The sequence below is a fragment of the Hemitrygon akajei genome, chromosome 9, assembly GCF_048418815.1.
Source record: "Hemitrygon akajei chromosome 9, sHemAka1.3, whole genome shotgun sequence".
Classification (NCBI taxonomy): Eukaryota; Metazoa; Chordata; class Chondrichthyes; order Myliobatiformes; family Dasyatidae; genus Hemitrygon; species Hemitrygon akajei.
The window spans coordinates 10,840,117-10,909,758 of record NC_133132.1 but is presented as its reverse complement, the minus strand read 5'-3'; positions in this window follow the sequence as shown (position 1 = coordinate 10,909,758).

Here is a 69,642-nt window from a genome sequence, read left to right as displayed (position 1 = left end):
TGGCCTGCTGTGTTACGCCGGCATTTAGTGTGAGTTATTGTTTGAATTTCCAGCATCTGCAGATTTCCCTGTAGATGCTGCCTGGCCTGCTGTGTTCAACTGGCATTTAGTGCGTGTTGCTGTTTGAATTTCCAGCATCTGCAGATTTCCCTGTAGATGCTGCCCGGCCGGCTATGTTCCACCAGCATTTTGTGAGTGTTGTTGTTAGAATTTCCAGCATCTGCAGATTTCCATGTAGATGCTTCCTGGCCTGCTGTGTTCCGCCGGCATTTACTGTATGTTGTTGTTTCAATTTACAGCATCTGCAGATTTCCCTGTAGATGTTGCCTGGCCTGCTGTGTTCCACTGCCATTTAGTGTGTGTTGCTGTTTGAATTTCCAGCATCTGCTAATTTCCTCCTGTTTTTTGTCTGGCCTGCTGTGTTCCACTGGCATTTTGTGTGTGTTGTTTCGAATTTCCAGCATCTGCAGTTTTCCCTGTAGATGCTGCCTGGACTGCTGTGTTCTACCGGCATTTTGTGTGTGTTGTTGTTTGAATTTCCAGCATCTGCAGATTTCCCTGTAGATGCTGCCTGGCCTGCTGTGTTCCACTGGCATTTAGTGTGTGTTGTTGTTTGAATTTCCAGCATCTGCAGATTTCCCTGTAGATGCTGCCTGGCCTGTTGTTTTCCACTGGCATTTAGTGTGAATTGTTGTTTGAATTTCCACCATCTGCAGATTTCCCTGTAGATGCTGCCTGGCCTGCTGTGTTCCACCAGCATTTTGTGTGTGTTGTTGTTTGATTTTCCAGCATCTGCAGATTTCCTCCTGTTTGCTGCCTAGCATGCTGTGTTCCGCCAGTATTTAGTGTGTGTTCTTGTTTGAATTTCCAGCATCTGCAGATTTCACTGTAAATGCTGCCTGGCCTGCTGTGTTCCATGATCATTTTCAGTGTTGTTCTTTGAATTTGCAGCATCTGCAGATTTCCCTGTAGATGCTGCCTGGCCTGCTGTGTTCCACCATCATTTTGTGCGTGTTGTTCTTTGAATTTCCAGCATCTGCAGTTTTCCCTGTAGATGCTGCCTGGCCTGCTGTGTTCCACCGGCATTTAGTGTGTATTGTTGTTTGAATTTCCAGCATCTGCAGATTTCCCTGTAGAGGCTGCCTGGCCTGCTGTGTTCTGCCGGCATTTAGTGTGTGTTGTTGTTTGAATTTCCAGCATCTGCAGATTTCCCTGTAGATGCTGTCTGGCCTGCTGTCTTCCACCGGCATTTAGTGTGTGTTGTTGTTTGAATTTCCAGCATTGGCAGATTTCCCTGTTGAGGCTGCCTGGCCTGCTGTGTTCTGCCGGCTTTTAGAGTGTGTTGTTATTTGAATTTCCAGCATCTGCAGATTTCCCTGTAGTTGCTGCCTGGCCTGCTGTGTTCTGCCGGTATTCACTTTGTGTTGTTCTTTGAATTTCCAGCATCTGCAGATTTCCTCCTGTAGATGCTGTCTGGCCTGCTGTGTTCCACTGGCATTTAGTGTGTGTTCTTGTTTGAATTTCCAGCATCTGCAGATTTCCCTGTAGATGCTGCCCGTCCTGTTGTGTTCCACTGGCATTTAGTGTATGTTGTTGTTTGAATTTCCAGCATCTGCAGAATTCCCTCTAGATGCTGCCCGGCCTGCTGTGTTCCACCGGCATTTAGTGTGTGTTGTTGTTTGAATTTCCAGCATCTGCAGATTTCCCTGTAGATCCTGCCTGGCCTGCTGTGTTCTGCCAGCATTTTGTGTGTTTTGTTGTTTGAATTTCCAGCATCTGCAGATTTCCCTGTAGATGCTGCCCGGCCTGCTGTGTTCCACCGGCATTTAGTGTGTGTTGTTGTTTGAATTTCCAGGATCTGCAGATTTCCCTGTAGATGCTGCCTGGCCTGCTGTGTTCCGCCGGCATTTATTTGTATGTTGTTGTTTGAATTTCCAGATTCTGCAGATTTCCTCCTGTTTGCTGCCTGGCCTGCTGTGTTCTGCCGGCATTTAGTGTGAGTTATTGTTTGAATTTCCAGCATCTGCAGATTTCCCTGTAGATGCTGCCTGGCCTGCTGTGTTCAACTGGCATTTAGTGCGTGTTGCTGTTTGAATTTCCAGCATCTGCAGATTTCCCTGTAGATGCTGCATGGCCTGCTGTGTTCCGCCGGCAATTATTGTATATTGTTGTTGGAATTTCCAGCAGCTGCAGATTTCCCTGTAGATGCTGCCCGGCCGGCTATGTTCCACCAGCATTTTGTGAGTGTTGTTGTTAGAATTTCCAGCATCTGCAGATTTCCATGTAGATGCTTCCTGGCCTGCTGTGTTCCGCCGGCATTTACTGTATGTTGTTGTTTCAATTTACAGCATCTGCAGATTTCCCTGTAGATGTTGCCTGGCCTGCTGTGTTCCACTGCCATTTAGTGTGTGTTGCTGTTTGAATTTCCAGCATCTGCTAATTTCCTCCTGTTTTTTGTCTGGCCTGCTGTGTTCCACTGGCATTTTGTGTGTGTTGTTTCGAATTTCCAGCATCTGCAGTTTTCCCTGTAGATGCTGCCTGGACTGCTGTGTTCTACCGGCATTTTGTGTGTGTTGTTTGAATTTCCAGCATCTGCAGATTTCCCTGTAGATGCTGCCTGGCCTGCTGTGCTCCACTGGCATTTAGAGTGTGTTCTTATTTGATGTTCCTGCATCTGCAGATTTCCTCCAGTTTGCTGCCCGGCCTCCTGTGTTCCAACGGCATTTAGTGTGTCTTGTTATTTCAATTTCCAGCATCTGCAGATTTCCTCCTGTTTGCTGCCTGGCCTGATTTCTTCCACCAGCATTTCTTGTGTCATGTTGTTTGAATTTCCAACATCTGCAGATTTCCCTGCAGATGCTTCCTTTCCTGCTGTGTTCCACCAGCATTTTGTGTGTGTTGTTGTTTGAATTTCCAGTATCTGCAGATTTCCTCCTGTTTGCTGCCCGGCCTGCTGTGTTCCACCGGCATTTAGTTTGTGTTGTTGTTTGAATTTCCAGTATCTGCAGATTTCCTCCTGTTTGCTGCCTGGCCTGCTGTGTTCCACCGGCATTTAGTTTGTGTTGTTGTTTGAATTTCCAGTATCTGCAGATTTCCTCCTGTTTGCTGCCTGGCCTGCTGTGTTCCGCTGGTATTTAGTGTATGTTGTTGCTTGAATTTCCAGCATCTGCAGATTTAACTGTAGATGCTGCCTGGCCTGCTGTGTTCCACCGCCATTTAGTGTGTGTTGTTGTTTGAATTTCCGGCATCTGCAGATTTCCCTGTAGATGCTGCCCGGCCTGCTGTGTTCCACTGGCATTTAGTGTGTGTTCTTGTTTGAATTTCCGGCATCTGCAGATTTCCCTGTAGATGCTGCCCGGCCTGCTGTGTTCCACTGGCATTTAGTGTGTGTTCTTGTTTGAATTTCCGGCATCTGCAGATTTCCCTGTAGATGCTCCCTGGACTGATGTGTTCCACCGGCATTTAGTGTGTGTTGTTCTTTGAATTTCCAGCATCTGCATATTTCCTCCTGTTTGATGCCTGGCCTGCTGTGTTCCACCGGCATTTAGTGTGTGTTGTTCTTTGAATTTCCAGCATCTGCATATTTCCTCCTGTTTGATGCCTGGCCTGCTGTGTTCCACCGGCATTTAGTGTGTGTTGTTGTTTGAATTTCCAGCATCTGCAGATTTCCCTGTTGAGGCTGCCTGGCCTGCTGTGTTCTGCCGGCATTTAGAGTGTGTTGTTATTTGAATTTCCAGCATCTGCAGATTTCCCTGTAGATGCTGCCTGGCCTGCTGTGTTCTGCCGGTATTCACTTTGTGTTGTTCTTTGAATTTCCAGCATCTGCAGATTTACCTGTAGATGCTGCCTGGCCTGCTGTGTTCCACCGGCATTTTGTGTGTGTTGTTGTTTGATTTTCCAGCATCTGCAGATTTCCTCCTGTTTGCTGCCTGGCCTGCTGTGTTCCACCGGCATTTAGTGTGTGTTGTTGTTTGAATTTCCAGCATCTGCAGATTTCCCTGTAGATGCTGCATGGCCTGCTGTGTTTTGCCGGCATTTAGTGTGTGTTGTTTGAATTTCCAGCATCTGCAGATTTCCCTGTAGATGCTGCCTGGCCTGCTGTGGTCCACCGGTATTTAGTGCGTGTTGTTGTATGAATTTCCGGCATCTGCAGATTTCCCTGTTGATGCTGCCTGGCCTGCTGTGTTCCACCGGCATTTAGTGTGTGTTGTTGTTTGAATTTCCAGCATCTGCATATTTCCTCCTGTTTGCTGCCTGGCCTGCTGTGTTCCACCGGCATTTAGTGTGTGTTGTTGTTTGAATTTCCAGCATCTGCAGATTTCCCTGTAGATGCTGCCTGGCCTGCTGTGTTCCACCAGCATTTTGTGCGTGTTGTTGTTTGAATTTCCAGCATCTGCAGATTTCCCTGTAGATGCTGCCTGGCCTGCTGTGTTCCACTGGCATTTTGTGTGTGTTGTTGTTTGATTTTCCAGCATCTGCAGATTTCCTCCTGTTTGCTGCCTAGCCTGCTGTGTTCCGCCAGTATTTAGTGTGTGTTCTTGTTTGAATTTCCAGCATCTGCTGATTTCACTGTAGATGCTGCCTGGCCTGCTGTGTTCCACCAGCATTTTGTGTGTGTTGTTGTTTGATTTTCCAGCTTCTGCAGATTTCCTCCTGTTTGCTGCCTAGCCTGCTGTGTTCCGCCAGTATTTACTGTGTGTTCTTGTTTGAATTTCCAGCATCTGCAGATTTCACTGTAGATGCTGCCTGGCCTGCTGTGATCCATGATCATTTTCAGTGTGTTGTTCTTTGAATTTGCAGCATCTGCAGATTTCCCTGTAGATGCTGCCTGGCCTGCTGTGTTCCACCATCATTTTGTGCGTGTTGTTCTTTGAATTTCCAGCATCTGCAGTTTTCCCTGTAGATGCTGCCTGGCCTGCTGTGTACCGCCGGCATTTAGTGTGTGTTGTTGTTTGAATTTTCAGCATCTGCAGATTTCCCTGTAGAGGCTGCCTTGCCTGCTGTGTTCTGCCGGCATTTAGTGTGTGTTGTTGTTTGAAATTCCAGCATCTGCAGATTTCCCTGTAGATGCTGTCTGGCCGGCTGTGTTCCACCGACATTTAGTGTGTGTTGTTGTTTGAATTTCCAGCATCTGCAGATTTCCCTGTTGAGGCTGCCTGGCCTGCTGTGTTCTGCCGGCATTTAGTGTATGTAGTTGTTTGAATTTCCGGCATCTGCAGATTTCCTCCTGTTTGCTACCTGGCCTGCTGTGTTCCACCGGATTTAGTGTGTGTTGTTATTTGATTTTCCAGCATCTGCAGATTTCCCTGTAGATGTTGCCTGGCCTGCTGTGTTCTGCCGGCATTTTGTGTGTGTTGTTATTTGATTTTCCAGCATCTGCAGATTTCCCTGTAGATGTTGCCTGGCCTGCTGTGTTCCGCTGGCATTTTGTGTGTGTTGTTGTTTGAATTTCCAGTATCTGCAGATTTCCTCCTGTTTGCTGCCTGGCCTGCTGTGTTCCACCGCCATTTAGTGTGAGTTGTTATTTGATTTTCCAGCATCTGCAGATTTCCCTGTAGATGTTGCCTGGCCTACTGTGTTCTGCCGGCATTTTGTGTGTGTTGTTATTTGATTTTCCAGCATCTGCAGATTTCCCTGTAGATGCTGCGTGGCCTGCTGTGTTCCACTGGCATTTTGTGTGTGTTCTTGTTTGAATTTCCAGTATCTGCAGATTTCCTCCTGTTTGCTGCCCGGCCTGCTGTGTTCCGCCGGTATTTAGTGTATGTTGTTGCTTGAATTTCCAGCATCTGCAGATTTCCCTGTAGATACTGCCCGGCCTGCTGTGTTCCACCGGCATTTAGTGTGTGTTGTTGTTTGAATTTCCAGCATCTGCAGATTTCCCTGTAGATGCTGCCTGGCCTGCTGTGTTCCACCGGCATTTAGTTTGTGTTGTTGTTTGAATTTCCAGTATCTGCAGATTTCCTCCTGTTTGCTGCCTGGCATGCTGTGTTCCGCTGGTATTTAGTGACTGTTGTTGTTTGAATTTCCAGCATCTGCAGATTTCCCTGTAGATGCTGCCCGGCCTGCTGTGTTCCAATGGAATTTAGTGTATGTTGTTGTTTGAATTTCCAGTATCTGCAGATTTCGCTGTTGATGCTCCCTGGACTGATGTGTTCCACCGGCATTTTGTGTGTGTTCTTGTTTGAATTTCCGGCTTCTGCAGATTTCCCTGTAGATGCTGCCCGGCCTGCTGTGTTCCACTGGCATTTAGTGTGTGTTGTTGTTTGAATTTCCAGCATCTGCAGATTTCCCTGTTGAGGCTGCCTGGCCTGCTGTGTTCTGCCGGCATTTAGAGTGTGTTGTTATTTGAATTTCCAGCATCTGCAGATTTCCCTGTAGATGCTGCCTGGCCTGCTGTGTTCTGCCGGTATTCACTTTGTGTTGTTCTTTGAATTTCCAGCATCTGCAGATTTACCTGTAGATGCTGCCTGGCCTGCTGTGTTCCACCGCCATTTAGTGTGTGTTGCTGTTTGAATTTCCAGCATCTGCTGATTTCCCTGTAGATGCTCCCTGGCCTGCTGTGTTCCCCTGGCATTTAGTGTGTGTTCTTGTTTGAATTTCCAGCATCTGCAGATTTCCCTGCAGATGCTGCCTGGCCTGCTGTGTTCCACCAGCATTTTGTGTGTGGTGTTGTTTGAATTTCCAGCATCTGCAGATTTCCCTGTAGATGCTGCCTGACCTGCTGTGTTCCACCGGCATTTAGTGTGTGTTGTTGGTTGAGTTTCCAGCATCTGCAGATTTCCTGCTGTTTGCTGCCTGGCATGCTGTGTTCCGCCGGTATTTTGTGCGTGTTGTTCTTTGAATTTCGAGCATCTGCAGATTTCCCTTGAGATGCTGCCTGGCATGCTGTGTTCCAGAGGCATTTAGTGTGTGTTGTTGTTTGAATTTCCAGCATCTGCAGATTTCCTCCTGTTTGCTTCCCGGCCTGCTGTGTTCCGCCGGCATTTAGTGTGTGTTGTTTTTCGAATTTCCAGCATCTGCATATTTCCTCCTATTTGCTGCCTGGCATGCTGTGTTCCGCTGGTATTTAGTGTATGTTGTTGTTTGAATTTCCAGCATCTCAGATTTCCCTGTAGATGCTTCCTGGCCTGCTGTGTTCCACTGGCATTTAGTGTGTGTTCTTGTTTGAATTTCCGGCATCTGCAGATTTCCCTGTAGATGCTTCCCGGCCTGCTGTGTTCCACCGGCATTTAGTGTGTGTTGTTGTTTGAATTTCCAGTATCTGCAGATTTCCTCCTGTTTGCTGCCTGGCATGCTGTGTTCCGCTGGTATTTTGTGTCTGTTGTTGTTTGAATTTCCAGCATCTGCAGATTTCCCTGTAGATGCTGCCCGGCCTGCTGTGTTCCAATGGAATTTAGTGTATGTTGTTGTTTGAATTTCCAGCATCTGCAGATTTCGCTGTAGATGCTCCCTGGCCTGCTGTGTTCCACCGCCATTTAGTGTGTGTTGTTGTTTGAATTTCCAGCACCTGCAGATTTCCCTGTAGATGCTGCATGGCCTGCTGTGTTTTGCCGGCATTTAGTGTGTGTTGTTCTTTGAATTTCCAGCATCTGCAGATTTCCCTGTAGATGCTGCCTGGCCTGCTGTGTTCCACCGGTATTTAGTGTGTGTTGTTGTTTGAATTTCCAGCATCTGCATATTTCCTCCTGTCTGCTGCCTGGCCTGCTGTGTTCCGCTGGTATTTAGTGTATGTTGTTTGAATTGCCAGCATCTGCAGAATTCCCTGTAGATGCTGCCTGGCCTGCTGTGTTCCACCATCATTTTGTGCGTGTTGTTGTTTGAATTTCCAGCATCTGCAGATTTCCCTGTAGATGCTGCCTGGCCTGCTGTGTTCCACTGGCATTTAGTGTGTGTTGTTGTTTGAATTTCCAGCATCTGCAGATTTCCCTGTAGATGCTGCCTGGCCTGTTGTTTTCCACTGGCATTTAGTGTGAATTGTTGTTTGAATTTCCACCATCTGCAGATTTCCCTGTAGATGCTGCCTGGCCTGCTGTGTTCCACCAGCATTTTGTGTGTGTTGTTGTTTGATTTTCCAGCATCTGCAGATTTCCTCCTGTTTGCTGCCTAGCCTGCTGTGTTCCGCCAGTATTTAGTGTGTGTTCTTGTTTGAATTTCCAGCATCTGCAGATTTCACTGTAGATGCTGCCTGGCCTGCTGTGTTCCATGATCATTTTCAGTGTGTTGTTCTTTGAATTTGCAGCATCTGCAGATTTCCCTGTAGATGCTGCCTGGCCTGCTGTGTTCCACCATCATTTTGTGCGTGTTGTTCTTTGAATTTCCAGCATCTGCAGTTTTCCCTGTAGATGCTGCCTGGCCTGCTGTGTTCCACCGGCATTTAGTGTGTATTGTTGTTTGAATTTCCAGCATCTGCAGATTTCCCTGTAGAGGCTGCCTGGCCTGCTGTGTTCTGCCGGCATTTAGTGTGTGTTGTTGTTTGAAATTCCAGCATCTGCAGATTTCCCTGTAGATGCTGTCTGGCCTGCTGTCTTCCACCGGCATTTAGTGTGTGTTGTTGTTTGAATTTCCAGCATCTGCAGATTTCCCTGTTGAGGCTGCCTGGCCTGCTGTGTTCTGCCGGCATTTAGAGTGTGTTGTTATTTGAATTTCCAGCATCTGCAGATTTCCCTGTAGATGCTGCCTGGCCTGCTGTGTTCTGCCGGTATTCACTTTGTGTTGTTCTTTGAATTTCCAGCATCTGCAGATTTCCTCCTGTAGATGCTGTCTGGCCTGCTGTGTTCCACTGGCATTTAGTGTGTGTTCTTGTTTGAATTTCCAGCATCTGCAGATTTCCCTGTGGATGCTGTCTGGCCTGCTGTGTTCCACCGGCATTTAGTGTGTGTTGTTATTTGATTTTCCAGCATCTGCAGATTTCCCTGTAGATACTGCCCGGCCTGCTGTGTTCCACCGGCATTTAGTGTGTGTTGTTGTTTGAATTTCCAGCATCGGCAGATTTCCCTGTAGATGCTGCCTGGCCTGCTGTGTTCCACCGGCATTTAGTTTGTGTTGTTTTTTGAATTTCCAGCATCTGCATATTTCCTCCTGTTTGCTGCCTGGCCTGCTGTGTTCCACCGGCATTTAGTTTGTGTTGTTGTTTGAATTTCCAGCATCTGCATATTTCCTCCTGTTTGCTGCCTGGCCTGCTGTGTTCCACCGGCATTTAGTTTGTGTTGTTTTTTGAATTTCCAGCATCTGCATATTTCCTCCTGTTTGCTGCCTGGCCTGCTGTGTTCCACCGGCATTTAGTTTGTGTTGTTGTTTGAATTTCCAGTATCTGCAGATTTCCTCCTGTTTGCTGCCTGGCCTGCTGTGTTCCGCTGGTATTTAGTGACTGTTGTTGTTTGAATTTCCAGCATCTGCAGATTTCCCTGTAGATGCTGCCCGGCCTGCTGTGTTCCAATGGAATTTAGTGTATGTTGTTGTTTGAATTTCCAGTATCTGCAGATTTCCCTGTAGATGCTCCCTGGACTGATGTGTTCCACTGGCATTTTGTGTGTGTTGTTGTTTGATTTTCCAGCATCTGCAGATTTCCTCCTGTTTGCTGCCTGGCATGCTGTGTTCCTCCAGTATTTAGTGTATGTTGTTGCTTGAATTTCCAGCATCTGCAGTTTTCCCTGTAGATGCTGCCTGGCCTGCTGTGTTCCCCTGGCATTTAGTGTGTGTTCTTGTTTGAATTTCCGGCATCTGCAGATTTCCCTGTAGATGCTGCCCGGCCTGCTGTGTTCCACTGGCATTTAGTGTGTGTACTTGTTTGAATTTCCGGCATCTGCAGATTTCCCTTTAGATGCTGCCTGGCCTGCTGTGTTCCCCTGGCATTTAGTGTGTGTTCTTGTTTGAATTTCCGGCATCTGCAGATTTCCCTGTAGATGCTGCCCGGCCTGCTGTGTTCCACTGGCATTTAGTGTGTGTTCTTGTTTGAATTTCCGGCATCTGCAGATTTCCCTGTAGATGCTCCCTGGACTGATGTGTTCCACCGGCATTTTGTGTGTGTTGTTGTTTGATTTTCCAGCATCTGCAGATTTCCTCCTGTTTGCTGCCTGGCCTGCTGTGTTTTGCCGGCATTTAGTGTGTGTTGTTGTTTGAATTTCCAGCATCTGCAGATTTCCCTGTAGATGCTGCCTGGCCTGCTGTGTTCCACCATCATTTAGTGTGTGTTGTTCTTTGAATTTCCAGCATCTGCATATTTCCTCCTGTTTGATGCCTGGCCTGCTGTGTTCCACCGGCATTTAGTGTGTGTTGTTGTTTGAATTTCCAGCATCTGCAGATTTCCCTGTTGAGGCTGCCTGGCCTGCTGTGTTCTGCCGGCATTTAGAGTGTGTTGTTATTTGAATTTCCAGCATCTGCAGATTTCCCTGTAGATGCTGCCTGGCCTGCTGTGTTCTGCCGGTATTCACTTTGTGTTGTTCTTTGAATTTCCAGCATCTGCAGATTTCCCTGTAGATGCTGCCTGGCCTGCTGTGTTCCACCGCCATTTAGTGTGTGTTGTTGTTTGAATTTCCAGCATCTGCAGATTTCCCTGTTGAGGCTGCCTGGCCTGCTGTGTTCTGCCGGCATTTAGAGTGTGTTGTTATTTGAATTTCCAGCATCTGCAGATTTCCCTGTAGATGCTGCCTGGCCTGCTATGTTCCCCTGGCATTTAGTGTGTGTTCTTGTTTGAATTTCCGGCATCTGCAGATTTCCCTGTAGATGCTCCCTGGACTGATGTGTTCCACCGGCATTTTCTGTGTGTTGTTGTTTGATTTTCCAGCATCTGCAGATTTCCTCCTGTTTGCTGCCTGGCCTGCTGTGTTTTGCCGGCATTTAGTGTGTGTTGTTGTTTGAATTTCCAGCATCTGCAGATTTCCCTGTAGATGCTGCCTGGCCTGCTGTGTTCCACCATCATTTAGTGTGTGTTGTTCTTTGAATTTCCAGCATCTGCATATTTCCTCCTGTTTGATGCCTGGCCTGCTGTGTTCCACCGGCATTTAGTGTGTGTTGTTGTTTGAATTTCCAGCATCTGCAGATTTCCCTGTTGAGGCTGCCTGGCCTGCTGTGTTCTGCCGGCATTTAGAGTGTGTTGTTATTTGAATTTCCAGCATCTGCAGATTTCCCTGTAGATGCTGGCTGGCCTGCTGTGTTCTGCCGGTATTCACTTTGTGTTGTTCTTTGAATTTCCAGCATCTGCAGATTTACCTGTAGATGCTGCCTGGCCTGCTGTGTTCCACCGCCATTTAGTGTGTGTTGTTGTTTGAATTTCCAGCATCTGCTGATTTCCCTGTAGATGCTCCCTGGCCTGCTGTGTTCCCCTGGCATTTAGTGTGTGTTCTTGTTTGAATTTCCAGCATCTGCAGATTTCCCTGCAGATGCTGCCTGGCCTGCTGTGTTCCACTGGCATTTAGTGTGTGTTCTTGTTTGAATTTCCAGCATCTGCAGATTTCCCTGTAGATGCTGCCCGGCCTGCTGTGTTCCACCATCATTTAGTGTGTGTTGTTCTTTGAATTTCCAGCATCTGCATATTTCCTCCTGTTTGATGCCTGGCCTGCTGTGTTCCCCTGGCATTTAGTGTGTGTTCTTGTTTGAATTTCCGGCATCTGCAGATTTCCCTGTAGATGCTGCCCGGCCTGCTGTGTTCCACTGGCATTTAGTGTGTGTACTTGTTTGAATTTCCGGCATCTGCAGATTTCCCTTTAGATGCTGCCTGGCCTGCTGTGTTCCCCTGGCATTTAGTGTGTGTTCTTGTTTGAATTTCCGGCATCTGCAGATTTCCCTGTAGATGCTGCCCGGCCTGCTGTGTTCCACTGGCATTTAGTGTGTGTTCTTGTTTGAATTTCCGGCATCTGCAGATTTCCCTGTAGATGCTCCCTGGACTGATGTGTTCCACCGGCATTTTGTGTGTGTTGTTGTTTGATTTTCCAGCATCTGCAGATTTCCTCCTGTTTGCTGCCTGGCCTGCTGTGTTTTGCCGGCATTTAGTGTGTGTTGTTGTTTGAATTTCCAGCATCTGCAGATTTCCCTGTAGATGCTGCCTGGCCTGCTGTGTTCCACCATCATTTAGTGTGTGTTGTTCTTTGAATTTCCAGCATCTGCATATTTCCTCCTGTTTGATGCCTGGCCTGCTGTGTTCCACCGGCATTTAGTGTGTGTTGTTGTTTGAATTTCCAGCATCTGCAGATTTCCCTGTTGAGGCTGCCTGGCCTGCTGTGTTCTGCCGGCATTTAGAGTGTGTTGTTATTTGAATTTCCAGCATCTGCAGATTTCCCTGTAGATGCTGCCTGGCCTGCTGTGTTCTGCCGGTATTCACTTTGTGTTGTTCTTTGAATTTCCAGCATCTGCAGATTTCCCTGTAGATGCTGCCTGGCCTGCTGTGTTCCACCGCCATTTAGTGTGTGTTGTTGTTTGAATTTCCAGCATCTGCAGATTTCCCTGTTGAGGCTGCCTGGCCTGCTGTGTTCTGCCGGCATTTAGAGTGTGTTGTTATTTGAATTTCCAGCATCTGCAGATTTCCCTGTAGATGCTGCCTGGCCTGCTATGTTCCCCTGGCATTTAGTGTGTGTTCTTGTTTGAATTTCCGGCATCTGCAGATTTCCCTGTAGATGCTCCCTGGACTGATGTGTTCCACCGGCATTTTCTGTGTGTTGTTGTTTGATTTTCCAGCATCTGCAGATTTCCTCCTGTTTGCTGCCTGGCCTGCTGTGTTTTGCCGGCATTTAGTGTGTGTTGTTGTTTGAATTTCCAGCATCTGCAGATTTCCCTGTAGATGCTGCCTGGCCTGCTGTGTTCCACCATCATTTAGTGTGTGTTGTTCTTTGAATTTCCAGCATCTGCATATTTCCTCCTGTTTGATGCCTGGCCTGCTGTGTTCCACCGGCATTTAGTGTGTGTTGTTGTTTGAATTTCCAGCATCTGCAGATTTCCCTGTTGAGGCTGCCTGGCCTGCTGTGTTCTGCCGGCATTTAGAGTGTGTTGTTATTTGAATTTCCAGCATCTGCAGATTTCCCTGTAGATGCTGGCTGGCCTGCTGTGTTCTGCCGGTATTCACTTTGTGTTGTTCTTTGAATTTCCAGCATCTGCAGATTTACCTGTAGATGCTGCCTGGCCTGCTGTGTTCCACCGCCATTTAGTGTGTGTTGTTGTTTGAATTTCCAGCATCTGCTGATTTCCCTGTAGATGCTCCCTGGCCTGCTGTGTTCCCCTGGCATTTAGTGTGTGTTCTTGTTTGAATTTCCAGCATCTGCAGATTTCCCTGCAGATGCTGCCTGGCCTGCTGTGTTCCACTGGCATTTAGTGTGTGTTCTTGTTTGAATTTCCAGCATCTGCAGATTTCCCTGTAGATGCTGCCCGGCCTGCTGTGTTCCACTGGCATTTAGTGTGTGTTCTTGTTTGAATTTCCGGCATCTGCAGATTTCCCTGTAGATGCTGCCCGGCCTGCTGTGTTCCACCGGCATTTAGTGTGTGTTGTTGTTTGAATTTCCAGTATCTGCAGATTTCCTCCTGTTTGCTGCCTGGCATGCTGTGTTCCGCTGGTATTTAGTGTCTGTTGTTGTTTGAATTTCCATCATCTGCAGATTTCCCTGTAGATGCTGCCCGGCCTGCTGTGTTCCAATGGAATTTAGTGTATGTTGTTGTTTGAATTTCCAGCATCTGCAGATTTCGCTGTAGATGCTCCCTGGACTGATGTGTTCCACCGGCATTTTGTGTGTGTTGTTGTTAGATTTTCCAGCATCTGCAGATTTCCTCCTGTTTGCTGCCTGGCCTGCTGTGTTCCACCGGCATTTAGTGTGTGTTGTTGTTTGAATTTCCAGCATCTGCAGATTTCCCTGTAGTTGCTTCATGGCCTGCTGTGTTTTGCCGGCATTTAGTGTGTGTTGTTGTTTGAATTTCCAGCATCTGCAGATTTCCCTGTAGATGCTGCCTGGCCTGCTGTGGTTCACCGGTATTTAGTGCGTGTTGTTGTATGAATTTCTGGCATCTGCAGATTTCCCTGTAGATGCTGCCTGGCCTGCTGTGTTCCACCGGCATTTAGTGTGTGTTGTTGTTTGAATTTCCAGCATCTGCATATTTCCTCCTGTTTGCTGCCTGGCCTGCTGTGTTCCACCGGCATTTAGTGTATGTTGTTTGAATTTCCAGCATCTGCAGATTTCCCTGTAGATTCTGCCTGGCCTGCTGTGTTCCACCAGCATTTTGTGCGTGTTGTTGTTTGAATTTCCAGCATCTGCAGATTTCCCTGTAGATGCTGCCTGGCCTGCTGTGTTCCACTGGCATTTTGTGTGTGTTGTTGTTTGATTTTCCAGCATCTGCAGATTTCCTCCTGTTTGCTGCCTAGCCTGCTGTGTTCCGCCAGTATTTAGTGTGTGTTCTTGTTTGAATTTCCAGCATCTGCAGATTTCACTGTAGATGCTGCCTGGCCTGCTGTGTTTTGCCGGCATTTAGTGTGTGTTGTTTGAATTTTCAGCATCTGCAGATTTCCCTGTAGAGGCTGCCTGGCCTGCTGTGTTCTGCCGACATTTAGTGTGTGTTGTTGTTTGAAATTCCAGCATCTGCAGATTTCCCTGTAGATGCTGTCTGGCCTGCTGTGTTCCACCGACATTTAGTGTGTGTTGTTGTTTGAATTTCCAGCATCTGCAGATTTCCCTGTTGAGGCTGCCTGGCCTGCTGTGTTCTGCCGGCATTTAGAGTGTGTTGTTATTTGAATTTCCAGCATCTGCAGATTTCCCTGTAGATGCTGCCCGGCCTGCTGTGTTCTGCCGGTATTCATTTTGTGTTGTTCTTTGAATTTCCAGCATCTGCAGATTTCCTCCTGTAGATGCTGCCTGCCTGCTGTGTTCCACTGGCATTTAGTGTGTGTTCTTGTTTGAATTTCCAGCATCTGCAGATTTCCCTGTAGATGCTGCCTGGCCTGCTGTGTTCCACCGGCATTTAGTGTATGTAGTTGTTTGAATTTCCAGTATCTGCAGATTTCCTCCTGTTTGATGCCTGGCCTGCTGTGTTCCCCTGGCATTTAGTGTGTGTTCTTGTTTGAATTTCCGGCATCTGCAGATTTCCCTGTAGATGCTGCCCGGCCTGCTGTGTTCCACTGGCATTTAGTGTGTGTACTTGTTTGAATTTCCGGCATCTGCAGATTTCCCTTTAGATGCTGCCTGGCCTGCTGTGTTCCCCTGGCATTTAGTGTGTGTTCTTGTTTGAATTTCCGGCATCTGCAGATTTCCCTGTAGATGCTGCCCGGCCTGCTGTGTTCCACTGGCATTTAGTGTGTGTTCTTGTTTGAATTTCCGGCATCTGCAGATTTCCCTGTAGATGCTCCCTGGACTGATGTGTTCCACCGGCATTTTGTGTGTGTTGTTGTTTGATTTTCCAGCATCTGCAGATTTCCTCCTGTTTGCTGCCTGGCCTGCTGTGTTTTGCCGGCATTTAGTGTGTGTTGTTGTTTGAATTTCCAGCATCTGCAGATTTCCCTGTAGATGCTGCCTGGCCTGCTGTGTTCCACCATCATTTAGTGTGTGTTGTTCTTTGAATTTCCAGCATCTGCATATTTCCTCCTGTTTGATGCCTGGCCTGCTGTGTTCCACCGGCATTTAGTGTGTGTTGTTGTTTGAATTTCCAGCATCTGCAGATTTCCCTGTTGAGGCTGCCTGGCCTGCTGTGTTCTGCCGGCATTTAGAGTGTGTTGTTATTTGAATTTCCAGCATCTGCAGATTTCCCTGTAGATGCTGCCTGGCCTGCTGTGTTCTGCCGGTATTCACTTTGTGTTGTTCTTTGAATTTCCAGCATCTGCAGATTTCCCTGTAGATGCTGCCTGGCCTGCTGTGTTCCACCGCCATTTAGTGTGTGTTGTTGTTTGAATTTCCAGCATCTGCAGATTTCCCTGTTGAGGCTGCCTGGCCTGCTGTGTTCTGCCGGCATTTAGAGTGTGTTGTTATTTGAATTTCCAGCATCTGCAGATTTCCCTGTAGATGCTGCCTGGCCTGCTATGTTCCCCTGGCATTTAGTGTGTGTTCTTGTTTGAATTTCCGGCATCTGCAGATTTCCCTGTAGATGCTCCCTGGACTGATGTGTTCCACCGGCATTTTCTGTGTGTTGTTGTTTGATTTTCCAGCATCTGCAGATTTCCTCCTGTTTGCTGCCTGGCCTGCTGTGTTTTGCCGGCATTTAGTGTGTGTTGTTGTTTGAATTTCCAGCATCTGCAGATTTCCCTGTAGATGCTGCCTGGCCTGCTGTGTTCCACCATCATTTAGTGTGTGTTGTTCTTTGAATTTCCAGCATCTGCATATTTCCTCCTGTTTGATGCCTGGCCTGCTGTGTTCCACCGGCATTTAGTGTGTGTTGTTGTTTGAATTTCCAGCATCTGCAGATTTCCCTGTTGAGGCTGCCTGGCCTGCTGTGTTCTGCCGGCATTTAGAGTGTGTTGTTATTTGAATTTCCAGCATCTGCAGATTTCCCTGTAGATGCTGGCTGGCCTGCTGTGTTCTGCCGGTATTCACTTTGTGTTGTTCTTTGAATTTCCAGCATCTGCAGATTTACCTGTAGATGCTGCCTGGCCTGCTGTGTTCCACCGCCATTTAGTGTGTGTTGTTGTTTGAATTTCCAGCATCTGCTGATTTCCCTGTAGATGCTCCCTGGCCTGCTGTGTTCCCCTGGCATTTAGTGTGTGTTCTTGTTTGAATTTCCAGCATCTGCAGATTTCCCTGCAGATGCTGCCTGGCCTGCTGTGTTCCACTGGCATTTAGTGTGTGTTCTTGTTTGAATTTCCAGCATCTGCAGATTTCCCTGTAGATGCTGCCCGGCCTGCTGTGTTCCACCATCATTTAGTGTGTGTTGTTCTTTGAATTTCCAGCATCTGCATATTTCCTCCTGTTTGATGCCTGGCCTGCTGTGTTCCCCTGGCATTTAGTGTGTGTTCTTGTTTGAATTTCCGGCATCTGCAGATTTCCCTGTAGATGCTGCCCGGCCTGCTGTGTTCCACTGGCATTTAGTGTGTGTACTTGTTTGAATTTCCGGCATCTGCAGATTTCCCTTTAGATGCTGCCTGGCCTGCTGTGTTCCCCTGGCATTTAGTGTGTGTTCTTGTTTGAATTTCCGGCATCTGCAGATTTCCCTGTAGATGCTGCCCGGCCTGCTGTGTTCCACTGGCATTTAGTGTGTGTTCTTGTTTGAATTTCCGGCATCTGCAGATTTCCCTGTAGATGCTCCCTGGACTGATGTGTTCCACCGGCATTTTGTGTGTGTTGTTGTTTGATTTTCCAGCATCTGCAGATTTCCTCCTGTTTGCTGCCTGGCCTGCTGTGTTTTGCCGGCATTTAGTGTGTGTTGTTGTTTGAATTTCCAGCATCTGCAGATTTCCCTGTAGATGCTGCCTGGCCTGCTGTGTTCCACCATCATTTAGTGTGTGTTGTTCTTTGAATTTCCAGCATCTGCATATTTCCTCCTGTTTGATGCCTGGCCTGCTGTGTTCCACCGGCATTTAGTGTGTGTTGTTGTTTGAATTTCCAGCATCTGCAGATTTCCCTGTTGAGGCTGCCTGGCCTGCTGTGTTCTGCCGGCATTTAGAGTGTGTTGTTATTTGAATTTCCAGCATCTGCAGATTTCCCTGTAGATGCTGCCTGGCCTGCTGTGTTCTGCCGGTATTCACTTTGTGTTGTTCTTTGAATTTCCAGCATCTGCAGATTTCCCTGTAGATGCTGCCTGGCCTGCTGTGTTCCACCGCCATTTAGTGTGTGTTGTTGTTTGAATTTCCAGCATCTGCAGATTTCCCTGTTGAGGCTGCCTGGCCTGCTGTGTTCTGCCGGCATTTAGAGTGTGTTGTTATTTGAATTTCCAGCATCTGCAGATTTCCCTGTAGATGCTGCCTGGCCTGCTATGTTCCCCTGGCATTTAGTGTGTGTTCTTGTTTGAATTTCCGGCATCTGCAGATTTCCCTGTAGATGCTCCCTGGACTGATGTGTTCCACCGGCATTTTCTGTGTGTTGTTGTTTGATTTTCCAGCATCTGCAGATTTCCTCCTGTTTGCTGCCTAGCCTGCTGTGTTCCACCGGCATTTAGTGTGTGTTGTTCTTTGAATTTCCAGCATCTGCATATTTCCTCCTGTTTGATGCCTGGCCTGCTGTGTTCCACCGGCATTTAGTGTGTGTTGTTGTTTGAATTTCCAGCATCTGCAGATTTCCCTGTTGAGGCTGCCTGGCCTGCTGTGTTCTGCCGGCATTTAGAGTGTGTTGTTATTTGAATTTCCAGCATCTGCAGATTTCCCTGTAGATGCTGGCTGGCCTGCTGTGTTCTGCCGGTATTCACTTTGTGTTGTTCTTTGAATTTCCAGCATCTGCAGATTTACCTGTAGATGCTGCCTGGCCTGCTGTGTTCCACCGCCATTTAGTGTGTGTTGTTGTTTGAATTTCCAGCATCTGCTGATTTCCCTGTAGATGCTCCCTGGCCTGCTGTGTTCCCCTGGCATTTAGTGTGTGTTCTTGTTTGAATTTCCAGCATCTGCAGATTTCCCTGCAGATGCTGCCTGGCCTGCTGTGTTCCACTGGCATTTAGTGTGTGTTCTTGTTTGAATTTCCAGCATCTGCAGATTTCCCTGTAGATGCTGCCCGGCCTGCTGTGTTCCACTGGCATTTAGTGTGTGTTCTTGTTTGAATTTCCGGCATCTGCAGATTTCCCTGTAGATGCTGCCCGGCCTGCTGTGTTCCACCGGCATTTAGTGTGTGTTGTTGTTTGAATTTCCAGTATCTGCAGATTTCCTCCTGTTTGCTGCCTGGCATGCTGTGTTCCGCTGGTATTTAGTGTCTGTTGTTGTTTGAATTTCCATCATCTGCAGATTTCCCTGTAGATGCTGCCCGGCCTGCTGTGTTCCAATGGAATTTAGTGTATGTTGTTGTTTGAATTTCCAGCATCTGCAGATTTCGCTGTAGATGCTCCCTGGACTGATGTGTTCCACCGGCATTTTGTGTGTGTTGTTGTTAGATTTTCCAGCATCTGCAGATTTCCTCCTGTTTGCTGCCTGGCCTGCTGTGTTCCACCGGCATTTAGTGTGTGTTGTTGTTTGAATTTCCAGCATCTGCAGATTTCCCTGTAGTTGCTTCATGGCCTGCTGTGTTTTGCCGGCATTTAGTGTGTGTTGTTGTTTGAATTTCCAGCATCTGCAGATTTCCCTGTAGATGCTGCCTGGCCTGCTGTGGTTCACCGGTATTTAGTGCGTGTTGTTGTATGAATTTCTGGCATCTGCAGATTTCCCTGTAGATGCTGCCTGGCCTGCTGTGTTCCACCGGCATTTAGTGTGTGTTGTTGTTTGAATTTCCAGCATCTGCATATTTCCTCCTGTTTGCTGCCTGGCCTGCTGTGTTCCACCGGCATTTAGTGTATGTTGTTTGAATTTCCAGCATCTGCAGATTTCCCTGTAGATTCTGCCTGGCCTGCTGTGTTCCACCAGCATTTTGTGCGTGTTGTTGTTTGAATTTCCAGCATCTGCAGATTTCCCTGTAGATGCTGCCTGGCCTGCTGTGTTCCACTGGCATTTTGTGTGTGTTGTTGTTTGATTTTCCAGCATCTGCAGATTTCCTCCTGTTTGCTGCCTAGCCTGCTGTGTTCCGCCAGTATTTAGTGTGTGTTCTTGTTTGAATTTCCAGCATCTGCAGATTTCACTGTAGATGCTGCCTGGCCTGCTGTGTTTTGCCGGCATTTAGTGTGTGTTGTTTGAATTTTCAGCATCTGCAGATTTCCCTGTAGAGGCTGCCTGGCCTGCTGTGTTCTGCCGACATTTAGTGTGTGTTGTTGTTTGAAATTCCAGCATCTGCAGATTTCCCTGTAGATGCTGTCTGGCCTGCTGTGTTCCACCGACATTTAGTGTGTGTTGTTGTTTGAATTTCCAGCATCTGCAGATTTCCCTGTTGAGGCTGCCTGGCCTGCTGTGTTCTGCCGGCATTTAGAGTGTGTTGTTATTTGAATTTCCAGCATCTGCAGATTTCCCTGTAGATGCTGCCCGGCCTGCTGTGTTCTGCCGGTATTCATTTTGTGTTGTTCTTTGAATTTCCAGCATCTGCAGATTTCCTCCTGTAGATGCTGCCTGCCTGCTGTGTTCCACTGGCATTTAGTGTGTGTTCTTGTTTGAATTTCCAGCATCTGCAGATTTCCCTGTAGATGCTGCCTGGCCTGCTGTGTTCCACCGGCATTTAGTGTATGTAGTTGTTTGAATTTCCAGTATCTGCAGATTTCCTCCTGTTTGCTGCCCGGCCTGCTGTGTTCCGCCGGTATTTAGTGTATGTTGTTGCTTGAATTTCCAGTATCTGCAGATTTCCCTGTAGATACTGCCCGGCCTGCTGTGTTCCACCGGCATTTAGTGTGTGTTGTTGTTTGAATTTCCAGCATCTGCAGATTTCCCTGTAGATACTGCCCGGCCTGCTGTGTTCCACCGGCATTTATTGTGTGTTGTTGTTTGAATTTCCAGCATCTGCAGATTTCACTGTAGATGCTGCCTGGCCTGCTGTGTTCCATGATCATTTTCAGTGTGTTGTTCTTTGAATTTGCAGCATCTGCAGATTTCCCTGTAGATGCTGCCTGGCCTGCTGTGTTCCACCAGCATTTTGTGTGTGTTGTTTTTTGAATTTCCAGCATCTGCATATTTCCTCCTGTTTGCTGCCTGGCCTACTGTGTTCCACCGGCATTTAGTTTGTGTTGTTGTTTGAATTTCCAGCATCTGCATATTTCCTCCTGTTTGCTGCCTGGCCTACTGTGTTCCACCGGCATTTAGTTTGTGTTGTTGTTTGAATTTCCAGTATCTGCAGATTTCCCTGTAGATGTTGCCTGGCCTGCTGTGTTCTGCCGGCATTTTGTGTGTGTTGTTATTTGATTTTCCAGCATCTGCAGATTTCCCTGTAGATGTTGCCTGGCCTGCTGTGTTCTGCCGGCATTTTGTGTGTGTTGTTATTTGATTTTCCAGCATCTGCAGATTTCCCTGTAGATGTTGCCTGGCCTGCTGTGTTCCACCGGCATTTAGTGTGTGTTCTTGTTTGAATTTCCAGTATCTGCAGATTTCCTCCTGTTTGCTGCCCGGCCTGCTGTGCTCTGCCGGTATTTAGTGTATGTTGTTGCTTGAATTTCCAGCATCTGCAGATTTCCCTGTAGATACTGCCCGGCCTGCTGTGTTCCACCGGCATTTAGTGTATGTTGTTGTTTGAATTTCCAGCATCTGCAGATTTCCCTGTAGATGCTGCCTGGCCTGCTGTGTTCCTCCGGCATTTAGTGTGTGTTGTTTTTTGAATTTCCAGCATCTGCATATTTCCTCCTGTTTGCTGCCTGGCCTGCTGTGTTCCACCGGCATTTAGTTTGTGTTGTTGTTTGAATTTCCAGTATCTGCAGATTTTCTCCTGTTTGCTGCCTGGCCTGCTGTGTTCCACTGGCATTTAGTGTGTGTTCTTGTTTGAATTTCCGGCATCTGCAGATTTCCCTGTAGATGCTGCCCGGCCTGCTGTGTTCCACTGGCATTTAGTGTGTGTTCTTGTTTGAATTTCCGGCATCTGCAGATTTCCCTGTAGATGCTGCCCGGCCTGCTGTGTTCCACCGGCATTTAGTGTGTGTTGTTGTTTGAATTTCCAGTATCTGCAGATTTCCTCCTGTTTGCTGCCTGGCATGCTGTGTTCCGCTGGTATTTAGTGTCTGTTGTTGTTTGAATTTCCAGCATCTGCAGATTTCCCTGTAGATGCTGCCCGGCCTGCTGTGTTCCAATGGAATTTAGTGTATGTTGTTGTTTGAATTTCCAGCATCTGCAGATTTCGCTGTAGATGCTCCCTGGACTGATGTGTTCCACCGGCATTTTGTGTGTGTTGTTGTTAGATTTTCCAGCATCTGCAGATTTCCTCCTGTTTGCTGCCTGGCCTGCTGTGTTCCACCGGCATTTAGTGTGTGTTGTTGTTTGAATTTCCAGCATCTGCAGATTTCCCTGTAGTTGCTGCATGGCCTGCTGTGTTTTGCCGGCATTTAGTGTGTGTTGTTGTTTGAATTTCCAGCATCTGCAGATTTCCCTGTAGATGCTGCCTGGCCTGCTGTGGTCCACCGGTATTTAGTACGTGTTGTTGTATGAATTTCTGGCATCTGCAGATTTCCCTGTAGATGCTGCCTGGCCTGCTGTGTTCCACCGGCATTTAGTGTGTGTTGTTGTTTGAATTTCCAGCATCTGCATATTTCCTCCTGTTTGCTGCCTGGCCTGCTGTGTTCCACCGGCATTTAGTGTATGTTGTTTGAATTTCCAGCATCTGCAGATTTCCCTGTAGATTCTGCCTGGCCTGCTGTGTTCCACCAGCATTTTGTGCGTGTTGTTGTTTGAATTTCCAGCATCTGCAGATTTCCCTGTAGATGCTGCCTGGCCTGCTGTGTTCCACTGGCATTTTGTGTGTGTTGTTGTTTGATTTTCCAGCATCTGCAGATTTCCTCCTGTTTGCTGCCTAGCCTGCTGTGTTCCGCCAGTATTTAGTGTGTGTTCTTGTTTGAATTTCCAGCATCTGCAGATTTCACTGTAGATGCTGCCTGGCCTGCTGTGTTCCACCAGCATTTTGTGTGTGTTGTTGTTTGATTTTCCAGCATCTGCAGATTTCCTCCTGTTTGCTGCCTAGCCTGCTGTGTTCCGCCAGTATTTAGTGTGTGTTCTTGTTTGAATTTCCAGCATCTGCAGATTTCACTGTAGATGCTGCCTGGCCTGCTGTGTTCCACCAGCATTTTGTGTGTGTTGTTGTTTGATTTTCCAGCTTCTGCAGATTTCCTCCTGTTTGCTGCCTAGCCTGCTGTGTTCCGCCAGTATTTAGTGTGTGTTCTTGTTTGAATTTCCAGCATCTGCAGATTTCACTGTAGATGCTGCCTGGCCTGCTGTGTTCCATGATCATTTTCAGTGTGTTGTTCTTTGAATTTGCAGCATCTGCAGATTTCCCTGTAGATGCTGCCTGGCCTGCTGTGTTTTGCCGGCATTTAGTGTGTGTTGTTTGAATTTTCAGCATCTGCAGATTTCCCTGTAGAGGCTGCCTGGCCTGCTGTGTTCTGCCGACATTTAGTGTGTGTTGTTGTTTGAAATTCCAGCATCTGCAGATTTCCCTGTAGATGCTGTCTGGCCTGCTGTGTTCCACCGACATTTAGTGTGTGTTGTTGTTTGAATTTCCAGCATCTGCAGATTTCCCTGTTGAGGCTGCCTGGCCTGCTGTGTTCTGCCGGCATTTAGAGTGTGTTGTTATTTGAATTTCCAGCATCTGCAGATTTCCCTGTAGATGCTGCCCGGCCTGCTGTGTTCTGCCGGTATTCATTTTGTGTTGTTCTTTGAATTTCCAGCATCTGCAGATTTCCTCCTGTAGATGCTGCCTGCCTGCTGTATTCCACTGGCATTTATTGTGTGTTCTTGTTTGAATTTCCAGCATCTGCAGATTTCCCTGTAGATGCTGCCTGGCCTGCTGTGTTCCACCGGCATTTAGTGTATGTAGTTGTTTGAATTTCCAGTATCTGCAGATTTCCTCCTGTTTGCTGCCCGGCCTGCTGTGTTCCGCCGGTATTTAGTGTATGTTGTTGCTTGAATTTCCAGCATCTGCAGATTTCCCTGTAGATACTGCCCGGCCTGCTGTGTTCCACCGGCATTTAGTGTGTGTTGTTGTTTGAATTTCCAGCATCTGCAGATTTCCCTGTAGATACTGCCCGGCCTGCTGTGTTCCACCGGCATTTATTGTGTGTTGTTGTTTGAATTTCCAGCATCTGCAGATTTCACTGTAGATGCTGCCTGGCCTGCTGTGTTCCATGATCATTTTCAGTGTGTTGTTCTTTGAATTTGCAGCATCTGCAGATTTCCCTGTAGATGCTGCCTGGCCTGCTGTGTTCCACCAGCATTTTGTGTGTGTTGTTTTTTGAATTTCCAGCATCTGCATATTTCCTCCTGTTTGCTGCCTGGCCTACTGTGTTCCACCGGCATTTAGTTTGTGTTGTTGTTTGAATTTCCAGCATCTGCATATTTCCTCCTGTTTGCTGCCTGGCCTACTGTGTTCCACCGGCATTTAGTTTGTGTTGTTGTTTGAATTTCCGGCATCTGCAGATTTCCCTGTAGATGCTGCCCGGCCTGCTGTGTTCCACCGGCATTTAGTGTGTGTTGTTGTTTGAATTTCCAGTATCTGCAGATTTCCTCCTGTTTGCTGCCTGGCATGCTGTGTTCCGCTGGTATTTAGTGTCTGTTGTTGTTTGAATTTCCAGCATCTGCAGATTTCCCTGTAGATGCTGCCCGGCCTGCTGTGTTCCAATGGAATTTAGTGTATGTTGTTGTTTGAATTTCCAGCATCTGCAGATTTCGCTGTAGATGCTCCCTGGACTGATGTGTTCCACCGGCATTTTGTGTGTGTTGTTGTTAGATTTTCCAGCATCTGCAGATTTCCTCCTGTTTGCTGCCTGGCCTGCTGTGTTCCACCGGCATTTAGTGTGTGTTGTTGTTTGAATTTCCAGCATCTGCAGATTTCCCTGTAGTTGCTGCATGGCCTGCTGTGTTTTGCCGGCATTTAGTGTGTGTTGTTGTTTGAATTTCCAGCATCTGCAGATTTCCCTGTAGATGCTGCCTGGCCTGCTGTGGTCCACCGGTATTTAGTACGTGTTGTTGTATGAATTTCTGGCATCTGCAGATTTCCCTGTAGATGCTGCCTGGCCTGCTGTGTTCCACCGGCATTTAGTGTGTGTTGTTGTTTGAATTTCCAGCATCTGCATATTTCCTCCTGTTTGCTGCCTGGCCTGCTGTGTTCCACCGGCATTTAGTGTATGTTGTTTGAATTTCCAGCATCTGCAGATTTCCCTGTAGATTCTGCCTGGCCTGCTGTGTTCCACCAGCATTTTGTGCGTGTTGTTGTTTGAATTTCCAGCATCTGCAGATTTCCCTGTAGATGCTGCCTGGCCTGCTGTGTTCCACTGGCATTTTGTGTGTGTTGTTGTTTGATTTTCCAGCATCTGCAGATTTCCTCCTGTTTGCTGCCTAGCCTGCTGTGTTCCGCCAGTATTTAGTGTGTGTTCTTGTTTGAATTTCCAGCATCTGCAGATTTCACTGTAGATGCTGCCTGGCCTGCTGTGTTCCACCAGCATTTTGTGTGTGTTGTTGTTTGATTTTCCAGCATCTGCAGATTTCCTCCTGTTTGCTGCCTAGCCTGCTGTGTTCCGCCAGTATTTAGTGTGTGTTCTTGTTTGAATTTCCAGCATCTGCAGATTTCACTGTAGATGCTGCCTGGCCTGCTGTGTTCCACCAGCATTTTGTGTGTGTTGTTGTTTGATTTTCCAGCTTCTGCAGATTTCCTCCTGTTTGCTGCCTAGCCTGCTGTGTTCCGCCAGTATTTAGTGTGTGTTCTTGTTTGAATTTCCAGCATCTGCAGATTTCACTGTAGATGCTGCCTGGCCTGCTGTGTTCCATGATCATTTTCAGTGTGTTGTTCTTTGAATTTGCAGCATCTGCAGATTTCCCTGTAGATGCTGCCTGGCCTGCTGTGTTTTGCCGGCATTTAGTGTGTGTTGTTTGAATTTTCAGCATCTGCAGATTTCCCTGTAGAGGCTGCCTGGCCTGCTGTGTTCTGCCGACATTTAGTGTGTGTTGTTGTTTGAAATTCCAGCATCTGCAGATTTCCCTGTAGATGCTGTCTGGCCTGCTGTGTTCCACCGACATTTAGTGTGTGTTGTTGTTTGAATTTCCAGCATCTGCAGATTTCCCTGTTGAGGCTGCCTGGCCTGCTGTGTTCTGCCGGCATTTAGAGTGTGTTGTTATTTGAATTTCCAGCATCTGCAGATTTCCCTGTAGATGCTGCCCGGCCTGCTGTGTTCTGCCGGTATTCATTTTGTGTTGTTCTTTGAATTTCCAGCATCTGCAGATTTCCTCCTGTAGATGCTGCCTGCCTGCTGTATTCCACTGGCATTTAGTGTGTGTTCTTGTTTGAATTTCCAGCATCTGCAGATTTCCCTGTAGATGCTGCCTGGCCTGCTGTGTTCCACCGGCATTTAGTGTATGTAGTTGTTTGAATTTCCAGTATCTGCAGATTTCCTCCTGTTTGCTGCCCGGCCTGCTGTGTTCCGCCGGTATTTAGTGTATGTTGTTGCTTGAATTTCCAGCATCTGCAGATTTCCCTGTAGATACTGCCCGGCCTGCTGTGTTCCACCGGCATTTAGTGTGTGTTGTTGTTTGAATTTCCAGCATCTGCAGATTTCCCTGTAGATACTGCCCGGCCTGCTGTGTTCCACCGGCATTTATTGTGTGTTGTTGTTTGAATTTCCAGCATCTGCAGATTTCACTGTAGATGCTGCCTGGCCTGCTGTGTTCCATGATCATTTTCAGTGTGTTGTTCTTTGAATTTGCAGCATCTGCAGATTTCCCTGTAGATGCTGCCTGGCCTGCTGTGTTCCACCAGCATTTTGTGTGTGTTGTTTTTTGAATTTCCAGCATCTGCATATTTCCTCCTGTTTGCTGCCTGGCCTACTGTGTTCCACCGGCATTTAGTTTGTGTTGTTGTTTGAATTTCCAGCATCTGCATATTTCCTCCTGTTTGCTGCCTGGCCTACTGTGTTCCACCGGCATTTAGTTTGTGTTGTTGTTTGAATTTCCAGTATCTGCAGATTTCCCTGTAGATGTTGCCTGGCCTGCTGTGTTCTGCCGGCATTTTGTGTGTGTTGTTATTTGATTTTCCAGCATCTGCAGATTTCCCTGTAGATGTTGCCTGGCCTGCTGTGTTCTGCCGGCATTTTGTGTGTGTTGTTATTTGATTTTCCAGCATCTGCAGATTTCCCTGTAGATGTTGCCTGGCCTGCTGTGTTCCACCGGCATTTAGTGTGTGTTCTTGTTTGAATTTCCAGTATCTGCAGATTTCCTCCTGTTTGCTGCCCGGCCTGCTGTGTTCTGCCGGTATTTAGTGTATGTTGTTGCTTGAATTTCCAGCATCTGCAGATTTCCCTGTAGATACTGCCCGGCCTGCTGTGTTCCACCGGCATTTAGTGTATGTTGTTGTTTGAATTTCCAGCATCTGCAGATTTCCCTGTAGATGCTGCCTGGCCTGCTGTGTTCCTCCGGCATTTAGTGTGAATTGTTGTTTGAATTTCCAGCATCTGCATATTTCCTCCTGTTTGCTGCCTGGCCTGCTGTGTTCCACCGGCATTTAGTTTGTGTTGTTGTTTGAATTTCCAGTATCTGCAGATTTCCTCCTGTTTGCTGCCTGGCCTGCTGTGTTCCACCGGCATTTAGTTTGTGTTGTTGTTTGAATTTCCAGCATCTGCAGATTTCCCTGTAGATGCTGCCCGGCCTGCTGTGTTCCAATGGAATTTAGTGTATGTTGTTGTTTGAATTTCCAGTATCTGCAGATTTCGCTGTAGATGCTCCCTGGACTGATGTGTTCCACCGGCATTTTGTGTGTGTTGTTGTTTGATTTTCCAGCATCTGCAGATTTCCTCCTGTTTGCTGCCCGGCATGCTGTGTTGCTCCGGTATTTAGTGTATGTTGTTGCTTGAATTTCCAGCATCTGCAGATTTACCAGTAGATGCTGCCTGGCCTGCTGTGTTCCACCGCCATTTAGTGTGTGTTGTTATTTGATTTTCCAGCATCTGCAGATTTCCCTGTAGATGTTGCCTGGCCTGCTGTGTTCTGCCGGCATTTTGTGTGTGTTGTTATTTGATTTTCCAGCATCTGCAGATTTCCCTGTAGATGCTGCGTGGCCTGCTGTGTTCCGCTGGCATTTAGTTTGTGTTGTTGTTTGAATTTCCGGTATCTGCAGATTTCCTCCTGTTTGCTGCCCGGCCTGCTGTGTTCCGCCGGTATTTAGTGTATGTTGTTCCTTGAATTTCCAGCATCTGCAGATTTCCCTGTAGATGCTGCCTGGCCTGCTGTGTTCCACCGGCATTTAGTTTGTGTTGTTGTTTGAATTTCCAGTATCTGCAGATTTCCTCCTGTTTGCTGCCTGGCCTGCTGTGTTCCACCGGCATTTAGTTTGTGTTGTTGTTTGAATTTCCAGTATCTGCAGATTTCCTCCTGTTTGCTGCCTGGCATGCTGTGTTCCGCTGGAATTTAGTGACTGTTGTTGTTTGAATTTCCAGCATCTGCAGATTTCCCTGTTGAGGCTGCCTGGCCTGCTGTGTTCTGCCGGCATTTAGAGTGTGTTGTTATTTGAATTTCCAGCATCTGCAGATTTCCCTGTAGATGCTGCCTGGCCTGCTGTGTTCTGCCGGTATTCACTTTGTGTTGTTCTTTGAATTTCCAGCATCTGCAGATTTACCTGTAGATGCTGCCTGGCCAGCTGTGTTCCACCGCCATTTAGTGTGTGTTGTTGTTTGAATTTCCAGCATCTGCTGATTTCCCTGTAGATCCTCCCTGGCCTGCTGTGTTCCCCTGGCATTTAGTGTGTGTTCTTGTTTGAATTTCCAGCATCTGCAGATTTCCCTGCAGATGCTGCCTGGCCTGCTGTGTTCCACCAGTTTTTGTGTGTGGTGTTGTTTGAATTTCCAGCATCTGCAGATTTCCCTGTAGATGCTGCCTGACCTGCTGTGTTCCACCGGCATTTAGTGTGTGTTGTTGGTTGAGTTTCCAGCATCTGCAGATTTCCTGCTGTTTGCTGCCTGGCATGCTGTGTTCCGCCGGTATTTAGTGTGTGTTCTTGTTTGAATTTCCAGCATCTGCAGATTTCCCTGTAGATGCTGCCTGGCCTGCTGTGTTCCACCATCATTTTGTGCGTGTTGTTCTTTGAATTTCGAGCATCTGCAGATTTCCCTTGAGATGCTGCCTGGCATGCTGTGTTCCACCAGCATTTTGTGTGTGTTGTTGTTTGAATTTCCAGCATCTGCAGATTTCCTCCTGTTTGCTGCCTGGCCTGCTGTGTTCCACCGGCATTTAGTGTGTGTTGTTGTTTGAATTTCCGGCCTCTGCAGATTTCCTCCTATTTGCTGCCTGGCCTGCTGTGTTCCACCGGCATTTAGTGGATGTTGTTGTTTGAATTTCCAGCATCTGCAGATTTCCCTGTAGATGCTGCCTGGCCTGCAGTGTTCCACTGGCATTTAGTGTGTGTTCTTGTTTGAATTTCCGGCATCTGCATATTTCCTCCTGTTTGCTGCCTGGCCTGCTGTGTTCCACCGCCATTTAGTGTGTGTTGTTGTTTGAATTTCCAGCACCTGCAGATTTCACTGTAGATGCTGCATGGCCTGCTGTGTTTTGCCGGCATTTAGTGTGTGTTGTTCTTTGAATTTCCAGCATCTGCAGATTTCCCTGTAGATGCTGCCTGGCCTGCTGTGTTCCACCGGTATTTAGTGTGTGTTGTTGTATGAATTTCCGGCATCTGCAGATTTCCCTGTAGATGCTGCCTGGCCTGCTGTGTTCCACCGGCATTTAGTGTGTGTTGTTGTTTGAATTTCCAGCATCTGCATATTTCCTCCTGTCTGCTGCCTGGCCTGCTGTGTTCCGCTGGTATTTAGTGTATGTTGTTTGAATTGCCAGCATCTGCAGAATTCCCTGTAGATGCTGCCTGGCCTGCTGTGTTCCACCATCATTTTGTGCGTGTTGTTGTTTGAATTTCCAGCATCTGCAGATTTCCCTGTAGATGCTGCCTGGCCTGCTGTGTTCCACTGGCATTTTGTGTGTGTTGTTGTTTGAATTTCCAGCATCTGCAGATTTCCCTGTAGATGCTGCCTGGCCTGCTGTGTTCCACTGGCATTTAGTGTGTGTTGTTGTTTGAATTTCCAGCATCTGCAGATTTCCCTGTAGATGCTGCCTGGCCTGTTGTTTTCCACTGGCATTTAGTGTGAATTGTTGTTTGAATTTCCACCATCTGCAGATTTCCCTGTAGATGCTGCCTGGCCTGCTGTGTTCCACCAGCATTTTGTGTGTGTTGTTGTTTGATTTTCCAGCATCTGCAGATTTCCTCCTGTTTGCTGCCTAGCATGCTGTGTTCCGCCAGTATTTAGTGTGTGTTCTTGTTTGAATTTCCAGCATCTGCAGATTTCACTGTAAATGCTGCCTCGCCTGCTGTGTTCCATGATCATTTTCAGTGTGTTGTTCTTTGAATTTGCAGCATCTGCAGATTTCCCTGTAGATGCTGCCTGCCCTGCTGTGTTCCACCATCATTTTGTGCGTGTTGTTCTTTGAATTTCCAGCATCTGCAGTTTTCCCTGTAGATGCTGCCTGGCCTGCTGTGTTCCACCGGCATTTAGTGTGTATTGTTGTTTGAATTTCCAGCATCTGCAGATTTCCCTGTAGAGGCTGCCTGGCCTGCTGTGTTCTGCCGGCATTTAGTGTGTGTTGTTGTTTGAATTTCCAGCATCTGCAGATTTCCCTGTAGATGCTGTCTGGCCTGCTGTCTTCCACCGGCATTTAGTGTGTGTTGTTGTTTGAATTTCCAGCATCTGCAGATTTCCCTGTTGAGGCTGCCAGGCCTGCTGTGTTCTGCCGGCTTTTAGAGTGTGTTGTTATTTGAATTTCCAGTATCTGCAGATTTCCCTGTAGTTGCTGCCTGGCCTGCTGTGTTCTGCCGGTATTCACTTTGTGTTGTTCTTTGAATTTCCAGCATCTGCAGATTTCCTCCTGTAGATGCTGTCTGGCCTGCTGTGTTCCACTGGCATTTAGTGTGTGTTCTTGTTTGAATTTCCAGCATCTGCAGATTTCCCTGTAGATGCTGCCCGTCCTGTTGTGTTCCACTGGCATTTAGTGTATGTTGTTGTTTGAATTTCCAGCATCTGCAGAATTCCCTCTAGATGCTGCCCGGCCTGCTGTGTTCCACCGGCATTTAGTGTGTGTTGTTGTTTGAATTTCCAGCATCTGCAGATTTCCCTGTAGATCCTGCCTGGCCTGCTGTGTTCCACCGGCATTTAGTGTGTGTTGTTGTTTGAATTTCCAGGATCTGCAGATTTCCCTGTAGATGCTGCCTGGCCTGCTGTGTTCCGCCGGCATTTATTTGTATGTTGTTGTTTGAATTTCCAGATTCTGCAGATTTCCTCCTGTTTGCTGCCTGGCCTGCTGTGTTCTGCCGGCATTTAGTGTGAGATATTGTTTGAATTTCCAGCATCTGCAGATTTCCCTGTAGATGCTGCCTGGCCTGCTGTGTTCAACTGGCATTTAGTGCGTGTTGCTGTTTGAATTTCCAGCATCTGCAGATTTCCCTGTAGATGCTGCATGGCCTGCTGTGTTCCACCAGTTTTTGTGTGTGGTGTTGTTTGAATTTCCAGCATCTGCAGATTTCCCTGTAGATGCTGCCTGACCTGCTGTGTTCCACCGGCATTTAGTGTGTGTTGTTGGTTGAGTTTCCAGCATCTGCAGATTTCCTGCTGTTTGCTGCCTGGCATGCTGTGTTCCGCCGGTATTTAGTGTGTGTTCTTGTTTGAATTTCCAGCATCTGCAGATTTCCCTGTAGATGCTGCCTGGCCTGCTGTGTTCCACCATCATTTTGTGCGTGTTGTTCTTTGAATTTCGAGCATCTGCAGATTTCCCTTGAGATGCTGCCTGGCATGCTGTGTTCCACCAGCATTTTGTGTGTGTTGTTGTTTGAATTTCCAGCATCTGCAGATTTCCTCCTGTTTGCTGCCTGGCCTGCTGTGTTCCACCGGCATTTAGTGTGTGTTGTTGTTTGAATTTCCGGCCTCTGCAGATTTCCTCCTATTTGCTGCCTGGCCTGCTGTGTTCCACCGGCATTTAGTGGATGTTGTTGTTTGAATTTCCAGCATCTGCAGATTTCCCTGTAGATGCTGCCTGGCCTGCAGTGTTCCACTGGCATTTAGTGTGTGTTCTTGTTTGAATTTCCGGCATCTGCATATTTCCTCCTGTTTGCTGCCTGGCCTGCTGTGTTCCACCGCCATTTAGTGTGTGTTGTTGTTTGAATTTCCAGCACCTGCAGATTTCACTGTAGATGCTGCATGGCCTGCTGTGTTTTGCCGGCATTTAGTGTGTGTTGTTCTTTGAATTTCCAGCATCTGCAGATTTCCCTGTAGATGCTGCCTGGCCTGCTGTGTTCCACCGGTATTTAGTGTGTGTTGTTGTATGAATTTCCGGCATCTGCAGATTTCCCTGTAGATGCTGCCTGGCCTGCTGTGTTCCACCGGCATTTAGTGTGTGTTGTTGTTTGAATTTCCAGCATCTGCATATTTCCTCCTGTCTGCTGCCTGGCCTGCTGTGTTCCGCTGGTATTTAGTGTATGTTGTTTGAATTGCCAGCATCTGCAGAATTCCCTGTAGATGCTGCCTGGCCTGCTGTGTTCCACCATCATTTTGTGCGTGTTGTTGTTTGAATTTCCAGCATCTGCAGATTTCCCTGTAGATGCTGCCTGGCCTGCTGTGTTCCACTGGCATTTTGTGTGTGTTGTTGTTTGAATTTCCAGCATCTGCAGATTTCCCTGTAGATGCTGCCTGGCCTGCTGTGTTCCACTGGCATTTAGTGTGTGTTGTTGTTTGAAATTCCAGCATCTGCAGATTTCCCTGTAGATGCTGCCTGGCCTGTTGTTTTCCACTGGCATTTAGTGTGAATTGTTGTTTGAATTTCCACCATCTGCAGATTTCCCTGTAGATGCTGCCTGGCCTGCTGTGTTCCACCAGCATTTTGTGTGTGTTGTTGTTTGATTTTCCAGCATCTGCAGATTTCCTCCTGTTTGCTGCCTAGCATGCTGTGTTCCGCCAGTATTTAGTGTGTGTTCTTGTTTGAATTTCCAGCATCTGCAGATTTCACTGTAAATGCTGCCTCGCCTGCTGTGTTCCATGATCATTTTCAGTGTGTTGTTCTTTGAATTTGCAGCATCTGCAGATTTCCCTGTAGATGCTGCCTGCCCTGCTGTGTTCCACCATCATTTTGTGCGTGTTGTTCTTTGAATTTCCAGCATCTGCAGTTTTCCCTGTAGATGCTGCCTGGCCTGCTGTGTTCCACCGGCATTTAGTGTGTATTGTTGTTTGAATTTCCAGCATCTGCAGATTTCCCTGTAGAGGCTGCCTGGCCTGCTGTGTTCTGCCGGCATTTAGTGTGTGTTGTTGTTTGAATTTCCAGCATCTGCAGATTTCCCTGTAGATGCTGTCTGGCCTGCTGTCTTCCACCGGCATTTAGTGTGTGTTGTTGTTTGAATTTCCAGCATCTGCAGATTTCCCTGTTGAGGCTGCCTGGCCTGCTGTGTTCTGCCGGCTTTTAGAGTGTGTTGTTATTTGAATTTCCAGCATCTGCAGATTTCCCTGTAGTTGCTGCCTGGCCTGCTGTGTTCTGCCGGTATTCACTTTGTGTTGTTCTTTGAATTTCCAGCATCTGCAGATTTCCTCCTGTAGATGCTGTCTGGCCTGCTGTGTTCCACTGGCATTTAGTGTGTGTTCTTGTTTGAATTTCCAGCATCTGCAGATTTCCCTGTAGATGCTGCCCGTCCTGTTGTGTTCCACTGGCATTTAGTGTATGTTGTTGTTTGAATTTCCAGCATCTGCAGAATTCCCTCTAGATGCTGCCCGGCCTGCTGTGTTCCACCGGCATTTAGTGTGTGTTGTTGTTTGAATTTCCAGCATCTGCAGATTTCCCTGTAGATCCTGCCTGGCCTGCTGTGTTCTGCCAGCATTTTGTGTGTTTTGTTGTTTGAATTTCCAGCATCTGCAGATTTCCCTGTAGATGCTGCCCGGCCTGCTGTGTTCCACCGGCATTTAGTGTGTGTTGTTGTTTGAATTTCCAGGATCTGCAGATTTCCCTGTAGATGCTGCCTGGCCTGCTGTGTTCCGCCGGCATTTATTTGTATGTTGTTGTTTGAATTTCCAGATTCTGCAGATTTCCTCCTGTTTGCTGCCTGGCCTGCTGTGTTCTGCCGGCATTTAGTGTGAGATATTGTTTGAATTTCCAGCATCTGCAGATTTCCCTGTAGATGCTGCCTGGCCTGCTGTGTTCAACTGGCATTTAGTGCGTGTTGCTGTTTGAATTTCCAGCATCTGCAGATTTCCCTGTAGATGCTGCATGGCCTGCTGTGTTCCGCCGGCAATTATTGTATATTGTTGTTGGAATTTCCAGCAGCTGCAGATTTCCCTGTAGATGCTGCCCGGCCGGCTATGTTCCACCAGCATTTTGTGAGTGTTGTTGTTAGAATTTCCAGCATCTGCAGATTTCCATGTAGATGCTTCCTGGCCTGCTGTGTTCCGCCGGCATTTACTGTATGTTGTTGTTTCAATTTACAGCATCTGCAGATTTCCCTGTAGATGTTGCCTGGCCTGCTGTGTTCCACTGCCATTTAGTGTGTGTTGCTGTTTGAATTTCCAGCATCTGCTAATTTCCTCCTGTTTTTTGTCTGGCCTGCTGTGTTCCACTGGCATTTTGTGTGTGTTGTTTCGAATTTCCAGCATCTGCAGTTTTCCCTGTAGATGCTGCCTGGACTGCTGTGTTCTACCGGCATTTTGTGTGTGTTGTTTGAATTTCCAGCATCTGCAGATTTCCCTGTAGATGCTGCCTGGCCTGCTGTGCTCCACTGGCATTTAGAGTGTGTTCTTATTTGATGTTCCTGCATCTGCAGATTTCCTCCAGTTTGCTGCCCGGCCTCCTGTGTTCCAACGGCATTTAGTGTGTCTTGTTATTTCAATTTCCAGCATCTGCAGATTTCCTCCTGTTTGCTGCCTGGCCTGATTTCTTCCACCAGCATTTCTTGTGTCATGTTGTTTGAATTTCCAACATCTGCAGATTTCCCTGCAGATGCTTCCTTTCCTGCTGTGTTCCACCAGCATTTTGTGTGTGTTGTTGTTTGAATTTCCAGTATCTGCAGATTTCCTCCTGTTTGCTGCCCGGCCTGCTGTGTTCCACCGGCATTTAGTTTGTGTTGTTGTTTGAATTTCCAGTATCTGCAGATTTCCTCCTGTTTGCTGCCTGGCCTGCTGTGTTCCACCGGCATTTAGTTTGTGTTGTTGTTTGAATTTCCAGTATCTGCAGATTTCCTCCTGTTTGCTGCCTGGCCTGCTGTGTTCCGCTGGTATTTAGTGTATGTTGTTGCTTGAATTTCCAGCATCTGCAGATTTAACTGTAGATGCTGCCTGGCCTGCTGTGTTCCACCGCCATTTAGTGTGTGTTGTTGTTTGAATTTCCGGCATCTGCAGATTTCCCTGTAGATGCTGCCCGGCCTGCTGTGTTCCACTGGCATTTAGTGTGTGTTCTTGTTTGAATTTCCAGCATCTGCAGATTTCACTGCAGATGCTGCCTGGCCTGCTGTGTTCCACTGGCATTTAGTGTGTGTTCTTGTTTGAATTTCCGGCATCTGCAGATTTCCCTGTAGATGCTGCCCGGCCTGCTGTGTTCCACTGGCATTTAGTGTGTGTTCTTCTTTGAATTTCCGTCATCTGCAGATTTCCCTGTAGATGCTCCCTGGACTGATGTGTTCCACCGGCATTTAGTGTGTGTTGTTCTTTGAATTTCCAGCATCTGCATATTTCCTCCTGTTTGATGCCTGGCCTGCTGTGTTCCACCGGCATTTAGTGTGTGTTGTTGTTTGAATTTCCAGCAACTGCAGATTTCCCTGTTGAGGCTGCCTGGCCTGCTGTGTTCTGCCGGCATTTAGAGTGTGTTGTTATTTGAATTTCCAGCATCTGCAGATTTCCCTGTAGATGCTGCCTGGCCTGCTGTGTTCTGCCGGTATTCACTTTGTGTTGTTCTTTGAATTTCCAGCATCTGCAGATTTACCTGTAGATGCTGCCTGGCCTGCTGTGTTCCACCGGCATTTTGTGTGTGTTGTTGTTTGATTTTCCAGCATCTGCAGATTTCCTCCTGTTTGCTGCCTGGCCTGCTGTGTTCCACCGGCATTTAGTGTGTGTTGTTGTTTGAATTTCCAGCATCTGCAGATTTCCCTGTAGATGCTGCATGGCCTGCTGTGTTTTGCCGGCATTTAGTGTGTGTTGTTTGAATTTCCAGCATCTGCAGATTTCCCTGTAGATGCTGCCTGGCCTGCTGTGGTCCACCGGTATTTAGTGCGTGTTGTTGTATGAATTTCCGGCATCTGCAGATTTCCCTGTAGATGCTGCCTGGCCTGCTGTGTTCCACCGGCATTTAGTGTGTGTTGTTGTTTGAATTTCCAGCATCTGCATATTTCCTCCTGTTTGCTGCCTGGCCTGCTGTGTTCCACCGGCATTTAGTGTATGTTGTTTGAATTTCCAGCATCTGCAGATTTCCCTGTAGATGCTGCCTGGCCTGCTGTGTTCCACCAGCATTTTGTGCGTGTTGTTGTTTGAATTTCCAGCATCTGCAGATTTCCCTGTAGATGCTGCCTGGCCTGCTGTGTTCCACTGGCATTTTGTGTGTGTTGTTGTTTGATTTTCCAGCATCTGCAGATTTCCCTGTAGATGCTGCCTGGCCTGCTGTGTTCCACTGGCATTTTGTGTGTGTTGTTGTTTGATTTTCCAGCATCTGCAGATTTCCTCCTGTTTGCTGCCTAGCCTGCTGTGTTCCGCCAGTATTTAGTGTGTGTTCTTGTTTGAATTTCCAGCATCTGCTGATTTCACTGTAGATGCTGCCTGGCCTGCTGTGTTCCACCAGCATTTTGTGTGTGTTGTTGTTTGATTTTCCAGCTTCTGCAGATTTCCTCCTGTTTGCTGCCTAGCCTGCTGTGTTCCGCCAGTATTTACTGTGTGTTCTTGTTTGAATTTCCAGCATCTGCAGATTTCACTGTAGATGCTGCCTGGCCTGCTGTGATCCATGATCATTTTCAGTGTGTTGTTCTTTGAATTTGCAGCATCTGCAGATTTCCCTGTAGATGCTGCCTGGCCTGCTGTGTTCCACCATCATTTTGTGCGTGTTGTTCTTTGAATTTCCAGCATCTGCAGTTTTCCCTGTAGATGCTGCCTGGCCTGCTGTGTACCGCCGGCATTTAGTGTGTGTTGTTGTTTGAATTTTCAGCATCTGCAGATTTCCCTGTAGAGGCTGCCTTGCCTGCTGTGTTCTGCCGGCATTTAGTGTGTGTTGTTGTTTGAAATTCCAGCATCTGCAGATTTCCCTGTAGATGCTGTCTGGCCGGCTGTGTTCCACCGACATTTAGTGTGTGTTGTTGTTTGAATTTCCAGCATCTGCAGATTTCCCTGTTGAGGCTGCCTGGCCTGCTGTGTTCTGCCGGCATTTAGTGTATGTAGTTGTTTGAATTTCCGGCATCTGCAGATTTCCTCCTGTTTGCTACCTGGCCTGCTGTGTTCCACCGGATTTAGTGTGTGTTGTTATTTGATTTTCCAGCATCTGCAGATTTCCCTGTAGATGTTGCCTGGCCTGCTGTGTTCTGCCGGCATTTTGTGTGTGTTGTTATTTGATTTTCCAGCATCTGCAGATTTCCCTGTAGATGTTGCCTGGCCTGCTGTGTTCCGCTGGCATTTTGTGTGTGTTGTTGTTTGAATTTCCAGTATCTGCAGATTTCCTCCTGTTTGCTGCCTGGCCTGCTGTGTTCCACCGCCATTTAGTGTGAGTTGTTATTTGATTTTCCAGCATCTGCAGATTTCCCTGTAGATGTTGCCTGGCCTACTGTGTTCTGCCGGCATTTTGTGTGTGTTGTTATTTGATTTTCCAGCATCTGCAGATTTCCCTGTAGATGCTGCGTGGCCTGCTGTGTTCCACTGGCATTTTGTGTGTGTTCTTGTTTGAATTTCCAGCATCTGCAGATTTCCCTGTAGATGCTGCGTGGCCTGCTGTGTTCCACTGGCATTTTGTGTGTGTTCTTGTTTGAATTTCCAGTATCTGCAGATTTCCTCCTGTTTGCTGCCTGGCCTGCTGTGTTCCGCCGGTATTTAGTGTATGTTGTTGCTTGAATTTCCAGCATCTGCAGATTTCCCTGTAGATACTGCCCGGCCTGCTGTGTTCCACCGGCATTTAGTGTGTGTTGTTGTTTGAATTTCCAGCATCTGCAGATTTCCCTGTAGATGCTGCCTGGCCTGCTGTGTTCCACCGGCATTTAGTTTGTGTTGTTGTTTGAATTTCCAGTATCTGCAGATTTCCTCCTGTTTGCTGCCTGGCCTGCTGTGTTCCACCGGCATTTAGTTTGTGTTGTTGTTTGAATTTCCAGTATCTGCAGATTTCCTCCTGTTTGCTGCCTGGCATGCTGTGTTCCGCTGGTATTTAGTGACTGTTGTTGTTTGAATTTCCAGCATCTGCAGATTTCCCTGTAGATGCTGCCCGGCCTGCTGTGTTCCAATGGAATTTAGTGTATGTTGTTGTTTGAATTTCCAGTATCTGCAGATTTCGCTGTTGATGCTCCCTGGACTGATGTGTTCCACCGGCATTTTGTGTGTGTTCTTGTTTGAATTTCCGGCTTCTGCAGATTTCCCTGTAGATGCTGCCCGGCCTGCTGTGTTCCACTGGCATTTAGTGTGTGTTGTTGTTTGAATTTCCAGCATCTGCAGATTTCCCTGTTGAGGCTGCCTGGCCTGCTGTGTTCTGCCGGCATTTAGAGTGTGTTGTTATTTGAATTTCCAGCATCTGCAGATTTCCCTGTAGATGCTGCCTGGCCTGCTGTGTTCTGCCGGTATTCACTTTGTGTTGTTCTTTGAATTTCCAGCATCTGCAGATTTACCTGTAGATGCTGCCTGGCCTGCTGTGTTCCACCGCCATTTAGTGTGTGTTGCTGTTTGAATTTCCAGCATCTGCTGATTTCCCTGTAGATGCTCCCTGGCCTGCTGTGTTCCACTGGCATTTAGTGTGTGGTGTTGTTTGAATTTCCAGCATCTGCAGATTTCCCTGTAGATGCTGCCTGACCTGCTGTGTTCCACCGGCATTTAGTGTGTGTTGTTGGTTGAGTTTCCAGCATCTGCAGATTTCCTGCTGTTTGCTGCCTGGCATGCTGTGTTCCGCCGGTATTTTGTGCGTGTTGTTCTTTGAATTTCGAGCATCTGCAGATTTCCCTTGAGATGCTGCCTGGCATGCTGTGTTCCAGAGGCATTTAGTGTGTGTTGTTGTTTGAATTTCCAGCATCTGCAGATTTCCTCCTGTTTGCTTCCCGGCCTGCTGTGTTCCGCCGGCATTTAGTGTGTGTTGTTTTTCGAATTTCCAGCATCTGCATATTTCCTCCTATTTGCTGCCTGGCATGCTGTGTTCCGCTGGTATTTAGTGTATGTTGTTGTTTGAATTTCCAGCATCTCAGATTTCCCTGTAGATGCTTCCTGGCCTGCTGTGTTCCACTGGCATTTAGTGTGTGTTCTTGTTTGAATTTCCGGCATCTGCAGATTTCCCTGTAGATGCTTCCCGGCCTGCTGTGTTCCACCGGCATTTAGTGTGTGTTGTTGTTTGAATTTCCAGTATCTGCAGATTTCCTCCTGTTTGCTGCCTGGCATGCTGTGTTCCGCTGGTATTTTGTGTCTGTTGTTGTTTGAATTTCCAGCATCTGCAGATTTCCCTGTAGATGCTGCCCGGCCTGCTGTGTTCCAATGGAATCTAGTGTATGTTGTTGTTTGAATTTCCAGCATCTGCAGATTTCGCTGTAGATGCTCCCTGGCCTGCTGTGTTCCACCGCCATTTAGTGTGTGTTGTTGTTTGAATTTCCAGCACCTGCAGATTTCCCTGTAGATGCTGCATGGCCTGCTGTGTTTTGCCGGCATTTAGTGTGTGTTGTTCTTTGAATTTCCAGCATCTGCAGATTTCCCTGTAGATGCTGCCTGGCCTGCTGTGTTCCACCGGTATTTAGTGTGTGTTGTTGTTTGAATTTCCAGCATCTGCAGATTTCCCTGTAGATGCTGCCTGGCCTGCTGTGTTCCACCGGCATTTAGTTTGTGTTGTTGTTTGAATTTCCAGCATCTGCATATTTCCTCCTGTCTGCTGCCTGGCCTGCTGTGTTCCGCTGGTATTTAGTGTATGTTGTTTGAATTGCCAGCATCTGCAGAATTCCCTGTAGATGCTGCCTGGCCTGCTGTGTTCCACCATCATTTTGTGCGTGTTGTTGTTTGAATTTCCAGCATCTGCAGATTTCCCTGTAGATGCTGCCTGGCCTGCTGTGTTCCACTGGCATTTAGTGTGTGTTGTTGTTTGAATTTCCAGCATCTGCAGATTTCCCTGTAGATGCTGCCTGGCCTGTTGTTTTCCACTGGCATTTAGTGTGAATTGTTGTTTGAATTTCCACCATCTGCAGATTTCCCTGTAGATGCTGCCTGGCCTGCTGTGTTCCATGATCATTTTCAGTGTGTTGTTCTTTGAATTTGCAGCATCTGCAGATTTCCCTGTAGATGCTGCCTGGCCTGCTGTGTTCCACCATCATTTTGTGCGTGTTGTTCTTTGAATTTCCAGCATCTGCAGTTTTCCCTGTAGATGCTGCCTGGCCTGCTGTGTTCCACCGGCATTTAGTGTGTATTGTTGTTTGAATTTCCAGCATCTGCAGATTTCCCTGTAGAGGCTGCCTGGCCTGCTGTGTTCTGCCGGCATTTAGTGTGTGTTGTTGTTTGAAATTCCAGCATCTGCGGATTTCCCTGTAGATGCTGTCTGGCCTGCTGTCTTCCACCGGCATTTAGTGTGTGTTGTTGTTTGAATTTCCAGCATCTGCAGATTTCCCTGTTGAGGCTGCCTGGCCTGCTGTGTTCTGCCGGCATTTAGAGTGTGTTGTTATTTGAATTTCCAGCATCTGCAGATTTCCCTGTAGATGCTGCCTGGCCTGCTGTGTTCTGCCGGTATTCACTTTGTGTTGTTCTTTGAATTTCCAGCATCTGCAGATTTCCTCCTGTAGATGCTGTCTGGCCTGCTGTGTTCCACTGGCATTTAGTGTGTGTTCTTGTTTGAATTTCCAGCATCTGCAGATTTCCCTGTAGATGCTGCCTGGCCTGCTGTGTTCCACCGGCATTTAGTGTGTGTTGTTATTTGATTTTCCAGCATCTGCAGATTTCCTCCTGTTTGCTACCTGGCCTGCTGTGTTCCACCGGCATTTAGTGTATGTAGTTGTTTGAATTTCCAGCATCTGCAGATTTCCTCCTGTTTGCTACCTGGCCTGCTGTGTTCCACCGGCATTTAGTGTGTGTTGTTATTTGATTTTCCAGCATCTGCAGATTTCCCTGTAGATGTTGCCTGGCCTGCTGTGTTCCGCTGGCATTTTGTGTGTGTTGTTATTTGATTTTCCAGCATCTGCAGATTTCCCTGTAGATGCTGCGTGGCCTGCTGTGTTCTGCCGGCATTTTGTGTGTGTTGTTATTTGATTTTCCAGCATCTGCAGATTTCCCTGTAGATGCTGCTCGGCCTGCTGTGTTCCGCCGGTATTTAGTGTATGTTGTTGCTTGAATTTCCAGCATCTGCAGATTTCCCTGTAGATACTGCCCGGCCTGCTGTGTTCCACCGGCATTTAGTGTGTGTTGTTGTTTGAATTTCCAGCATCGGCAGATTTCCCTGTAGATGCTGCCTGGCCTGCTGTGTTCCACCGGCATTTAGTTTGTGTTGTTTTTTGAATTTCCAGCATCTGCATATTTCCTCCTGTTTGCTGCCTGGCCTGCTGTGTTCCACCGGCATTTAGTTTGTGTTGTTGTTTGAATTTCCAGCATCGGCAGATTTCCCTGTAGATGCTGCCTGGCCTGCTGTGTTCCACCGGCATTTAGTGTGTGTTGTTGTTTGAATTTCCAGCATCGGCAGATTTCCCTGTAGATGCTGCCTGGCCTGCTGTGTTCCACCGGCATTTAGTTTGTGTTGTTGTTTGAATTTCCAGCATCGGCAGATTTCCCTGTAGATGCTGCCTGGCCTGCTGTGTTCCACCGGCATTTAGTTTGTGTTGTTTTTTGAATTTCCAGCATCTGCATATTTCCTCCTGTTTGCTGCCTGGCCTGCTGTGTTCCACTGGCATTTAGTTTGTGTTGTTGTTTGAATTTCCAGCATCTGCAGATTTCCCTGTAGATGCTGCCCGGCCTGCTGTGTTCCAATGGAATTTAGTGTATGTTGTTGTTTGAATTTCCAGTATCTGCAGATTTCCCTGTAGATGCTCCCTGGACTGATGTGTTCCACTGGCATTTTGTGTGTGTTGTTGTTTGATTTTCCAGCATCTGCAGATTTCCTCCTGTTTGCTGCCTGGCATGCTGTGTTCCTCCAGTATTTAGTGTATGTTGTTGCTTGAATTTCCAGCATCTGCAGATTTACCTGTAGATGCTGCCTGGCCTGCTGTGTTCCCCTGGCATTTAGTGTGTGTTGTTGTTTGAATTTCCAGCATCTGCAGATTTCCCTGTAGATGCTGCCTGGCCTGCTGTGTTCCCCTGGCATTTAGTGTGTGTTCTTGTTTGAATTTCCGGCATCTGCAGATTTCCCTGTAGATGCTGCCCGGCCTGCTGTGTTCCACTGGCATTTAGTGTGTGTTCTTGTTTGAATTTCCGGCATCTGCAGATTTCCCTTTAGATGCTGCCTGGCCTGCTGTGTTCCCCTGGCATTTAGTGTGTGTTCTTGTTTGAATTTCCGGCATCTGCAGATTTCCCTGTAGATGCTGCCCGGCCTGCTGTGTTCCACTGGCATTTAGTGTGTGTTCTTGTTTGAATTTCCGGCATCTGCAGATTTCCCTGTAGATGCTCCCTGGACTGATGTGTTCCACCGGCATTTTGTGTGTGTTGTTGTTTGATTTTCCAGCATCTGCAGATTTCCTCCTGTTTGCTGCCTGGCCTGCTGTGTTTTGCCGGCATTTAGTGTGTGTTGTTGTTTGAATTTCCAGCATCTGCAGATTTCCCTGTAGATGCTGCCTGGCCTGCTGTGTTCCACCATCATTTAGTGTGTGTTGTTCTTTGAATTTCCAGCATCTGCATATTTCCTCCTGTTTGATGCCTGGCCTGCTGTGTTCCACCGGCATTTAGTGTGTGTTGTTGTTTGAATTTCCAGCATCTGCAGATTTCCCTGTTGAGGGTGCCTGGCCTGCTGTGTTCTGCCGGCATTTAGAGTGTGTTGTTATTTGAATTTCCAGCATCTGCAGATTTCCCTGTAGATGCTGCCTGGCCTGCTGTGTTCTGCCGGTATTCACTTTGTGTTGTTCTTTGAATTTCCAGCATCTGCAGATTTCCCTGTAGATGCTGCCTGGCCTGCTGTGTTCCACCGCCATTTAGTGTGTGTTGTTGTTTGAATTTCCAGCATCTGCAGATTTCCCTGTTGAGGCTGCCTGGCCTGCTGTGTTCTGCCGGCATTTAGAGTGTGTTGTTATTTGAATTTCCAGCATCTGCAGATTTCCCTGTAGATGCTGCCTGGCCTGCTGTGTTCCACCAGCATTTTGTGCGTGTTGTTGTTTGAATTTCCGGCATCTGCAGATTTCCCTGTAGATGCTGCCCGGCCTGCTGTGTTCCACTGGCATTTAGTGTGTGTTCTTGTTTGAATTTCCGGCATCTGCAGATTTCCCTGTAGATGCTGCCTGGCCTGCTATGTTCCCCTGGCATTTAGTGTGTGTTCTTGTTTGAATTTCCGGCATCTGCAGATTTCCCTGTAGATGCTGCCCGGCCTGCTGTGTTCCACTGGCATTTAGTGTGTGTTCTTGTTTGAATTTCCGGCATCTGCAGATTTCCCTGTAGATTCTCCCTAGACTGATGTGTTCCACCGGCATTTTCTGTGTGTTGTTGTTTGATTTTCCAGCATCTGCAGATTTCCTCCTGTTTGCTGCCTGGCCTGCTGTGTTTTGCCGGCATTTAGTGTGTGTTGTTGTTTGAATTTCCAGCATCTGCAGATTTCCCTGTAGATGCTGCCTGGCCTGCTGTGTTCCACCATCATTTAGTGTGTGTTGTTCTTTGAATTTCCAGCATCTGCATATTTCCTCCTGTTTGATGCCTGGCCTGCTGTGTTCTGCCGGCATTTAGAGTGTGTTGTTATTTGAATTTCCAGCATCTGCAGATTTCCCTGTAGATGCTGCCTGGCCTGCTGTGTTCTGCCGGTATTCACTTTGTGTTGTTCTTTGAATTTCCAGCATCTGCAGATTTACCTGTAGATGCTGCCTGGCCTGCTGTGTTCCACCGCCATTTAGTGTGTGTTGTTGTTTGAATTTCCAGCATCTGCTGATTTCCCTGTAGATGCTCCCTGGCCTGCTGTGTTCCCCTGGCATTTAGTGTGTGTTCTTGTTTGAATTTCCAGCATCTGCAGATTTCCCTGCAGATGCTGCCTGGCCTGCTGTGTTCCACTGGCATTTAGTGTGTGTTCTTGTTTGAATTTCCGGCATCTGCAGATTTCCCTGTAGATGCTGCCGGGCCTGCTGTGTTCCACTGGCATTTAGTGTGTGTTCTTGTTTGAATTTCCGGCATCTGCAGATTTCCCTGTAGATGCTGCCCGGCCTGCTGTGTTCCACCGGCATTTAGTGTGTGTTGTTGTTTGAATTTCCAGCATCTGCAGATTTCCCTGTAGATGCTGCCCGGCCTGCTGTGTTCCACCGGCATTTAGTGTGTGTTGTTGTTTGAATTTCCAGTATCTGCAGATTTCCTCCTGTTTGCTGCCTGGCATGCTGTGTTCCGCTGGTATTTAGTGTCTGTTGTTGTTTGAATTTCCAGCATCTGCAGATTTCCCTGTAGATGCTGCCCGGCCTGCTGTGTTCCAATGGAATTTAGTGTATGTTGTTGTTTGAATTTCCAGCATCTGCAGATTTCGCTGTAGATGCTCCCTGGACTGATGTGTTCCACCGGCATTTTGTGTGTGTTGTTGTTAGATTTTCCAGCATCTGCAGATTTCCTCCTGTTTGCTGCCTGGCCTGCTGTGTTCCACCGGCATTTAGTGTGTGTTGTTGTTTGAATTTCCAGCATCTGCAGATTTCCCTGTAGTTGCTGCATGGCCTGCTGTGTTTTGCCGGCATTTAGTGTGTGTTGTTGTTTGAATTTCCAGCATCTGCAGATTTCCCTGTAGATGCTGCCTGGCCTGCTGTGGTCCACCGGTATTTAGTGCGTGTTGTTGTATGAATTTCTGGCATCTGCAGATTTCCCTGTAGATGCTGCCTGGCCTGCTGTGTTCCACCGGCATTTAGTGTGTGTTGTTGTTTGAATTTCCAGCATCTGCATATTTCCTCCTGTTTGCTGCCTGGCCTGCTGTGTTCCACCGGCATTTAGTGTATGTTGTTTGAATTTCCAGCATCTGCAGATTTCCCTGTAGATTCTGCCTGGCCTGCTGTGTTCCAACAGCATTTTGTGCGTGTTGTTGTTTGAATTTCCAGCATCTGCAGATTTCCCTGTAGATGCTGCCTGGCCTGCTGTGTTCCACTGGCATTTTGTGTGTGTTGTTGTTTGATTTTCCAGCATCTGCAGATTTCCTCCTGTTTGCTGCCTAGCCTGCTGTGTTCCGCCAGTATTTAGTGTGTGTTCTTGTTTGAATTTCCAGCATCTGCAGATTTCACTGTAGATGCTGCCTGGCCTGCTGTGTTCCACCAGCATTTTGTGTGTGTTGTTGTTTGATTTTCCAGCTTCTGCAGATTTCCTCCTGTTTGCTGCCTAGCCTGCTGTGTTCCGCCAGTATTTAGTGTGTGTTCTTGTTTGAATTTCCAGCATCTGCAGATTTCACTGTAGATGCTGCCTGGCCTGCTGTGTTCCATGATCATTTTCAGTGTGTTGTTCTTTGAATTTGCAGCATCTGCAGATTTCCCTGTAGATGCTGCCTGGCCTGCTGTGTTTTGCCGGCATTTAGTGTGTGTTGTTTGAATTTTCAGCATCTGCAGATTTCCCTGTAGAGGCTGCCTGGCCTGCTGTGTTCTGCCGACATTTAGTGTGTGTTGTTGTTTGCAATTCCAGCATCTGCAGATTTCCCTGTAGATGCTGTCTGGCCTGCTGTGTTCCACCGACATTTAGTGTGTGTTGTTGTTTGAATTTCCAGCATCTGCAGATTTCCCTGTTGAGGCTGCCTGGCCTGCTGTGTTCTGCCGGCATTTAGAGTGTGTTGTTATTTGAATTTCCAGCATCTGCAGATTTCCCTGTAGATGCTGCCCGGCCTGCTGTGTTCTGCCGGTATTCATTTTGTGTTGTTCTTTGAATTTCCAGCATCTGCAGATTTCCTCCTGTAGATGCTGCCTGCCTGCTGTGTTCCACTGGCATTTAGTGTGTGTTCTTGTTTGAATTTCCAGCATCTGCAGATTTCCCTGTAGATGCTGCCTGGCCTGCTGTGTTCCACCGGCATTTAGTGTATGTAGTTGTTTGAATTTCCAGTATCTGCAGATTTCCTCCTGTTTGCTGCCCGGCCTGCTGTGTTCCGCCGGTATTTAGTGTATGTTGTTGCTTGAATTTCCAGCATCTGCAGATTTCCCTGTAGATACTGCCCGGCCTGCTGTGTTCCACCGGCATTTAGTGTGTGTTGTTGTTTGAATTTCCAGCATCTGCAGATTTCCCTGTAGATACTGCCCGGCCTGCTGTGTTCCACCGGCATTTATTGTGTGTTGTTGTTTGAATTTCCAGCATCTGCAGATTTCACTGTAGATGCTGCCTGGCCTGCTGTGTTCCATGATCATTTTCAGTGTGTTGTTCTTTGAATTTGCAGCATCTGCAGATTTCCCTGTAGATGCTGCCTGGCCTGCTGTGTTCCACCAGCATTTTGTGTGTGTTGTTTTTTGAATTTCCAGCATCTGCATATTTCCTCCTGTTTGCTGCCTGGCCTACTGTGTTCCACCGGCATTTAGTTTGTGTTGTTGTTTGAATTTCCAGTATCTGCAGATTTCCCTGTAGATGTTGCCTGGCCTGCTGTGTTCTGCCGGCATTTTGTGTGTGTTGTTATTTGATTTTCCAGCATCTGCAGATTTCCCTGTAGATGTTGCCTGGCCTGCTGTGTTCTGCCGGCATTTTGTGTGTGTTGTTATTTGATTTTCCAGCATCTGCAGATTTCCCTGTAGATGTTGCCTGGCCTGCTGTGTTCCACCGGCATTTAGTGTGTGTTCTTGTTTGAATTTCCAGTATCTGCAGATTTCCTCCTGTTTGCTGCCCGGCCTGCTGTGTTCTGCCGGTATTTAGTGTATGTTGTTGCTTGAATTTCCAGCATCTGCAGATTTCCCTGTAGATACTGCCCGGCCTGCTGTGTTCCACCGGCATTTAGTGTATGTTGTTGTTTGAATTTCCAGCATCTGCAGATTTCCCTGTAGATGCTGCCTGGCCTGCTGTGTTCCTCCGGCATTTAGTTTGTGTTGTTGTTTGAATTTCCAGCATCTGCAGATTTCCCTGTAGATGCTGCCCGGCCTGCTGTGTTCCAATGGAATTTAGTGTATGTTGTTGTTTGAATTTCCAGTATCTGCAGATTTACCAGTAGATGCTGCCTGGCCTGCTGTGTTCCACCGCCATTTAGTGTGTGTTGTTATTTGATTTTCCAGCATCTGCAGATTTCCCTGTAGATGTTGCCTGGCCTGCTGTGTTCTGCCGGCATTTTGTGTGTGTTGTTATTTGATTTTCCAGCATCTGCAGATTTCCCTGTAGATGCTGCGTGGCCTGCTGTGTTCCGCTGGCATTTTGTGTGTGTTCTTGTTTGAATTTCCAGTATCTGCAGATTTCCTCCTGTTTGCTGCCCGGCCTGCTGTGTTCCGCCGGTATTTAGTGTATGTTGTTCCTTGAATTTCCAGCATCTGCAGATTTCCCTGTAGATACTGCCCGGCCTGCTGTGTTCCACCGGCATTTAGTGTGTGTTGTTGTTTGAATTTCCAGCATCTGCAGATTTCCCTGTAGATGCTGCCTGGCCTGCTGTGTTCCACCGGCATTTAGTTTGTGTTGTTGTTTGAATTTCCAGTATCTGCAGATTTCCTCCTGTTTGCTGCCTGGCCTGCTGTGTTCCACCGGCATTTAGTTTGTGTTGTTGTTTGAATTTCCAGTATCTGCAGATTTCCTCCTGTTTGCTGCCTGGCATGCTGTGTTCCGCTGGAATTTAGTGACTGTTGTTGTTTGAATTTCCAGCATCTGCAGATTTCCCTGTTGAGGCTGCCTGGCCTGCTGTGTTCTGCCGGCATTTAGAGTGTGTTGCTATTTGAATTTCCAGCATCTGCAGATTTCCCTGTAGATGCTGCCTGGCCTGCTGTGTTCTGCCGGTATTCACTTTGTGTTGTTCTTTGAATTTCCAGCATCTGCAGATTTACCTGTAGATGCTGCCTGGCCTGCTGTGTTCCACCAGTTTTTGTGTGTGGTGTTGTTTGAATTTCCAGCATCTGCAGATTTCCCTGTAGATGCTGCCTGACCTGCTGTGTTCCACCGGCATTTAGTGTGTGTTGTTGGTTGAGTTTCCAGCATCTGCAGATTTCCTGCTGTTTGCTGCCTGGCATGCTGTGTTCCGCCGGTATTTAGTGTGTGTTCTTGTTTGAATTTCGAGCATCTGCAGATTTCCCTTGAGATGCTGCCTGGCATGCTGTGTTCCACCAGCATTTTGTGTGTGTTGTTGTTTGAATTTCCACCATCTGAAGATTTCACTGTAGATGCTGCCCGGCCTGCTGTGTTGCACCGGCATTTAGTGTGTGTTGTTGTTTGAATTTCCGGCCTCTGCAGATTTCCTCCTATTTGCTGCCTGGCATGCTGTGTTCCGCTGGTATTTAGTGTATGTTGTTGTTTGAATTTCCAGCATCTGCAGATTTCCCTGTAGATGCTTCCTGGCCTGCTGTGTTACACCGGCATTTAGTGAGTGTTGTTGTTTGAATTTCCAGCATCTGCAGATTTCCTCCTGTTTGCTGCCTGGCCTGCTGTGTTCCACCGGCATTTAGTGGATGTTGTTGTTTGAATTTCCAGCATCTGCAGATTTCCCTGTAGATGCTGCCTGGCCTGCAGTGTTCCACTGGCATTTAGTGTGTGTTCTTGTTTGAATTTCCGGCATCTGCAGATTTCCCTGTAGATGCTGCATGGCCTGCTGTGTTTTGCCGGCATTTAGTGTGTGTTGTTCTTTGAATTTCCAGCATCTGCAGATTTCCCTGTAGATGCTGCCTGGCCTGCTGTGTTCCACCGGTATTTAGTGTGTGTTGTTGTATGAATTTCCGGCATCTGCAGATTTCCCTGTAGATGCTGCCTGGCCTGCTGTGTTCCACCGGCATTTAGTGTGTGTTGTTGTTTGAATTTCCAGCATCTGCATATTTCCTCCTGTCTGCTGCCTGGCCTGCTGTGTTCCGCTGGTATTTAGTGTATGTTGTTTGAATTGCCAGCATCTGCAGAATTCCCTGTAGATGCTGCCTGGCCTGCTGTGTTCTGCCGGCATTTTGTGTGTGTTGTTATTTGATTTTCCAGCATCTGCAGATTTCCCTGTAGATGCTGCGTGGCCTGCTGTGTTCCGCTGGCATTTTGTGTGTGTTCTTGTTTGAATTTCCAGTATCTGCAGATTTCCTCCTGTTTGCTGCCCGGCCTGCTGTGTTCCGCCGGTATTTAGTGTATGTTGTTCCTTGAATTTCCAGCATCTGCAGATTTCCCTGTAGATGCTGCGTGGCCTGCTGTGTTCCGCTGGCATTTTGTGTGTGTTCTTGTTTGAATTTCCAGTATCTGCAGATTTCCTCCTGTTTGCTGCCCGGCCTGCTGTGTTCCGCCGGTATTTAGTGTATGTTGTTCCTTGAATTTCCAGCATCTGCAGATTTCCCTGTAGATGCTGCGTGGCCTGCTGTGTTCCGCTGGCATTTTGTGTGTGTTCTTGTTTGAATTTCCAGTATCTGCAGATTTCCTCCTGTTTGCTGCCCGGCCTGCTGTGTTCCGCCGGTATTTAGTGTATGTTGTTCCTTGAATTTCCAGCATCTGCAGATTTCCCTGTAGATGCTGCGTGGCCTGCTGTGTTCCGCTGGCATTTTGTGTGTGTTCTTGTTTGAATTTCCAGTATCTGCAGATTTCCTCCTGTTTGCTGCCCGGCCTGCTGTGTTCCGCCGGTATTTAGTGTATGTTGTTCCTTGAATTTCCAGCATCTGCAGATTTCCTCCTGTTTGCTGCCTGGCATGCTGTGTTCCGCTGGAATTTAGTGACTGTTGTTGTTTGAATTTCCAGCATCTGCAGATTTCCCTGTAGATGCTGCCCGGCCTGCTGTGTTCCAATGGAATTTAGTGTATGTTGTTGTTTGAATTTCCAGCATCTGCAGATTTCCCTGTAGATGCTGCCTGGCCTGCTGTGTTCCGCCGGTATTTAGTGTATGTTGTTCCTTGATTTTCCAGCATCTGCAGATTTCCCTGTAGATGCTGCGTGGCCTGCTGTGTTCCGCTGGCATTTTGTGTGTGTTCTTGTTTGAATTTCCAGTATCTGCAGATTTCCTCCTGTTTGCTGCCCGGCCTGCTGTGTTCCGCCGGTATTTAGTGTATGTTGTTCCTTGAATTTCCAGCATCTGCAGATTTCCCTGTAGATGCTGCGTGGCCTGCTGTGTTCCGCTGGCATTTTGTGTGTGTTCTTGTTTGAATTTCCAGTATCTGCAGATTTCCTCCTGTTTGCTGCCCGGCCTGCTGTGTTCCGCCGGTATTTAGTGTATGTTGTTCCTTGAATTTCCAGCATCTGCAGATTTCCCTGTAGATGCTGCGTGGCCTGCTGTGTTCCGCTGGCATTTTGTGTGTGTTCTTGTTTGAATTTCCAGTATCTGCAGATTTCCTCCTGTTTGCTGCCCGGCCTGCTGTGTTCCGCCGGTATTTAGTGTATGTTGTTCCTTGAATTTCCAGCATCTGCAGATTTCCCTGTAGATGCTGCGTGGCCTGCTGTGTTCCGCTGGCATTTTGTGTGTGTTCTTGTTTGAATTTCCAGTATCTGCAGATTTCCTCCTGTTTGCTGCCCGGCCTGCTGTGTTCCGCCGGTATTTAGTGTATGTTGTTCCTTGAATTTCCAGCATCTGCAGATTTCCTCCTGTTTGCTGCCTGGCATGCTGTGTTCCGCTGGAATTTAGTGACTGTTGTTGTTTGAATTTCCAGCATCTGCAGATTTCCCTGTAGATGCTGCCCGGCCTGCTGTGTTCCAATGGAATTTAGTGTATGTTGTTGTTTGAATTTCCAGTATCTGCAGATTTCGCTGTTGATGCTCCCTGGACTGATGTGTTCCACCGGCATTTTGTGTGTGTTCTTGTTTGAATTTCCAGCATCTGCAGATTTCCCTGCAGATGCTGCCTGGCCTGCTGTGTTCCACTGGCATTTAGTGTGTGTTCTTGTTTGAATTTCCGGCATCTGCAGATTTCCCTGTAGATGCTGCCCGGCCTGCTGTGTTCCACTGGCATTTAGTGTGTGTTGTTGTTTGAATTTCCAGCATCTGCAGATTTCCCTGTTGAGGCTGCCTGGCCTGCTGTGTTCTGCCGGCATTTAGAGTGTGTTGTTATTAGAATTTCCAGCATCTGCAGATTTCCCTGTAGATGCTGCCTGGCCTGCTGTGTTCTGCCGGTATTCACTTTGTGTTGTTCTTTGAATTTCCAGCATCTGCAGATTTACCTGTAGATGCTGCCTGGCCTGCTGTGTTCCACCGCCATTTAGTGTGTGTTGTTGTTTGAATTTCCAGCATCTGCTGATTTCCCTGTAGATCCTCCCTGGCCTGCTGTGTTCCCCTGGCATTTAGTGTGTGTTCTTGTTTGAATTTCCAGCATCTGCAGATTTCCCTGCAGATGCTGCCTGGCCTGCTGTGTTCCACCAGCATTTTGTGTGTGGTGTTGTTTGAATTTCCAGCATCTGCAGATTTCCCTGTAGATGCTGCCTGACCTGCTGTGTTCCACCGGCATTTAGTGTGTGTTGTTGGTTGAGTTTCCAGCATCTGCAGATTTCCTGCTGTTTGCTGCCTGGCATGCTGTGTTCCGCCGGTATTTAGTGTGTGTTCTTGTTTGAATTTCCAGCATCTGCAGATTTCCCTGTAGATGCTGCATGGCCTGCTGTGTTCCACCATCATTTTGTGCGTGTTGTTCTTTGAATTTCGAGCATCTGCAGATTTCCCTTGAGATGCTGCCTGGCATGCTGTGTTCCACCAGCATTTTGTGTGTGTTGTTGTTTGAATTTCCAGCATCTGCAGATTTCCTCCTGTTTGCTGCCTGGCCTGCTGTGTTCCACCGGCATTTAGTGAGTGTTGTTGTTTGAATTTCCAGCATCTGCAGATTTCCTCCTGTTTGCTGCCCTGCCTGCTGTGTTCCACCGGCATTTAGTGGATGTTGTTGTTTGAATTTCCAGCATCTGCAGATTTCCCTGTAGATGCTGCCTGGCCTGCAGTGTTCCACTGGCATTTAGTGTGTGTTCTTGTTTGAATTTCCGGCATCTGCATATTTCCTCCTGTTTGCTGCCTGGCCTGCTGTGTTCCACCGGCATTTTGTGTCTGTTGTTGTTTGAATTTCCAGCATCTGCAGATTTCCCTGTAGATGCTGTCTGGCCTGCTGTGTTCCACTGGCATTTTGTGTGTGTTGTTGTTTGATTTTCCAGCACCTGCAGATTTCCCTGTAGATGCTGCATGGCCTGCTGTGTTTTGCCGGCATTTAGTGTGTGTTGTTCTTTGAATTTCCAGCATCTGCAGATTTCCTCCTGTTTGCTGCCTGGCCTGCTGTGTTCCACCGCCATTTAGTGTGTGTTGTTGTTTGAATTTCCAGCACCTGCAGATTTCCCTGTAGATGCTGCATGGCCTGCTGTGTTTTGCCGGCATTTAGTGTGTGTTGTTCTTTGAATTTCCAGCATCTGCAGATTTCCTCCTGTCTGCTGCCTGGCCTGCTGTGTTCCGCTGGTATTTAGTGTATGTTGTTTGAATTGCCAGCATCTGCAGAATTCCCTGTAGATGCTGCCTGGCCTGCTGTGTTCCACCATCATTTTGTGCGTGTTGTTGTTTGAATTTCCAGCATCTGCAGATTTCCCTGTAGATGCTGCCTGACCTGCTGTGTTCCACTGGCATTTTGTGTGTGTTGTTGTTTGAATTTCCAGCATCTGCAGATTTCCCTGTAGATGCTGCCTGGCCTGCTGTGTTCCACTGGCATTTAGTGTGTGTTGTTGTTTGAATTTCCAGCATCTGCAGATTTCCCTGTAGATGCTGCCTGGCCTGTTGTTTTCCACTGGCATTTAGTGTGAATTGTTGTTTGAATTTCCACCATCTGCAGATTTCCCTGTAGATGCTGCCTGGCCTGCTGTGTTCCACCAGCATTTTGTGTGTGTTGTTGTTTGATTTTCCAGCATCTGCAGATTTCCTCCTGTTTGCTGCCTAGCATGCTGTGTTCCGCCAGTATTTAGTGTGTGTTCTTGTTTGAATTTCCAGCATCTGCAGATTTCACTGTAGATGCTGCCTGGCCTGCTGTGTTCCATGATCATTTTCAGTGTGTTGTTCTTTGAATTTGCAGCATCTGCAGATTTCCCTGTAGATGCTGCCTGGCCTGCTGTGTTCCACCATCATTTTGTGCGTGTTGTTCTTTGAATTTCCAGCATCTGCAGTTTTCCCTGTAGATGCTGCCTGGCCTGCTGTGTTCCACCGGCATTTAGTGTGTATTGTTGTTTGAATTTCCAGCATCTGCAGATTTCCCTGTAGAGGCTGCCTGGCCTGCTGTGTTCTGCCGGCATTTAGTGTGTGTTGTTGTTTGAATTTCCAGCATCTGCAGATTTCCCTGTAGATGCTGTCTGGCCTGCTGTGTTCCACCAGCATTTAGTGTGTGTTGTTGTTTGAATTTCCAGCATCTGCAGATTTCCCTGTTGAGGCTGCCTGGCCTGCTGTGTTCTGCCGGCTTTTAGAGTGTGTTGTTATTTGAATTTCCAGCATCTGCAGATTTCCCTGTAGTTGCTGCCTGGCCTGCTGTGTTCTGCCGGTATTCACTTTGTGTTGTTCTTTGAATTTCCAGCATCTGCAGATTTCCTCCTGTAGATGCTGTCTGGCCTGCTGTGTTCCACTGGCATTTAGTGTGTGTTCTTGTTTGAATTTCCAGCATCTGCAGATTTCCCTGTGGATGCTGCCTGGCCTGCTGTGTTCCTCCGGCATTTAGTGTATGTAGTTGTTTGAATTTCCAGCATCTGCAGATTTCCTCCTGTTTGCTACCTGGCCTGCTGTGTTCCACCGGCATTTAGTGTGTGTTGTTATTTGATTTTCCAGCATCTGCAGATTTCCCTGTAGATGCTGCCTGGCCTGCTGTGTTCCACCGGCATTTAGTGTATGTAGTTGTTTGAATTTCCAGCATCTGCAGATTTCCTCCTGTTTGCTGCTCGGCCTGCTGTGTTCCGCCTGTATTTAGTGTATGTTGTTGCTTGAATTTCCAGCATCTGCAGATTTCCCTGTAGATACTGCCCGGCCTGCTGTGTTCCACCGGCATTTAGTGTATGTTGTTGCTTGAATTTCCAGCATCTGCAGATTTCCCTGTAGATACTGCCCGGCCTGCTGTGTTCCACCGGCATTTAGTGTGTGTTGTTGTTTGAATTTCCAGCATCTGCAGATTTCCCTGTAGATACTGCCCGGCCTGCTGTGTTCCACCGGCATTTAGTTTGTGTTGTTGTTTGAATTTCCAGCATCTGCAGATTTCCTCCTGTTTGCTGCCTGGCCTGCTGTGTTCCGCTGGTATTTAGTGACTGTTGTTGTTTGAATTTCCAGCATCTGCAGATTTCCCTGTAGATGCTGCCCGGCCTGCTGTGTTCCAATGGAATTTAGTGTATGTTGTTGTTTGAATTTCCAGCATCTGCAGATTTCGCTGTAGATGCTCCCTGGACTGATGTGTTCCACCGGCATTTTGTGTGTGTTGTTGTTTGATTTTCCAGCATCTGCAGATTTCCCTGTAGATGCTGCCTAGCCTGCTGTGTTCCCCTGGCATTTAGTGTGTGTTCTTGTTTGAATTTCCAGCATCTGCAGATTTCACTGCAGATGCTGCCTGGCCTGCTGTGTTCCACTGGCATTTAGTGTGTGTTCTTGTTTGAATTTCCGGCATCTGCAGATTTCCCTGTAGATGCTGCCCGGCCTGCTGTGTTCCACTGGCATTTAGTGTGTGTTCTTGTTTGAATTTCCGGCATCTGCAGATTTCCCTGTAGATGCTCCCTGGACTGATGTGTTCCACCGGCATTTTGTGTGTGTTGTTGTTTGATTTTCCAGCATCTGCAGATTTCCTCCTGTTTGCTGCCTGGCCTGCTGTGTTTTGCCGGCATTTAGTGTGTGTTGTTGTTTGAATTTCCAGCATCTGCAGATTTCCCTGTAGATGCTGCCTGGCCTGCTGTGTTCCACCATCATTTAGTGTGTGTTGTTGTTTGAATTTCCAGCATCTGCATATTTCCTCCTGTTTGATGCCTGGCCTGCTGTGTTCTGCCGGCATTTAGAGTGTGTTGTTATTTGAATTTCCAGCATCTGCAGATTTCCCTGTAGATGCTGCCTGGCCTGCTGTGTTCTGCCGGTATTCACTTTGTGTTGTTCTTTGAATTTCCAGCATCTGCTGATTTCCCTGTAGATGCTCCCTGGCCTGCTGTGTTCCCCTGGCATTTAGTGTGTGTTCTTGTTTGAATTTCCAGCATCTGCAGATTTCCCTGCAGATGCTGCCTGGCCTGCTGTGTTCCAGTGGCATTTAGTGTGTGTTCTTGTTTGAATTTCCGGCATCTGCAGATTTCCCTGTAGATGCTGCCCGGCCTGCTGTGTTCCACCGGCATTTAGTGTGTGTTGTTGTTTGAATTTCCAGCACCTGCAGATTTCCTCCTGTTTGCTGCCTGGCATGCTGTGTTCCGCTGGTATTTAGTGTCTGTTGTTGGTTGAATTTCCAGCATCTGCAGATTTCCCTGTAGATGCTGCCCGGCCTGCTGTGTTCCAATGGAATTTAGTGTATGTTGTTGTTTGAATTTCCAGCATCTGCAGATTTCGCTGTAGATGCTCCCTGGACTGATGTGTTCCACCGGCATTTTGTGTGTGTTGTTGTTAGATTTTCCAGCATCTGCAGATTTCCTCCTGTTTGCTGCCTGGCCTGCTGTGTTCCACCGGCATTTAGTGTGTGTTGTTGTTTGAATTTCCAGCATCTGCAGATTTCCCTGTAGATGCTTCCCGGCCTGCTGTGTTCCACCAGCATTTTGTGTGTGTTGTTGTTTGAATTTGCAGCACCTGCAGATTTCCCTGTAGATGCTGCATGGCCTGCTGTGTTTTGCCGGCATTTAGTGTGTGTTGTTCTTTGAATTTCCAGCATCTGCAGATTTCCCTGTAGATGCTGCCTGGCCTGCTGTGTTCCACCGGTATTTAGTGTGTGTTGTTGTATGAATTTCCGGCATCTGCAGATTTCCCTGTAGATGCTGCCTGGCCTGCTGTGTTCCACCGGCATTTAGTGTGTGTTGTTGTTTGAATTTCCAGCATCTGCATATTTCCTCCTGTCTGCTGCCTGGCCTGCTGTGTTCCGCTGGTATTTAGTGTATGTTGTTTGAATTGCCAGCATCTGCAGAATTCCCTGTAGATGCTGCCTGGCCTGCTGTGTTCCACCATCATTTTGTGCGTGTTGTTGTTTGAATTTCCAGCATCTGCAGATTTACCTGTAGATGCTGCCTGGCCTGCTGTGTTCCACTGGCATTTTGTGTGTGTTGTTGTTTGAATTTCCAGCATCTGCAGATTTCCCTGTAGATGCTGCCTGGCCTGCTGTGTTCCGCAGGCATTTAGTGTGTGTTGTTGTTTGAATTTCCAGCATCTGCAGATTTCCCTGTAGATGCTGCCTGGCCTGTTGTTTTCCACTGGCATTTAGTGTGAATTGTTGTTTGAATTTCCACCATCTGCAGATTTCCCTATAGATGCTGCCTGGCCTGCTGTGTTCCACCAGCATTTTGTGTGTGTTGTTGTTTAATTTTCCAGCATCTGCAGATTTCCTCCTGTTTGCTGCCTAGCATGCTGTGTTCCGCCAGTATTTAGTGTGTGTTCTTGTTTGAATTTCCAGCATCTGCAGATTTCACTATAGATGCTGCCTGGCCTGCTGTGTTCCATGATCATTTTCAGTGTGTTGTTCTTTGAATTTGCAGCATCTGCAGATTTCCCTGTAGATGCTGCCTGGCCTGCTGTGTTCCACCATCATTTTGTGCGTGTTGTTTTTTGAATTTCCAGCATCTGCAGTTTTCCCTGTAGATGCTGCCTGGCCTGCTGTGTTCCACCGGCATTTAGTGTGTATTGTTGTTTGAATTTCCAGCATCTGCAGATTTCCCTGTAGAGGCTGCCTGGCCTGCTGTGTTCTGCCGGCATTTAGTGTGTGTTGTTGTTTGAAATTCCAGCATCTGCAGATTTCCCTGTAGATGCTGCCTGGCCTGCTGTGTTCTGCCAGTATTCACTTTGTGTTGTTCTTTGAATTTCCAGCATCTGCAGATTTCCTCCTGTAGATGCTGTCTGGCCTGCTGTGTTCCACTGGCATTTAGTGTGTGTTCTTGTTTGAATTTCCAGCATCTGCAGATTTCCCTGTGGATGCTGCCTGGCCTGCTGTGTTCCACCGGCATTTAGTGTATGTAGTTGTTTGAATTTCCAGCATCTGCAGATTTCCTCCTGTTTGCTACCTGGCCTGCTGTGTTCTGCCAGTATTCACTTTGTGTTGTTCTTTGAATTTCCAGCATCTGCAGATTTCCCTGTAGATGCTGCCTGGCCTGCTGTGTTCCACCGGCATTTTGTGTGTGTTGTTGTTTGAATTTCCAGCATCTGCAGATTTCCCTGTAGATACTGCCCGGCCTGCTGTGTTCCGTCGGCATTTAGTGTATGTTGTTGCTTGAATTTCCAGCATCTGCAGATTTCCCTGTAGATACTGCCCGGCCTGCTGTGTTCCACTGCCATTTGTGTGTGTTGTTGTTTGAAATTCAAGTATCTGCAGATTTCCTCCTGTTTGCTGCCTGGCATGCTGTGTTCCGCTGGTATTTAGTGACTGTTGTTGTTTGAATTTCCAGCATCTGCAGATTTCCCTGTAGATGCTGCCCCGGCCTGCTGTGTTCCAATGGAATTTAGTGTATGTTGTTGTTTGAATTTCCAGTATCTGCAGATTTCGCTGTAGATGCTCCCTGGACTGATGTGTTCCACCGGCATTTAGTGTGTGTTCTTGTTTGAATTTCCAGCATCTGCAGATTTCCCTGTAGATGCTGCCTGGCCTGCTGTGTTCCCCTGGCATTTAGTGTGTGTTCTTGTTTGAATTTCCAGCATCTGCAGATTTCACTGCAGATGCTGCCGGGCCTGCTGTGTTCCACTGGCATTTAGTGTGTGTTCTTGTTTGAATTTCCGGCATCTGCAGATTTCCCTGTAGATGCTTCCTGGCCTGATGTGTTCCACCGGCATTTTGTGTGTGTTGTTGTTTGATTTTCCAGCATCTGCAGATTTCCTCCTGTTTGCTGCCTGGCCTGCTGTGTTTTGCCGGCATTTTGTGTGTGTTGTTCTTTGAATTTCCAGCATCTGCATATTTCCTCCTGTTTGATGCCTGGCCTGCTGTGTTCTGCCGGCATTTAGAGTGTGTTGTTATTTGAATTTCCAGCATCTGCAGATTTCCCTGTAGATGCTGCCTGGCCTGCTGTGTTCTGCCGGTATTCACTTTGTGTTGTTCTTTGAATTTCCAGCATCTGCAGATTTCCCTGCAGATGCTGCCTGGCCTGCTGTGTTCCACTGACATTTAGTGTGTGTTCTTGTTTGAATTTCCGGCATCTGCAGAATTCCCTGTAGATGCTGTCCGGCCTGCTGTGTTCCACTGACCATTAGTGTGTGTTCTTGTTTGAATTTCCGGCATCTGCAGATTTCCCTGTAGATGCTGCCCGGCCTGCTGTGTTCCACCGGCATTTAGTGTGTGTTGTTGTTTGAATTTCCAGTATCTGCAGATTTCCTACTGTTTGCTGCCTGGCATGCTGTGTTCCGCTGGTATTTAGTGTCTGTTGTTGTTTGAATTTCCAGCATCTGCAGATTTCCCTGTAGATGCTGCCCGGCCTGCTGTGTTCCAATGGAATTTAGTGTATGTTGTTGTTTGAATTTCCAGCATCTGCACATTTCGCTGTAGATGCTCCCTGGACTGATGTGTTCCACCGGCATTTTGTGTGTGTTGTTGTTAGATTTTCCAGCATCTGCAGATTTCCTCCTGTTTGCTGCCTGGCCTGCTGTGTTCCACCGGCATTTAGTGTGTGTTGTTGTTTGAATTTCCAGCATCTGCAGATTTACCTGTAGATGCTGCCTGGCCTGCTGTGTTCCACTGCCATTTAGTGTGTGTTGTTGTTTGAATTTCCAGCATCTGCAGATTTCCCTGTAGATGCTGCATGGCCTGCTGTGTTTTGCCGGCATTTAGTGTGTGTTGTTGTTTGAATTTCCAGCATCTGCAGATTTCCCTGTAGATGCTGCCTGGCCTGCTGTGGTCCACCGGTATTTAGTGCGTGTTGTTGTATGAATTTCCGGCATCTGCAGATTTCCCTGTAGATGCTGCCTGGCATGCTGTGTTCCACCGGCATTTAGTGTGTGTTGTTGTTTGATTTTCCAGCATCTGCAGATTTCCCTGTTGATGTTGCCTGGCCTGCTGTGTTCTGCCGGCATTTTGTGTGTGTTGTTATTTGATTTTCCAGCATCTGCAGATTTCCCTGTAGATGCTGCGTGGCCTGCTGTGTTCCGCTGGCATTTTGTGTGTGTTCTTGTTTGAATTTCCAGTATCTGCAGATTTCCTCCTGTTTGCTGCCCGGCCTGCTGTGTTCCGCCGGTATTTAGTGTATGTTGTTCCTTGAATTTCCAGCATCTGCAGATTTCCCTGTAGATACTGCCCGGCCTGCTGTGTTCCACCGGCATTTAGTGTGTGTTGTTGTTTGAATTTCCAGCATCTGCAGATTTCCCTGTAGATGCTGCCTGGCCTGCTGTGTTCCACCGGCATTTAGTTTGTGTTGTTGTTTGAATTTCCAGTATCTGCAGATTTCCTCCTGTTTGCTGCCTGGCCTGCTGTGTTCCACCGGCATTTAGTTTGTGTTGTTGTTTGAATTTCCAGTATCTGCAGATTTCCTCCTGTTTGCTGCCTGGCATGCTGTGTTCCGCTGGAATTTAGTGACTGTTGTTGTTTGAATTTCCAGCATCTGCAGATTTCCCTGTAGATGCTGCCCGGCCTGCTGTGTTCCAATGGAATTTAGTGTATGTTGTTGTTTGAATTTCCAGTATCTGCAGATTTCGCTGTTGATGCTCCCTGGACTGATGTGTTCCACCGGCATTTTGTGTGTGTTCTTGTTTGAATTTCCAGCATCTGCAGATTTCCCTGCAGATGCTGCCTGGCCTGCTGTGTTCCACTGGCATTTAGTGTGTGTTCTTGTTTGAATTTCCGGCATCTGCAGATTTCCCTGTAGATGCTGCCCGGCCTGCTGTGTTCCACTGGCATTTAGTGTGTGTTGTTGTTTGAATTTCCAGCATCTGCAGATTTCCCTGTTGAGGCTGCCTGGCCTGCTGTGTTCTGCCGGCATTTAGAGTGTGTTGTTATTTGAATTTCCAGCATCTGCAGATTTCCCTGTAGATGCTGCCTGGCCTGCTGTGTTCTGCCGGTATTCACTTTGTGTTGTTCTTTGAATTTCCAGCATCTGCAGATTTACCTGTAGATGCTGCCTGGCCTGCTGTGTTCCACCGCCATTTAGTGTGTGTTGTTGTTTGAATTTCCAGCATCTGCTGATTTCCCTGTAGATCCTCCCTGGCCTGCTGTGTTCCCCTGGCATTTAGTGTGTGTTCTTGTTTGAATTTCCAGCATCTGCAGATTTCCCTGCAGATGCTGCCTGGCCTGCTGTGTTCCACCAGCATTTTGTGTGTGGTGTTGTTTGAATTTCCAGCATCTGCAGATTTCCCTGTAGATGCTGCCTGACCTGCTGTGTTCCACCGGCATTTAGTGTGTGTTGTTGGTTGAGTTTCCAGCATCTGCAGATTTCCTGCTGTTTGCTGCCTGGCATGCTGTGTTCCGCCGGTATTTAGTGTGTGTTCTTGTTTGAATTTCCAGCATCTGCAGATTTCCCTGTAGATGCTGCATGGCCTGCTGTGTTCCACCATCATTTTGTGCGTGTTGTTCTTTGAATTTCGAGCATCTGCAGATTTCCCTTGAGATGCTGCCTGGCATGCTGTGTTCCACCAGCATTTTGTGTGTGTTGTTGTTTGAATTTCCAGCATCTGCAGATTTCCTCCTGTTTGCTGCCTGGCCTGCTGTGTTCCACCGGCATTTAGTGAGTGTTGTTGTTTGAATTTCCAGCATCTGCAGATTTCCTCCTGTTTGCTGCCCTGCCTGCTGTGTTCCACCGGCATTTTGTGTCTGTTGTTGTTTGAATTTCCAGCATCTGCAGATTTCCCTGTAGATGCTGTCTGGCCTGCTGTGTTCCACTGGCATTTTGTGTGTGTTGTTGTTTGATTTTCCAGCACCTGCAGATTTCCCTGTAGATGCTGCATGGCCTGCTGTGTTTTGCCGGCATTTAGTGTGTGTTGTTCTTTGAATTTCCAGCATCTGCAGATTTCCTCCTGTTTGCTGCCTGGCCTGCTGTGTTCCACCGCCATTTAGTGTGTGTTGTTGTTTGAATTTGCAGCACCTGCAGATTTCCCTGTAGATGCTGCATGGCCTGCTGTGTTTTGCCGGCATTTAGTGTGTGTTGTTCTTTGAATTTCCAGCATCTGCAGATTTCCTCCTGTCTGCTGCCTGGCCTGCTGTGTTCCGCTGGTATTTAGTGTATGTTGTTTGAATTGCCAGCATCTGCAGAATTCCCAGTAGATGCTGCCTGGCCTGCTGTGTTCCACCATCATTTTGTGCGTGTTGTTGTTTGAATTTCCAGCATCTGCAGATTTCCCTGTAGATGCTGCCTGACCTGCTGTGTTCCACTGGCATTTTGTGTGTGTTGTTGTTTGAATTTCCAGCATCTGCAGATTTCCCTGTAGATGCTGCCTGGCCTGCTGTGTTCCACCAGCATTTTGTGTGTGTTGTTGTTTGATTTTCCAGCATCTGCAGATTTCCTCCTGTTTGCTGCCTAGCATGCTGTGTTCCGCCAGTATTTAGTGTGTGTTCTTGTTTGAATTTCCAGCATCTGCAGATTTCACTGTAGATGCTGCCTGGCCTGCTGTGTTCCATGATCATTTTCAGTGTGTTGTTCTTTGAATTTGCAGCATCTGCAGATTTCCCTGTAGATGCTGCCTGGCCTGCTGTGTTCCACCATCATTTTGTGCGTGTTGTTCTTTGAATTTCCAGCATCTGCAGTTTTCCCTGTAGATGCTGCCTGGCCTGCTGTGTTCCACCGGCATTTAGTGTGTATTGTTGTTTGAATTTCCAGCATCTGCAGATTTCCCTGTAGAGGCTGCCTGGCCTGCTGTGTTCTGCCGGCATTTAGTGTGTGTTGTTGTTTGAATTTCCAGCATCTGCAGATTTCCCTGTAGATGCTGTCTGGCCTGCTGTGTTCCACCAGCATTTAGTGTGTGTTGTTGTTTGAATTTCCAGCATCTGCAGATTTCCCTGTTGAGGCTGCCTGGCCTGCTGTGTTCTGCCGGCTTTTAGAGTGTGTTGTTATTTGAATTTCCAGCATCTGCAGATTTCCCTGTAGAGGCTGCCTGGCCTGCTGTGTTCTGCCGGCATTTAGTGTGTGTTGTTGTTTGAATTTCCAGCATCTGCAGATTTCCCTGTAGATGCTGTCTGGCCTGCTGTGTTCCACTGGCATTTAGTGTGTGTTCTTGTTTGAATTTCCAGCATCTGCAGATTTCCCTGCGGATGCTGCCTGGCCTGCTGTGTTCCTCCGGCATTTAGTGTATGTAGTTGTTTGAATTTCCAGCATCTGCAGATTTCCTCCTGTTTGCTACCTGGCCTGCTGTGTTCCACCGGCATTTAGTGTGTGTTGTTATTTGATTTTCCAGCATCTGCAGATTTCCCTGTAGATGCTGCCTGGCCTGCTGTGTTCCACCGGCATTTAGTGTGTGTAGTTGTTTGAATTTCCAGCATCTGCAGATTTCCTCCTGTTTGCTGCTCGGCCTGCTGTGTTCCGCCTGTATTTAGTGTATGTTGTTGCTTGAATTTCCAGCATCTGCAGATTTCCCTGTAGATACTGCCCGGCCTGCTGTGTTCCACCGGCATTTAGTGTGTGTTGTTGTTTGAATTTCCAGCATCTGCAGATTTCCCTGTAGATGCTGCCTGGCCTGCTGTGTTCCACCGGCATTTAGTGTGTGTTGTTGTTTGAATTTCCAGCATCTGCAGATTTCCCTGTAGATGCTGCCTGGCCTGCTGTGTTCCACCGGCATTTAGTTTGTGTTGTTGTTTGAATTTCCAGCATCTGCAGATTTCCTCCTGTTTGCTGCTCGGCCTGCTGTGTTCCGCCTGTATTTAGTGTATGTTGTTGCTTGAATTTCCAGCATCTGCAGATTTCCCTGTAGATACTGTCCGGCCTGCTGTGTTCCGCTGGTATTTAGTGTGTGTTGTTGTTTGAATTTCCAGCATCTGCAGATTTCCCTGTAGATGCTGCCCGGCCTGCTGTGTTCCAATGGAATTTAGTGTATGTTGTTGTTTGAATTTCCAGCATCTGCAGATTTCGCTGTAGATGCTCCCTGGACTGATGTGTTCCACCGGCATTTTGTGTGTGTTGTTGTTTGATTTTCCAGCATCTGCAGATTTCCTCCTGTTTGCTGCCTGGCCTGCTGTGTTCCTCCGGTATTTAGTGTATGTTGTTGCTTGAATTTCCAGCATCTGCAGATTTACCTGTAGATGCTGCCGGGCCTGCTGTGTTCCACCGCCATTTAGTGTGTGTTGTTGTTTGAATTTCCAGCATCTGCAGATTTCCCTATAGATGCTGCCTGGCCTGCTGTGTTCCACCAGCATTTTGTGTGTGTTCTTGTTTGAATTTCCAGCATCTGCAGATTTCACTGCAGATGCTGCCTGGCCTGCTGTGTTCCACTGGCATTTAGTGTGTGTTCTTGTTTGAATTTCCGGCATCTGCAGATTTCCCTGTAGATGCTGCCCGGCCTGCTGTGTTCCACTGGCATTTAGTGTGTGTTCTTGTTTGAATTTCCGGCATCTGCAGATTTCCCTGTAGATGCTCCCTGGACTGATGTGTTCCACCGGCATTTTGTGTGTGTTGTTGTTTGATTTTCCAGCATCTGCAGATTTCCTCCTGTTTGCTGCCTGGCCTGCTGTGTTTTGCCGGCATTTAGTGTGTGTTGTTGTTTGAATTTCCAGCATCTGCAGATTTCCCTGTAGATGCTGCCTGGCCTGCTGTGTTCCACCATCATTTAGTGTGTGTTGTTGTTTGAATTTCCAGCATCTGCATATTTCCTCCTGTTTGATGCCTGGCCTGCTGTGTTCTGCCGGCATTTAGAGTGTGTTGTTATTTGAATTTCCAGCATCTGCAGATTTCCCTGTAGATGCTGCCTGGCCTGCTGTGTTCTGCCGGTATTCACTTTGTGTTGTTCTTTGAATTTCCAGCATCTGCTGATTTCCCTGTAGATGCTCCCTGGCCTGCTGTGTTCCCCTGGCATTTAGTGTGTGTTCTTGTTTGAATTTCCAGCATCTGCAGATTTCCCTGCAGATGCTGCCTGGCCTGCTGTGTTCCAGTGGCATTTAGTGTGTGTTCTTGTTTGAATTTCCGGCATCTGCAGATTTCCCTGTAGATGCTGCCCGGCCTGCTGTGTTCCACCGGCATTTAGTGTGTGTTGTTGTTTGAATTTCCAGCACCTGCAGATTTCCTCCTGTTTGCTGCCTGGCATGCTGTGTTCCGCTGGTATTTAGTGTCTGTTGTTGTTTGAATTTCCAGCATCTGCAGATTTCCCTGTAGATGCTGCCCGGCCTGCTGTGTTCCAATGGAATTTAGTGTATGTTGTTGTTTGAATTTCCAGTATCTGCAGATTTCGCTGTAGATGCTCCCTGGACTGATGTGTTCCACCGGCATTTTGTGTGTGTTGTTGTTAGATTTTCCAGCATCTGCAGATTTCCTCCTGTTTGCTGCCTGGCCTGCTGTGTTCCACCGGCATTTAGTGTGTGTTGTTGTTTGAATTTCCAGCATCTGCAGATTTCCCTGTAGATGCTTCCCGGCCTGCTGTGTTCCACCAGCATTTTGTGTGTGTTGTTGTTTGAATTTGCAGCACCTGCAGATTTCCCTGTAGATGCTGCATGGCCTGCTGTGTTTTGCCGGCATTTAGTGTGTGTTGTTCTTTGAATTTCCAGCATCTGCAGATTTCCCTGTAGATGCTGCCTGGCCTGCTGTGTTCCACCGGTATTTAGTGTGTGTTGTTGTATGAATTTCCGGCATCTGCAGATTTCCCTGTAGATGCTGCCTGGCCTGCTGTGTTCCACCGGCATTTAGTGTGTGTTGTTGTTTGAATTTCCAGCATCTGCATATTTCCTCCTGTCTGCTGCCTGGCCTGCTGTGTTCCGCTGGTATTTAGTGTATGTTGTTTGAATTGCCAGCATCTGCAGAATTCCCTGTAGATGCTGCCTGGCCTGCTGTGTTCCACCATCATTTTGTGCGTGTTGTTGTTTGAATTTCCAGCATCTGCAGATTTCCCTGTAGATGCTGCCTGGCCTGCTGTGTTCCGCAGGCATTTAGTGTGTGTTGTTGTTTGAATTTCCAGCATCTGCAGATTTCCCTGTAGATGCTGCCTGGCCTGTTGTTTTCCACTGGCATTTAGTGTGAATTGTTGTTTGAATTTCCACCATCTGCAGATTTCCCTATAGATGCTGCCTGGCCTGCTGTGTTCCACCAGCATTTTGTGTGTGTTGTTGTTTAATTTTCCAGCATCTGCAGATTTCCTCCTGTTTGCTGCCTAGCATGCTGTGTTCCGCCAGTATTTAGTGTGTGTTCTTGTTTGAATTTCCAGCATCTGCAGATTTCACTATAGATGCTGCCTGGCCTGCTGTGTTCCATGATCATTTTCAGTGTGTTGTTCTTTGAATTTGCAGCATCTGCAGATTTCCCTGTAGATGCTGCCTGGCCTGCTGTGTTCCACCATCATTTTGTGCGTGTTGTTCTTTGAATTTCCAGCATCTGCAGTTTTCCCTGTAGATGCTGCCTGGCCTGCTGTGTTCCACCGGCATTTAGTGTGTATTGTTGTTTGAATTTCCAGCATCTGCAGATTTCCCTGTAGAGGCTGCCTGGCCTGCTGTGTTCTGCCGGCATTTAGTGTGTGTTGTTGTTTGAAATTCCAGCATCTGCAGATTTCCCTGTAGATGCTGCCTGGCCTGCTGTGTTCTGCCAGTATTCACTTTGTGTTGTTCTTTGAATTTCCAGCATCTGCAGATTTCCTCCTGTAGATGCTGTCTGGCCTGCTGTGTTCCACTGGCATTTAGTGTGTGTTCTTGTTTGAATTTCCAGCATCTGCAGATTTCCCTGTGGATGCTGCCTGGCCTGCTGTGTTCCACCGGCATTTAGTGTATGTAGTTGTTTGAATTTCCAGCATCTGCAGATTTCCTCCTGTTTGCTACCTGGCCTGCTGTGTTCTGCCAGTATTCACTTTGTGTTGTTCTTTGAATTTCCAGCATCTGCAGATTTCCCTGTAGATACTGCCCGGCCTGCTGTGTTCCACTGCCATTTGTGTGTGTTGTTGTTTGAAATTCAAGTATCTGCAGATTTCCTCCTGTTTGCTGCCTGGCATGCTGTGTTCCACCGGCATTTAGTGTGTGTTGTTGTTTGAATTTCCAGCATCTGCAGATTTACCTGTAGATGCTGCCTGGCATGCTGTGTTCCACCGGCATTTAGTGCGTGTTGTTCTTTGAATTTCCAGTATCTGCAGATTTCGCTGTAGATGCTGCCCGGCCTGCTGTGTTCCAATGGAATTTAGTGTATGTTGTTGTTTGAATTTCCAGTATCTGCAGATTTCGCTGTAGATGCTCCCTGGACTGATGTGTTCCACCGGCATTTTGTGTGTGTTGTTGTTTGATTTTCCAGCATCTGCAGATTTCCTCCTGTTTGCTGCCTGGCCTGCTGTGTTCCCCTGGCATTTAGTGTGTGTTCTTGTTTGAATTTCCAGCATCTGCAGATTTCCCTGTAGATGCTGCCTGGCCTGCTGTGTTCCCCTGGCATTTAGTGTGTGTTCTTGTTTGAATTTCCAGCATCTGCAGATTTCACTGCAGATGCTGCCGGGCCTGCTGTGTTCCACTGGCATTTAGTGTGTGTTCTTGTTTGAATTTCCGGCATCTGCAGATTTCCCTGTAGATGCTTCCTGGCCTGATGTGTTCCACCGGCATTTTGTGTGTGTTGTTGTTTGATTTTCCAGCATCTGCAGATTTCCTCCTGTTTGCTGCCTGGCCTGCTGTGTTTTGCCGGCATTTTGTGTGTGTTGTTCTTTGAATTTCCAGCATCTGCATATTTCCTCCTGTTTGATGCCTGGCCTGCTGTGTTCTGCCGGCATTTAGAGTGTGTTGTTATTTGAATTTCCAGCATCTGCAGATTTCCCTGTAGATGCTGCCTGGCCTGCTGTGTTCTGCCGGTATTCACTTTGTGTTGTTCTTTGAATTTCCAGCATCTGCAGATTTCCCTGTAGATGCTCCCTGGCCTGCTGTGTTCCCCTGGCATTTAGTGTGTGTTCTTGTTTGAATTTCCAGCATCTGCAGATTTCCCTGCAGATGCTGCCTGGCCTGCTGTGTTCCACTGACATTTAGTGTGTGTTCTTGTTTGAATTTCCGGCATCTGCAGAATTCCCTGTAGATGCTGCCCGGCCTGCTGTGTTCCACTGGCATTTAGTGTGTGTTCTTGTTTGAATTTCCGGCATCTGCAGATTTCCCTGTAGATGCTGCCCGGCCTGCTGTGTTCCACCGGCATTTAGTGTGTGTTGTTGTTTGAATTTCCAGTATCTGCAGATTTCCTACTGTTTGCTGCCTGGCATGCTGTGTTCCGCTGGTATTTAGTGTCTGTTGTTGTTTGAATTTCCAGCATCTGCAGATTTCCCTGTAGATGCTGCCCGGCCTGCTGTGTTCCAATGGAATTTAGTGTATGTTGTTGTTTGAATTTCCAGCATCTGCACATTTCGCTGTAGATGCTCCCTGGACTGATGTGTTCCACCGGCATTTTGTGTGTGTTGTTGTTAGATTTTCCAGCATCTGCAGATTTCCTCCTGTTTGCTGCCTGGCCTGCTGTGTTCCACCGGCATTTAGTGTGTGTTGTTGTTTGAATTTCCAGCATCTGCAGATTTACCTGTAGATGCTGCCTGGCCTGCTGTGTTCCACTGCCATTTAGTGTGTGTTGTTGTTTGAATTTCCAGCATCTGCAGATTTCCCTGTAGATGCTGCATGGCCTGCTATGTTTTGCCGGCATTTAGTGTGTGTTGTTGTTTGAATTTCCAGCTTCTGCAGATTTCCCTGTAGATGCTGCCTGGCCTGCTGTGGTCCACCGGTATTTAGTGCGTGTTGTTGTATGAATTTCCGGCATCTGCAGATTTCCCTGTAGATGCTGCCTGGCATGCTGTGTTCCACCGGCATTTAGTGTGTGTTGTTGTTTGAATTTCCAGCATCTGCATATTTCCTCCTGTTTGCTGCCTGGCCTGCTGTGTTCCACCGGCATTTAGTGTATGTTGTTTGAATTTCCAGCATCTGCAGATTTCCCTGTAGATGCTGCCTGGCCTGCTGTGTTCCACCAGCATTTTGTGCGTGTTGTTGTTTGAATTTCCAGCATCTGCAGATTTCCCTGTAGATGCTGCCTGGCCTGCTGTGTTCCACTGGCATTTTGTGTCTGTTGTTGTTTGATTTTCCAGCATCTGCAGATTTCCTCCTGTTTGCTGCCTAGCCTGCTGTGTTCCGCCAGTATTTAGTGTGTGTTCTTGTTTGAATTTCCAGCATCTGCAGATTTCACTGTAGATGCTGCCTGGCCTGCTGTGTTCCACCAGCATTTTGTGTGTGTTGTTGTTTGATTTTCCAGCTTCTGCAGATTTCCTCCTGTTTGCTGCCTAGCCTGCTGTGTTCCGCCAGTATTTAGTGTGTGTTCTTGTTTGAATTTCCAGCATCTGCAGATTTCACTGTAGATGCTGCCTGGCCTGCTGTGTTCCATGATCATTTTCAGTGTGTTGTTCTTTGAATTTGCAGCATCTGCAGATTTCCCTGTAGATGCTGCCTGGCCTGCTGTGTTTTGCCGGCATTTAGTGTGTGTTGTTGTTTGAATTTTCAGCATCTGCAGATTTCCCTGTTGAGGCTGCCTGGCCTGCTGTGTTCTGCCGGCATTTAGAGTGTGTTGTTATTTGAATTTCCAGCATCTGCAGATTTCCCTGTAGATGCTGCCCGGCCTGCTGTGTTCTGCCGGTATTCACTTTGTGTTGTTCTTTGAATTTCCAGCATCTGCAGATTTCCTCCTGTAGATGCTGCCTGCCTGCTGTGTTCCACTGGCATTTAGTGTGTGTTCTTGTTTGAAATTCCAGCAACTGCAGATTTCCCTGTGGATGCTGCCTGGCCTGCTGTGTTCCACCGGCATTTAGTGTATGTAGTTGTTTGAATTTCCAGTATCTGCAGATTTCCTCCTGTTTGCTGCCCGGCCTGCTGTGTTCCGCCGGTATTTAGTGTATGTTGTTGCTTGAATTTCCAGCATCTGCAGATTTCCCTGTAGATACTGCCCGGCCTGCTGTGTTCCACCGGCATTTAGTGTGTGTTGTTGTTTGAATTTCCAGCATCTTCAGATTTCCCTGTAGATGCTGCCAGGCCTGCTGTGTTCCACCGGCATTTAGTGTGTGTTGTTTTCTGAATTTCCAGCATCTGCATATTTCCTCCTGTTTGCTGCCTGGCCTGCTGTGTTCCACCGGCATTTAGTTTGTGTTGTTGTTTGAATTTCCAGCATCTGCAGATTTCCCTGTAGATGCTGCATGGCCTGCTGTGTTTTGCCGGCATTTAGTGTGTGTTGTTGTTTGAATTTCCAGCATCTGCAGATTTCCCTGTAGATGCTGCCTGGCCTGCTGTGTTCCACCGGTATTTAGTGAGTGTTGTTGTATGAATTTCCGGCATCTGCAGATTTCCCTGTAGATGCTGCCTGGCCTGCTGTGTTCCACCGGCATTTAGTGTGTGTTGTTGTTTGAATTTCCAGCATCTGCATATTTCCTCCTGTTTGCTGCCTGGCCTGC